Source organism: Castanea sativa, chromosome 10, assembly GCF_040712315.1.
Source record: "Castanea sativa cultivar Marrone di Chiusa Pesio chromosome 10, ASM4071231v1".
Taxonomy (NCBI): Eukaryota; Viridiplantae; Streptophyta; class Magnoliopsida; order Fagales; family Fagaceae; genus Castanea; species Castanea sativa.
Genome location: NC_134022.1, coordinates 25,041,383 through 25,102,820, shown reverse-complemented (window position 1 = coordinate 25,102,820; position 61,438 = coordinate 25,041,383). Strand labels below are relative to the sequence as shown.

The 61,438-nt window shown below is 33.3% G+C and overlaps 8 protein-coding genes across 11 annotated transcripts; 4 read left to right on the top strand and 4 right to left on the bottom strand.

Annotated features, from left to right (window-relative positions):
• The first annotated feature begins 4,570 nt into the window (after nt 1-4,570).
• Nucleotides 4,571-5,998, top strand: LOC142614078 (protein JINGUBANG-like). The gene has a single exon (XM_075786619.1). It carries the CDS (start codon nt 4,571-4,573, stop codon nt 5,924-5,926), a length of 1,356 nt encoding a protein of 451 aa, XP_075642734.1. The 3' UTR covers nt 5,927-5,998.
• A 1,930-nt stretch (nt 5,999-7,928) lies between these two features.
• Nucleotides 7,929-9,681, bottom strand: LOC142612857 (aquaporin TIP4-1-like). Its single transcript, XM_075785028.1, has 3 exons — nt 9,416-9,681; nt 8,922-9,160; nt 7,929-8,625 (listed from the first exon to the last, which is right to left on the bottom strand). Exons 1-3 carry the CDS (start codon nt 9,540-9,542, stop codon nt 8,251-8,253), a joined length of 741 nt encoding a protein of 246 aa, XP_075641143.1. The 5' UTR covers nt 9,543-9,681; the 3' UTR covers nt 7,929-8,250.
• Nucleotides 9,682-15,530: 5,849 nt separating this feature from the next.
• On the top strand, nt 15,531-21,607 carry LOC142612568 (putative lactoylglutathione lyase, chloroplastic). The gene is made up of 9 exons (XM_075784663.1): nt 15,531-15,783; nt 17,549-17,753; nt 17,896-18,020; nt 18,156-18,220; nt 18,774-18,986; nt 19,112-19,159; nt 20,256-20,363; nt 20,492-20,632; nt 21,288-21,607. The coding sequence occupies exons 1-9, from the start codon at nt 15,648-15,650 to the stop codon at nt 21,327-21,329; spliced, it is 1,083 nt and encodes a 360-aa protein (XP_075640778.1). The 5' UTR covers nt 15,531-15,647; the 3' UTR covers nt 21,330-21,607.
• Nucleotides 21,608-21,674: 67 nt separating this feature from the next.
• Nucleotides 21,675-25,652, bottom strand: LOC142612566 (VAN3-binding protein). 4 transcript variants are annotated; one of them, XM_075784660.1, is made up of 10 exons: nt 25,150-25,652; nt 24,964-25,019; nt 24,509-24,786; nt 24,178-24,234; nt 23,653-23,718; nt 23,207-23,576; nt 22,750-22,914; nt 22,579-22,628; nt 22,253-22,310; nt 21,675-22,166 (listed from the first exon to the last, which is right to left on the bottom strand). In XM_075784660.1, coding segments are annotated over exons 2-10 (1,242 nt in total). In that variant the 5' UTR covers nt 24,965-25,019; nt 25,150-25,652; the 3' UTR covers nt 21,675-21,969. The 4 variants fall into 4 exon arrangements, with proteins under 4 accessions (XP_075640775.1, XP_075640776.1, XP_075640777.1 ...); XM_075784661.1 differs by lacking the exon at nt 23,653-23,718; XM_075784662.1 differs by lacking the exon at nt 23,653-23,718 and having other exon boundaries at nt 24,178-24,231.
• Nucleotides 25,653-29,702: 4,050 nt separating this feature from the next.
• LOC142613649 (casein kinase 1-like protein 4) lies at nt 29,703-37,974 on the bottom strand. Its single transcript, XM_075786089.1, has 15 exons — nt 37,748-37,974; nt 37,618-37,658; nt 37,312-37,381; nt 37,052-37,200; nt 36,190-36,285; nt 36,004-36,074; nt 34,575-34,636; nt 34,417-34,480; nt 34,240-34,324; nt 33,538-33,664; nt 32,440-32,522; nt 31,234-31,291; nt 30,496-30,632; nt 30,153-30,335; nt 29,703-29,998 (listed from the first exon to the last, which is right to left on the bottom strand). The coding sequence occupies exons 1-14, from the start codon at nt 37,821-37,823 to the stop codon at nt 30,156-30,158; spliced, it is 1,299 nt and encodes a 432-aa protein (XP_075642204.1). The 5' UTR covers nt 37,824-37,974; the 3' UTR covers nt 29,703-29,998; nt 30,153-30,155.
• A 4,748-nt stretch (nt 37,975-42,722) lies between these two features.
• LOC142611618 (protein NRT1/ PTR FAMILY 1.2-like) lies at nt 42,723-47,520 on the top strand. Its single transcript, XM_075783706.1, has 4 exons — nt 42,723-43,022; nt 43,210-43,427; nt 45,485-46,032; nt 46,515-47,520. Exons 1-4 carry the CDS (start codon nt 42,926-42,928, stop codon nt 47,380-47,382), a joined length of 1,731 nt encoding a protein of 576 aa, XP_075639821.1. The 5' UTR covers nt 42,723-42,925; the 3' UTR covers nt 47,383-47,520.
• A 2,363-nt stretch (nt 47,521-49,883) lies between these two features.
• On the top strand, nt 49,884-52,921 carry LOC142614022 (protein NRT1/ PTR FAMILY 1.2-like). Its single transcript, XM_075786547.1, has 4 exons — nt 49,884-50,219; nt 50,399-50,616; nt 51,247-51,794; nt 51,980-52,921. The coding sequence occupies exons 1-4, from the start codon at nt 50,102-50,104 to the stop codon at nt 52,875-52,877; spliced, it is 1,782 nt and encodes a 593-aa protein (XP_075642662.1). The 5' UTR covers nt 49,884-50,101; the 3' UTR covers nt 52,878-52,921.
• Nucleotides 52,922-56,071: 3,150 nt separating this feature from the next.
• On the bottom strand, nt 56,072-60,237 carry LOC142614000 (bark storage protein A-like). Its single transcript, XM_075786526.1, has 5 exons — nt 60,018-60,237; nt 59,856-59,923; nt 59,587-59,742; nt 57,964-58,215; nt 56,072-56,413 (listed from the first exon to the last, which is right to left on the bottom strand). The coding sequence occupies exons 1-5, from the start codon at nt 60,235-60,237 to the stop codon at nt 56,072-56,074; spliced, it is 1,038 nt and encodes a 345-aa protein (XP_075642641.1).
• Nucleotides 60,238-61,438: the final 1,201 nt, after the last annotated feature.

The following is a 61,438-nucleotide window of genomic DNA, read 5'->3' as shown; positions in this document are numbered from 1 at the left end:
CCTATCAAAGGCTGTGTGACAAGAACCAGACTTGGATTTTCTGCATGATGCAAAAACAGAGGGTCGTCCATTGGAGAATCTTGTGTGGAAGGAGATTGAGTCACAGACGTTGAAGCATCTGTAGAACCATTTGTATTTGCAGCGGAAACCATAATTGGTAAACAAAAAAAATCTTTCACAGACACGAAGGAAAATTTTCTCAAGAAGCACAATTTTCTCAAGAAACAGAGAGATTTTCTCGGGAAAATTGGAAAAGAAAACTGAAAAGGAACAAAACAAAACCCTACAGGAATTTGGGAATTTGCTCTGATACCATATCACAAAACAGAGAATTAAAAACTGAATATTCTCATTAAAAATAAGAGTGATTACAGAAGCTATATTTATACTAATCTGTACAAGTGTGAAAGCAAAATAACTAACCAAAACAGAATTAACAACCTATCACACGTGTTGTCACTTAAGTAAATATCTAACTACACTAAACTACATGCCGTATAGAAACTACTTCTCATTGTTGTCGTTTTGTCTATGCTCTGCTATTGATGTGTCTGCACTGTGATCATTGTTATGGCCTCTGATCTTGCTAGCTTCTCCTCTGCTCTTGCTACCAATTCTATTAGCTTCATTTATACTCTGATAAAAATGATAGGAGATTCCTCTCCAAACATAGGATATAACTATTAACAATTTTTTTTTAAAATTTGAATTAAAATTGTGCACTTATATCAAGAAAAGTATAGAACTACAAAGGTTTAATTCTATAATTAGGATTTTCTATAATAATAAAAAAAAAATCTATAATCAGGAGTAGTCAATAAAACAACTACAATTTAATCTACAAAAAAGAAAAAGCTATGCAGTAAAGTTCATTTTCCTTCCTTTTGTGATAAATTTGTAGTATGCCTTGTCAGTGGATTAATTGATGCTCTACACTCATCAAATAAACCCAACTGTAACTGCTGCACGATTCATTGCTCTGGACCTCTGGTAATCGATCGACCTATTATTTTGGGGATTTCTTTATTCTTTCTTTGGGTGAGTATTATGGAATTTCGTGATGCCTCTATCTTAATAAAACGATCTATAAATGCCGACTAAGACTAACCAATTAATTGCCCAAATTGACTAGCATAGATTGCCCTCTTCCTTCTCTTCCATTTGGGCCTACGGTTTGTGCTGAGTATTTGGACTTTGAAGAATTATTTCCTGCTTAGCAAATCTTAATTAATAATCTTTGGGTCTTGTTATAACTTATAAGGAGTGTCCTAAAGGAAATCACTACAGGCCGACAATGAAATAATTGCAAGTTACTACTCTTGAGGGGGTATATCCCTAAGTTCACATGTTAAAGATTTAGTTGATCTTGGAAATTGTTCTTAGGGTTAATTAATTTATCCGAACACATAGTATTTATACTAAAAACAGATTTTTTTAAAATGTACATTTATACAAATTTACTCCTAACATTAAGACCAATAGGTCATTTGGTAGGAACCATTAACTTTTTGGTCGTCCCTCTTTACTCTTTAGAAAATTGGGGCGGATTCCCCAGGGCCTACCTAACATTTTTGCTAACTTAAATAGAAAACTTAATTACTTATAAATTATTCATCAAAAATAGATATACTTATAAATGATTAGAACAACCACCGCCAAAATATTAATGGCTGCAGGGACGTAAGCTGACGTGGTGAAGATATATCGGTTTTGGTAATGACTGCCCTAAGAATTTAAGTTAAGGAATAATAAATGTTTAACTATGAGTTGTAATACATAATTTTTATATAACAATAAAAACTTTACTCCCAAAATTATGGACTATGTTATTAATACTTAATAGGTTATTAATAATAAAAAAAAGGTTATTAATGGATGGTCATATGTATTATTTTCCTATGTTCTACTCTATCTATTTTCATAGTCTATGTTAGTCCTTTAATTGTCATGTTTTTTTATTTATTTATTACTTAGGATACGTTTGATAAACTGTAATAGGCATTGTGATATAATAATTATTCTCATGATTTAGTTATTTAGTCGTTTGGTTATGGTTTTATTATAAGAAATACTCATTCCTTATGAATAGTTATTCTTTAAGATGAGGAATAGCTATTCATCTCTAAAAGGAATGTAATACCTATTATGTTAATTTCTAAAATTAATATATTTTTAAATAAAAAAAAAATTTCATAAGTACATAACAATCATAAAAATAAAAAATGATAAAAAATAACTAAACTTTCTTTGAAAATTTTAAAAATATTATGTTTTAGGAAATATAATTATATGAGTAAAATATTTTTTAAAATATATCTTAAGTTTTTTTTAAAATACTTTCATTCCATTGTCTTTAGGGTTCTATTATTGTGTTGTCACCAAACAAATGAATAGTAATAAATATTAAATAACAGTGTCTTGTATTATTTGTAATACCTATTTATATTCCTATGTAATTACCATTATAATATACCAAACGTGCCCTTATACTAATGTAATTTTTTGTCTTTTTCTACCTTTTCTCATTTCCTCAACTTAGACCAACTTGCTTTTTCTTGCTGATACATTATTAGTCACTCTTCTCTGAAAATGACCAAACCATCTAATAAAGTTATAAATGACTCTCCCTCATCTTTCTTCAATAAGGACTATCCCTTATCTTTAAGCTAATTTCTTCATTTTGAATCATATCTTTTTGTATATTTCCACATATATATCTATCTTATCATTCTTGTGAGGGTAAACGAGCTGAGCAAGAGTGTTGGGCTGTGGGCTATCCCCAAGGACATATAGGAGCCTAAAGATGATTGAAAGGTTTGATAAGTATTGGGGTCAATGAGCCGAGGACAAGGAAAGATAATAACAAAATAGTGGTAGCCCCCCAAGGAGCCAAGCTTCCTCGGGAAAGCATTGAGGATGGTTGGAACCTAGCCACCTTGGGAATGCTGTGCAAGAGGTAACCATTTTTTTGAGGATAAACTTTAGGGAAGAAGCCAACAATAAAGAAAGAAATATATGAGAAGAAGGCTGCTACCATCACATTAAATGCTTTGCACCTAACCAACTGGCTGTATTTATGTAGAAATGACACCTGAACAGTGATATCTCAACTTACAGCTATTCACAAAACTTCTAAGAGGTTTTGGATGGGACAAACATTTAATAGATCACCTATAAGATTAACGAGTGGAATGCTAGGATGAAGAATGATAGGACTATATAAGGAAAAGGCCCCCATAAAAAATGGGGCATGTAATTGGGAGAAAGAAAAAAAAGAAATTGTATTCATATATTCTTGAGATATTATAAGAACACTTGATCCTCGAACTTGACCGAGGAGTGTAATTTCTCTCAAATTGTGTCTCTAATCTTATTAACATGAATCCAATCATCTACAGTTCTTACTTAATTTGTTAAATTGCCTTCCTGTTAAACCCATACTCTAACAAATACTTTGTTTTGGGCTCTTTGGGCTATAATCCACTGTTCTTGGTGGGCCGTGGTTCAAATCGAGCTCTTACAATTCTCATTTCAACTACATTCATTTTATAAATATTTGCACACAATTAGATTTTATTTATAAAAAAATATTTTAATAGATTTCCATTTTAAACTTTAGTTATTTTATAATAATAATAATAATAATAATAATAATAATAATAATAATAAGAAGAAGAAGAAGAAGAAGAAGAAGAAGTAAAATAAATATATGGTAAGTTGTAATTGGTAAAATATAAAGTAAAACACAAAAATTAAGACAGGATTTGTATACTTAGAAATGAAATGATTCTCCTAAGAATTTTTGAGTTCTTTAGCACAAAGACCACCCCTATGGTCCTTTGCTCAGAAACACAAACACTTCAAAACCCTTGACACATTCATGTTTGACATGTAACCATGTAGAAGATGTTGAGGACAATTTTGTATTTGTGTTCTTATTGTGTTGAGAGAGGAATTTTTAGATATGTTTTTAGGGATTTTGGTAGTTGTTATATTTATTTTGAATACCAAAAAATAAACATAAAATATACTTAAACATACATATTATTAATTGATTGATTTTGGCACCTATAATTAATTGTGGTATTTTTTTGTGTAATTTTTCAATAATTGTCATGTTGTGTGTTGTGTCGGTGTCTATACTTATTATCATTACTATTATTATTATTTTGGTAGTTGTTATATTTATTTTTTAATACAAAAAAAACATAAAATATACTTAAACATATATATTAATTAATTGATTAATTGTGGCATCTTGAATTAATTGTGGTATTGTAATTTTTCAAGAATGATCATGTTGTGTGTTGTGTTGGTGTCCATACTTATGAACATTACTATTATTATTATTATTATTATTATTATTATTATTTATTTTTAATTGTACGTTGCCACTTGCGCCTAAACGTGTCCATGCTTATAATTAGGTCCTACGGAATTCAAGCCCTTTAGCTTTAATGATCCCATTACTTTCACCACCCATCAAGTCTTTATATGATTATATCTATAGCCCTACTTCATTGTAAATGCCCATAGCTCTTTTTCTTATACCATCTCGCTAGCTCTTAGCATGGAATACCCTGGAAAGAGATCTCTCTTCAGCGTCATGGGTGAAGATACAACACGATCACCCACCCACCTTTCTGTCGAAACCCATCAAGAAATGTATGAACATGATCTCCAATATAGCCCTGAAATGGCTTGTAGCCCCCACAACACAAGGCACGGGCTTATAATAGCACCCCCAAGCCCAGAATCACCATGGACACTCTCTCCTCTCCAAACCCCATCTCCATCACTGCTTTACCACTGTATAGCTTCACTCCATCGCCACGAGGGTACCATCTATTCCATCGCAGTTTCTAAGCAAGTAGTCTTTACTGGCTCTGAGAGTAACCGAATTCATGCTTGGAGGCAACCAGATTGCATGGAGCGTGGTTATGTTAAGGCAAATTGTGGTGAGGTCCGCGCAATTTTAGCCTGTGGTAACATGCTTTTCACTGCGCATAAAGATCACAGAGTCCGATTCTGGAACTTCACGGTTTCAGATGGTTGTTTTCAGTACAAGAAGGTCTGCTCTATTCCTAGAAGAAGCTCATTTCTTTTGTTTCCAAGAACCAACACACAACAACACAAGCATTGTGTTTCTTGCATGGCTTATTACCATGCTGAAGGGCTATTATACACTGGCTCCCACGATAGAACAGTAAAAGCTTGGCGGGTTTCAGATAAGAAATGCGTGGACTCATTTGTGGCACATGAAGATCGTGTAAATGCAATATTGGTGAACCAAGATGATGGGTGTGTTTTCACATGCTCTTCTGATGGGTCTGTGAAAATATGGAGAAGGGTATACAGGGAAGACTCACACACACTCACCATGACTCTGAAATTCCAACCATCTCCAATGAATGCATTGGCCTTGAGTCCATCCTTCAACAATAATTGCTTCCTCTATTCAGGTTCAGCAGACGGTGCCATAAATTTTTGGGAGAAAGAAAGAATGTCGTATAGATTTAACCATGGAGGATTTTTGCAAGGACATCGTTTCTCTGTTCTTTGCCTAGCGACTATTGAGAAGTTAATATTCAGTGGCTCAGAGGATACAACGATTAGAATTTGGAGGAGAGAGGAAGGTAGTTGTTACCATGAATGCTTGGCTGTGTTAGATGGGCATAGAGGGCCAGTGAAATGCTTAGTTGCTTGTTTGGAAATGGAAAAGGTTGTCATGGGTTTTATACTGTATAGTTCAAGTTTGGACCAAACTTTTAAAGTGTGGAGGGTTAAGGTTTTGCCTGATGAGAATATATGCTATGATTATGTGGACCAAAGCGATTCGAGAACCCAAAAAATGGAGTATGAGATGAACCCTGTGTTGTCTCCCTCATGGGTAAAGAAAAAGCTTCAAGGTAACTACTTTCAGTAGATGAGTAATAATTAATATTTTTTTCACTTCATTTATCTGTAACCTTGTAAAGAAAATAGAGCAGTTAAAAGCTATCACAAATATGAATAATGCTATTTGTGTTACAAGGCTTATCACAATTCCTGAATTTTCAACGAACAAACTCAATTTCCATGTTTGTTTGGAAGTTGCTATTTTTCCTCATGCTTGGTAATCTTCTTATTTAAGAAAGGACATTTAATTTTCTTTTTTCAAGAGAAGATTATTTATATTTTATTGGTTAATGTAACCAAGTGTTTGATAACGTACGTAAAATACGTTAAGTTTTACCTTTAGAATATATCAAGATATTATATATTATGGAGGTGCTCTTGAGATTAGAGAAGGATCAAAAAATAATAGGACAAATAGGAGAATTTCAAAACCTTTAAGTCTGACATTTTGGTTACATATTTATAATAATATCCTACTATATTTTAAAAAATCATGAATTTATACTTAATTTTCAAATAATTACTAAGCTTCATCCATCTTTATTTGGATTTTGAAGAGAAAAGAAAGTAAAATGAGTCATCTAAATAAAAAGGAAGGAAAATTGTAGAATTGTTTTTATAAAATTTGCATATGTATTTTTTATTTTGTTTCTAAAACAAAAATTTGTTTGCTTCCCTTGAATTTTGCAAACAAATATTGACATGTAAATTATATGGTAGAGTCTTAATTTACAATTCAAAAATACCTAAAAATATATTATACTTAAAATATTGCATCTAAGTTTTACTCATATTTTAATATGGTTAAAGTTTGGTGCATTAACTTGGAGCAAATAATAATAATAATAAAAATCAATTCGTTATCTTCTCCCTTAACCCCCAAAAAGAGAAAAAAAAAATGAACAAATAGTTTTCCATTTGTTCTTTATTTTTTAGGTTTTTTTTTAACGGATATTTTAATTAACCATTTTATGAATTTTTTATAAGAAAATGAAAAAATAATTAAAATTTTTGACAATTTTTTTTCAATTTTTTCTAATTTTTTAAAATTAATTAATTAATAAATACTTTAAGAATAATTATTAATCGAACCTTATTTCTTAACAAGAATAAATTAATCAATGTGACTGCCTAGCTCTGGTGCATTCCTTCCTACTATATTAATTGTAACAATCTTGATTGGACAAATGAGGGCGACAGGGCGTACACCATTTTATATGCAGTAGGTTACCAATCAAATGGCTTGTAGGTAGCCCCTTTGGAAATTAATCTAGAAAGAAGGTTGCTTTTTGTTCTTTTTTTTTTTTTTTTTTTTTGAACCTTACTTTTTGTTCCTTTTGTTAGGTTGCTAGAATGAGTTCTCATAATGAATTTTGTTACCTTATGTTCTCGGCATTTACAGACCCCAATTTTTTTTTTGTAAAATATGTAACACGTCATTCACCGATCACCACTTTCACCATTATTATACCTCATCCACTCCAGTGGGTTGCTGTTGAAAAAGTAACTAAAAGGTTGGTGAAGCCTTAGTTTTCATTTAGTACAATTAATTAAGGCAGATATGCATCACGTGAATCAACTTGTAGGCAGTACTCTCATAAATGAAAGTATATACTTAACTGGTTTTATAGATTTTTTGGAGCCATGCACCTCCCAAAAAGAAAAAAAAAAATCTAAAACAAAACTGACATTTGTATGCACTCGCAAAGTGGCAAGGGAGAAAAATTTTCATTTTATCTTTAACGGATCACTTAATTGAAAATATTTTTTAAAAAAATATTAAAACACTACTATAAATACTAAGTCATAAGATAAAACATTACTTTGATACCCTGTTTAAAATGTATATCACACTGATCAAGCGATCATCAATACCAACTTTGTTGGAAGTTATAATTACCATGGTCATTAGTTCTTGAATAATTATGTCTTTACCATAAAACTCTATATTTTAAAATGAATTTATTGAACGATACTTATAGTAGGTTAAATCTTAGATTGTATATAGACTAACTAAAAAGATATAATGGTTGCACTATAAATAGGATTAGGATTACTTATAATTTGCTTACAACTCAAGTGCATTTAGATACAACGAGTTTAGACTAGAGTTACATAATAATCTTGGAGCTTGACTAGATTTGACCATTGATATTTCTAATAAAAAAAACTCCTGCACAAAAGATTTTAATACAAGCATTTGTACCAAATTGATGTTGATGATGAAAACTAGATAAGACAGAAAAATAGAAAGATTTAAATACATCTGAGAAAAGTATCCACAGGAAGCATTACAGGAAACACAGCTAAGTAGAAGTTTTTAGTACCTAGAGAGTACAACACTGTGGACAATTAGTAACCTTCTTCCTCAGTGGGAATGGGGACATGAGATCTGATGATGAAGAAATTTTCATAAATAAAACCGGCAAGCCCACCACCAATAAGTGGCCCAACCCAGTAAACCCAGTGATCAGTCCAGTCCCAGCTCACCAAAGCAGGACCAAAGGATCGAGCTGGGTTCATTGAAGCCCCAGAGAAAGCTCCACCAGCTAAGATGTTGGCCCCCACTACAAATCCAGTAATAATAGGGCCTAAACCGTTGGCCCCCTTCTTTGGGTCCACAATTGTAGCATAGACAGTGAACAACAAGGAGAATGTTAGAACAACCTCCCATATAACCCCTTGTAAGTAGCCCACTCCACTTGCTAGTGTATGAATTGGAGTACTCTGCACCCACCAAAAGATTAAAAAAATCATATAGTAAGGAACAACCAGCTCTTATGTGATCAGATCATTTGCCACAACTTTTACTACAAGATATGTTGAAGTAGTCAATTGCGAGTGCAGTAAATATATGATGGCCAATCACTTTTACAATGACTCACATACAGTTGATCACGTCAAAATTGTAACAAAAATTGAGTCATAAAATTATGTCCTAGACTTTCTCATAACTTATTAACCAGGATATGACCAAATTATATATATATACATAATAGTTTGAAAAGTATCATTTGGCTCACCAATCCCCCAGTAAGGTACTGAAGAAGAAAACAAGCAGCTGCAGATGCTAATAACTGATCAATCCAATAGAGAATGGACCGGAAGACAGTGATGTGACCACCGGCTAGGAGGCCAAGAGTGACGGCTGGGTTAAGATGACCACCAGATATGTGACCAGCAGAGATCATCACTGCCACAACCAGTGCATGTGCTATAGCCACAGCAAACAAGCCCACCAGTGAACCTCCCGCTAGCTTATCTGTTCATCAAAGAAACATTTTATGCTTTGGGTGTAATTGCAATCAAAACAGTTTCAAGAAGATTAGTTTTATTAAGAGAAATTGTGTTCAAGGACTTACATAAATGGGCAGTTTACTATAATTATGATGAGAAAGCAAAGCATGTATCATATTAATCACACAACTATATACATCAAAATGTAAAATGCAAAAGGTCATACTATATGCAAGATAAAGAGTGCATTTAAAGATAATATATATATATATACACATACCGGCAGTCATGGCCGATGCAACTCCTGCAAAGACGAAAAGGAAGGTTGTAATGAACTCGACAACAAGGGCCTTGATGCAGTCGGGCTGTATGGCCTCTCGCCTGGTTCCCAAGGCAATTTTCGCCATAATTTCCTGGAGATCAAACACCCTTTCAGTGAGGAAATTCGGTATCGGGGACCCCCTACGCTCAAGACTGAAAAGCTATTTACTTTGGTTTGGCTTTGCTAGTGCATTGACAAAGCTATATATTCATAAGTCAGCGCTATGGTTTGTACCATAATTGTTACATGCTTTTGCTTTTTGTAGTTGATGAATAGGGCACAATCGACAGCATGATGCAATAAAATCATTTTGGCTCATTTTCATCAATGCCCATTTGACTTTCAATATTTTGTAAGCTTGCCACTTATTAAGCAAGGCCGCTAGGGTTAAGATCTATATCGGTCCCATTCATTCACTTATAACGAAAATAAATAAATATAATGAATAGCCTAAAATTTATATATATATATATATATATATATATATATATATATATTTTTAGAGAATTTCAATTGGTAAAGTATCTGATGGTTGTATAAGAAATTTGGAGTTCAATCCCCACCTATACCAAAAACTGATTGGCGTCTTGGTCTGATGATAAAAGAGCTATCATCAGGATCGGATGCCATAAGTTGAAACTTTATCAAAAAATTTTTTTTTATAGATTTCAGTTAACTCAATTTTAGAGTTTATATTTGGTTTATCTTAAAATTGAAAAATCAAATTAATTTTGTCCTTTTGACTATAGGTTTTGTTTGATTTTAGTCTATTAAATATGAGATTTGAATTTGATATTACTCTCTTAAATATGGGGTGCGTTTAGAAATCTCTCTCTCAAAAAATAAAAATAATTTATGAATGATATTTTAGATGTATAAGAAAATGAAGAGATGTGTATACTTAAAAAGTAGGTGGCTGATTCTCCACAAAAAAAAAAAAAAGTAGGTGGTTAATTTTTTTTTCTATAATAAATGACTTTTTACTTTAAAAATTGACTAAAATTTACAAAGCGGAATGTGAATGCTAAGAGAGTATATTCTTTTTTATTTATTTTTAATCTTAATAAAATGTAGTACATATAATATAATTGGTCTCCCATTGGCTATTTGTATGCCGAATATGCTGGACATGAAGTATATATAAAGAAACATTGGTGCTTTTGGCTTTCGTTTACTAGTATTAGAATTAAAATTTTCAACTTTTTAGGGTCTAATATATTGCGGACCCCTAGTAAACAATCAATATTGAACCCCATGGTGCATCATTATTCATCCACCAAACACAAAAAGAAGGTCAGGAATCTCTTGAGTGATTAAGAAATGTACGTAGTGATTGGTCAATGGCCATATGAACAAGTTAACAACATCAATATAATAGAGGCCTAGAGGGCACATTCTATCCTTTCTTTTTCTTTTTCTTTGTCTTTCCTCCATCATAATCCATAAAAGCTGAGTCGCTGGTTTGCTTCTGATTGAAGAAGTTGTCATATTCTATTAAGTAAGGTCTATGGTTTTGGAATTCTAGCTAGCTAGCGTCGTCTTCTTCTCATCTTTTTTTCATATTTATGTCTAGTTGACATTTAAATAGTGGGATCTCAATTATTAATGGGACAGAAAACGTTTATAATGATTCATATTGCCCAATTTTGGATTTCGTGAAGATAAGGATTATCCCAAACTCAATAATGCTCATAATAATTTTTACAATTTTTTATATAATTATTGACATAATAAATTGTGATTATAGCACATTATTTTTTTACATTAACTCACTATTAATATTATTTTTATTAGCACTAATAATAATCATAATATATCACTTTAACTATTGTAAAAAGGTTGTGAAAATTTTTGTATTCTTTGACTTATTAAAGTTAGGACATAATCACGTAAACCATTTTCAAACTAGAAGTATAAAAATATGTTACCGTTGCTAGTTGCTACCAAGTTATCACAAGCTATCTTCACCAATATCATCCTGCCACAGCAATAGCATCTGAAATGAATCCTTGCAGCCAAAAAAAAAAAAGCTCTCAAATGTCGTACATTGCTCATCGTCTTTATTGCAGCTGTTAATAAACAAATAAACAACAGATGGGATCTATCTAGTTACAAGTGTTTGGCACCTATATATGGACATACTAGGTTAATTATTTATCATTTGGTTAGAAGTACAGCCATATTGTTCTCTTTATATACCAGACACCCTTGTACATAGGTTAATTATTTTTCATTTTCTTAAAAGTAGAGCAATATTTATTGTTCTCTCTTTGAAATTTTTTATGGTATATAGAAACCGACATACATGTACATAGGTAAATTATTTATCATTTTGTTAGAAGTTATACAGTGCCATTGCGCCTGTATGAAACTTAGAAAACTTCATCCCTGTAGCATTTTCAAATAAATCTACACAAAAAATTTCCTAAAATATGCATCTAGCTTTTGCTAAAAACTCACACTCATACCAAACTATGGTGTAAGCATGGTTAGAATTAGGGGAAGGGGTGTTCACGGTGTAGTTTTTGTTTATTTTTATCATTGTAGTGTAAGGTGCAATTTAGCCAAAATTATCACCACATCGTATTTTAATTTTGCTGTCACACGTGTGGTGTGGTTTTATACTGTATATCACAATGTGATTTGGTTGGTTTTGGGTTTGAACATTTTTCAAAATTTTGGACTGATTTTTCTTTGTTTTGGGCCAAAATTTTAAAACGTTAAACTGATTTTCCTTTGTTTTGAGCTGCTATTTTGATCGGTTTAGGTACAATTATGCAGGGTGAACAATTTCGTGAACGCCCCCAGTTAGAACCTCCAGAGAATTCTTTAATCATGCAAATGCTTTTTTTTTTTTTTTGCTTTGATCCTACAAATCTGGTCATCTCTTTTCAATAAAAGAATGGAAAAATAGCAAAAAAATTGTCTCGACTTTGACAGATTGTACTTTTATATGCCACTAAAATGAGTTTGTTGTGGCTCAGTGGCTCCCTTTTGGCTTGGAGTTGGAGTACTGGGAGTGGGTGGATCCATTATCGCTCTGCTTCACCACACTTTGTCTTTATAGTCATGATGACTCCATCTCTTACGGTCCTCTAGCAATAATTGAAGAGCAAAAGCTCCAAATACTGTTGAGTAAGTCAAACTGCTACAGGTCTGCAACGTGTTAATCACTTAATTGGCATGTGGTGAATCAGAAAAGATGGTCGTGCATCCACAAGGGCATGTGCTGGATCCTAGTTGTACAGTCCGTTTTTTAGTTTTTGTTTTTGTTACACTTTTCCTATCCCTTTTTTTTAGAAAAGATGGTCATGCTTCAACATTTGCGAGGTAGGAAAGATGAAAAACTTTGGAAAGACGAAAAATTTTGGAGAGAAAATAGGGAAATTTTTTTTTTTTAGTATGTTTGATTAGGTAAGGAGGAAGAAAAATAAATAATGGGCTCAGGTGTTTTTTTTTTCAAGCTCACTAAAAGTTCTCTCCAAAATAAAAAGAAAATTGGGTGAGAATAAATTTTTCCTTAATTCACAAAAATACCTTGTAAATATTCTTCAAGTTGCTTTTTTTTTTTTTTGCTTCTTCTTTTCCAGTACTGGGCAGTACGTTACCTTTTTTTTTTTTTTCTTCCTCTTCTGGGCAGTTGCCTTTTTCTTTTTTTTCACTGGGTGCCCTTTTTTTGTTTTGTTTTTATTTTTTTCTGGGCTTTTGCCTTTCTTTTTCTTTTCTTTTTTTGATTTTCAGTACCATTGGCTTTTTTTTTTCTTTTTTTTTTCTTTTTTTTTTTTCTTCTCTAGACTGTTGCCTCTTTTTTTTGGGTTCAAATACAACCCTGTAGCTGCGTTTTATAAAAACGCGGCTACAAAACACATTTTTTGTAGTGAACATTGTCTCTTCTTTTTTTGGGATATTATTTTTATTTTTTAATAAAATTGGATGATTGCTCTTTTCTATGATTATTTGTCACTTTTTTTTTGTTTTAATTAAGTATCATTCTTCAACAAGGGTATATAAGTAAATTTATGCAAACTCATTTTTTCCATCCTTCCACTTTTCCACTCTCAACCAAACAAAAATGAGAGGAAATAAAATATTTTTTATCTTCCCACTTTTGTTTAGTAACAGTAAACTTTATTTCTTGGTGATGGCTTATTTACAGGTGAAAATAGAATGGTAAGAAGTGAGAGTTTAGGTGTATGGTCTATTTACATAAGGATAAGAAGAAAATGTCCCCAAAATACATGAGTGTACTCTTAAAAAAGGAAGAGGAAGACCATTCTATCAAAATAGGTAAAACTAGTTTATCATGACATATATACCTAATACCTACCTAGTAGGCTAGTCCTTTCACTCAAACTCACATGGAAATCAATAATTAACTAATGGAAATCAAGCTTTCATACGATTTGAGCATCACAACCTTAATTACTTGCCTAGGAAATGACCATTTTTCTCTCTAATTCCATAGTTACTCATTACGGTGTGAATTCTACCTTATGTCATCCATGGAGTTTTTTGAACATGTAAAAAGACAATTTTGAGCTGCAAAGTGTTATGCCATTTTGCCTTTTTAGTACCTAAAGCCATAACCTATCTAATTAGATAGGAAAAAGAACACGAGGTTCTTTGTTAACAATAATTGAGTATGATATAGTACTACTAATACACTCCATAATCATATTTGGGTAAAACTTTAATACAATACATTAGGTTCTTCAATTAAATTTAAACATTTGGGTGGATTGAATTTAATTATCTTTGAAATAGACAACACTGTTTTTGTTTTATTAGTCAAGTATTTGAATTCAATTGAAAAATCTACCATACTACACCTGAGGTATTATATTTAAGCTTTACCCATAATATTTGTACCATTTTTTAAATTGATTTTATTGGAATACTAATTAGATAATTAAACATTTAATGATGGTTCACCAACCAAAGATTCACACAAAAAGCTTTGAGTGTGAGAGGAGGGAAGACTCCTTCTATAGGAATGAATAATTTTTATCAAGTTTCCAAAATATTTTTTCCGGACTACGTACCAAGAAAAACAAATGTTCCCAAAACTCGTGTAATCCATTAAGAATATATTAGTACTATATATATATATATATATATATATATATATATATATATATATATATATATATAATTTTCATACTCTTTAGATTTTTCAATATAAGGAACAAAACTCCTAATTCCATTCTAAATGGTGATTTTAGCATCATATATAGATGTGCTAACTAATGATCTCAAAACGTCAAAGTGAATGCATGTGTAACTTTATCTATATATATATATATATAATAATAATAATAATAGGTGAAGCTGAGAGAAACTCAAACTATAATTCCAAATTAGAGTTTTAATTTTGCGCCATGTGTTCTAAATTATTTATTCTAAAAGAGTTTTATTTCTTAATTTTAGAATTAAATGTGGGACCACATCATAAATATTTATCCAAGTGAGTTATTAAGTACAAAAACCAAAGAGTCTAGAATAAATGAATCATAAAAAAAAAGTGCTTCACAATAATTTTTTTTTAAAAAAAACATGGGCAATTTACATTTTATACCTAATAATATCCTTACAATGTTATTTAAAGAGTTAACAAAATATAAAAATGACTATCAATAGTATTTAAATTATATATATAGGAATTATATTATGCATATTATTGTATATTTTTAAGTGTATCCATGCATATGCATGGGGTTACAAGCTTGTTTATATAATATCTAAAAGATTAAGTATAATATTTATTGTTGTTATGCTCCTAGTAAGCCATATTGGCTTTGCATTTCGGTCTACTTCGATCCGTTTTGATCCACTCTAGTCCATTCAGTCCAGTTCGATCTGTTTCAGATTATTTTAGTCCCCTACGGTCCAGTTATGATCATTTAGGTTCACTTCAATTCATTTCGGTCTATTAAGCCTATTCAGTCCAGTATACATATAAAGAAAGAAAGAAAGGAAGAAAAAAACGCTTTTACGAAACTCAGGTTCTGTGACGACTTTCGTCTTAACAAGTTAATGGTCGCCACAATAAGTGATTAAAAGAACGACGACGGTTGCCTTTATTGTGTGGACTGATAAGATAATGATATGATATCGATGTATCTTCATACTTCCACCAGACACAATTTGAAACGAACAAAGAGCGCAAAGAGCTTTGACAGTAGCAAGAGCAATGGCTTCCTTATCAGTTGCTCTTAATCTCTTAACGCCAAGACCTTCTCTTCTACACTCACCATCACCACCCTCTTTGAAATTCTCTCCCTTTCACAACACTTCTCGAAGACTCGCTCTCTTTCAGCTCGGCATTGGTAAGCACCCAACACGAAACCTTTGATTTCTATTTTATTACATTCTGTTTTATTAAATAATTAGAAGAAGAAAAAAAAACCCATTTGTTGGTTTTTGTTATTTCTGTTTGGTTCGCTAGTAATCTGACGAAAAGAAAGAAAAGCATTTGTATATACTTTTGTCTATTTGAAATTTTAAGCTTCTGGGTCGTGTTGATGTATGGAAATGAATTAAATACAACTTAAATTGGCAATGTAGTTATAACAAGGCTTGGCTCTGGCTGAGATTTTTTGTTTGTGACAATCTTTTCTGTGGTTCCCTATAAAAATTTGAGACTCTGTACAAAGCCTTGTCAAATGATTATATATGTAGTATTACATTTTTGTTTTGTTTGTATTAGAAAATATGAGACAAGAAAGAGATTATAGGGAATTAACATGGTTCAGCCTTCGAGACTTACATGCGCTTCATAGGTATCTATAGCAGGCTAAATTCTAGACTAACAATACTTGAACTACAAATAGGATAATGATTATTTTTCTTCTACTCCAAGTAACATTAGAATTGGTATTTTTTTGCACTCCAAGTAGAATTTAGATACAATAGACTTAGGCTTTGATATCTTTAACATCTCCCCTCAAACTAAAGATAGAAGTTTGAAGACAACTTGAGTTTAGAGAAAAAGTAAGACCTTAAAGGAAATCATTATCAAATTGGATAACAAGCTTGAACAAAGGCCAAATGCACACAATGATTGAGGCTTGAATGTTGAGTGCAGTGCACTCCGTACCTGTGGCCGTGGAGTCTCTTTATTAGAAGCATGGTCTGATAGAGACGCATGACTAGGAAAAAAGCCAATAAAGGCTACTGATTTAAAGTGTGGTCCAAGCAATGTGAGCCTGAATATGATAGAGACGAAAGAATGTTAACAGAGGAGGCTACCTATTAGCGTGATTTGTAATACTCAGCCAAGGCGGTTGAGGATGCATGACCAGAAGGACAACCGAAGACCAAACACAGAAGAAAGATGAACATGCCCATTGAATGTAGTTGGAATTGCCAATATCATTGTTACGGAGATTAAATCTTGGGAAGACTCTTATTGAGTAGTTCATATAGCATATAGGGACACCACTTGACCTTTTTTTTTTTTGGACATCAAAGAAATAGGGTATAAGTGTGCTGGACAACACCATTTTCTTCACTAATTATACAATACTATTCTGACCTCAAAAATTTGTGCTATGAATGATAAATTGATAAAAACTAACATGGACTACCCAACTGGGTTTTATAATCCTGCTATTTAAAACCATCAACCCCCATTTAGGCTCTAGCAGGTTTGTTTGCTTCTGTTATGACTGAAAAATGTGTTTATAGATTTTTCCGGGTTTTGTACCTTTTTCTACAGAGAAAATAAATAACATTTTTTAATGTAAAAAATTAAATTCATTGTATTGTTAAAACATTGTTTTGTTTTTTGTTTTCTGAGAGAGAGAGAGAGAGAGAGATGTCTAAGCAGTGGTTTGAGTGGAGCTTCATAGATCAGTAATGACTGATACACCGATAGGAAATATGATAGCCTAACAAACTCATGAAAAGGTTTTAGTTAAACATAATAATATGGGCATAGGCTATAGCTTTGCTATTATTACTCTTGGTTCAAGTACTAATGATTTGGTACGATGATGAATAACTTTGTTTCAAGCATTATTGATTTGAATAGAGGACGCATCAATTGAATTCTTTTCCCTGTGTATTAATGAACTTTAAATGGTTCCCCAGCTCTCCCCCAGGCACAGTTATTTAATGCAGAAGCACCTAAGTTGTTAGCAGCAGAGGGAAACACAATTAAGGCGGCCACAGCTGGAAATATTACACAAGAAAGCACCTCTTTCACTGAGGTAGATGCAATGGATTGGGTAAAAAATGACAACCGAAGGATGCTCCATTTTGTCTATAGTGTCGGGGACTTGGACAAGACTATAAAGTACACCTATTTAATACAACAAGTATATATTTGAAAAAAAAAATGAAGAAAAATTACTTTCGTTCTATTATTTTTATACAACAAATAGAGTTTCAGTAATGCTTACTTTGTTCAGATAACTAATTGTCTAATTGAGATGTAGATTTTATACCGAATGCTTGGGAATGAAGTTGTTAAGAAAACGTGACATACCAGAGGATAGATATACAAATGCCTTTCTTGGATATGGACCTGAAGAATCCAATGTTACTGTTGAACTTACCTACAGTAAGTCATCATCCTATGTCACTTTATTCCAATGCAAGTCTACTTCATCCTTTTAAAAAAACTTGTAGTACACTTCCATACTGTATGATGGCTTCTCTATAAATTTTAAAATTTAAAATTTTATCATGTTGGCAGATTATGGAGTAAATAAGTATGATATTGGAACTGGATTTGGCCATTTTGGTATTGCAGTTGAGGATGTAAGTTCCTTTTTCTTGAAATGGAGATGGTTTAGTCTCATGCAAACAACAGCAGTGTTGCATTTTTGTTTTATTTACTCAAAAACATCTGCATTCTGCAGACACTGCTTTATCAAGCAATGTTATAAAACTTCTTTTTATCACTTCTGTCATCTATTTATTGAAAATCATGTTAATTCTAACAACAGCATCTGTGTTTTCTGAAAATGCTCGTAGCTTCTGTTTTTTTAGCCCCTTATAAGCAAAATATTTTTTTGCCTGGGGCAGTAAACTGTGAACTTGAGAATTTAGCGCATCTCAAGTTAGAGCATATTTTTGCCAATGTTGGTCAAACCTTGAATCTGTTTTTCTGGTCCACTATATGCATTAGTTAGCAAAGAGTTCTTATAAAAAGAGCTCTCAGAAAGTAGTAATGCTCAATTTCTTATGATGTGTAATTCACTTCCATGAATTGCAGAATATCTGGAGTTACTTACATTTGATTTACATTTAAATCTCTTGTCAACTGATTTACATTTGATTTACTATGGTTTGCATACAACTACCTGAGTAGGTTGCCAAAACAGTTGATCTTGTAAAGGCAAAGGGGGGAAAAGTTACCAAGGAACCTGGACCTGTTACTAATGGTAGTACCGTGATTGCTATGATTGAAGATCCTAATGGTTATAATTTTGAGCTTTTGGAAAGGGGGCCAAGTCCTGAGCCCCTATGTAAGGTGATGCTTCGAGTTGGTGATCTTGATCGCTCCATAAACTTCTATAAAAAGGTGAGTAATGGTACACACAGTTTGTAAACATGCTTCTTTATTGAAATTTAAATGAGTCTAGTTCTTGTTTGGCTGCTATGATTGGAACTGACCTAAAGTTTATGCTTTTCTTATTGAATTCAAAGGCTTTTGGCATGGAACTTCTCGGCAAAAGGGATAACCCTGAGTACAAGGTAACTTCACACATCACTGCTAACGAATTCCGAGAATATTTTTGTATGCCTGTGAAATAATTTTTTTTATGATAATCTGAATGCATCTGCATACCATCATAATTTGGTTAGACAACATTGTACAAGTTTTGACCGAAGGTTGTTGTGGCTAATTTCAACATGAACTGCCAAATTCTGGAGTGCAAACTATCTTTACTACCAACCTATTAAGCAGGTGGCTGTTGGCTATAATGCATGAATAAAAGTAGATTTACTGCTTCAGAGCTTCTTCTACTCATCTCCTTTGAATTTCAGGCACTAAGGTTTAATCCATCATTGCTAAGGAGTAAGGATGATGGCTTATAGGTGTCTAAGCCACCTTAGGAGTTGGAGTACGCATTTTGGGATAATGTTGGGGCTTACGCTTATTAGCTTCATCAACTCTTCTCATTCTCTCAATTGATTTGGAAAGAACATGGTTGATGTGTTTGGTAGGCTATTTATGTAGATCTATTTGATACTTAATATCTAAAGAGGAAGCCCCTACTTAGTTCTGTAGTGTTAAATACCGCTTTGTCTTTGAATCTTATTCCTGTTAAGCTGCCCCCACCCCCATTTGCCCCTTGTTTCTTTCTTCCTGGAAAAGACAATAGGATATCTTTCAGGCAGAAGCTGTGTAGGGCACCCATCTCATAATTCTACATGTCTTACCTTGTTCAAATAGGTGGTTTGGGGATATTGCCCATGCAATCATTGTTATATCGTTATGTGAATTTTGCTCTAGTACACAATGTTTAGAATTGATTGCTATTTTAAAAGGAGAGTGCTAAGATAGTTTCCTATTCAATGGAACCAATTTTTCTCAGTATTGCGGAAAATAAGCTAAGGAGCTTACTAACAACCTTGCTCTCTGATTCACCATTCTTAATGTGAGAGACATTTTCTTGATGAAGAACTCTGTGCACTTCAGTGCAACACCTGTATTTTATGCTATTCATGGTAAAAATCATAGCTACTTATAAATAAATAAATAAAAAAGAGCATAGTTTGTGCTTTGTATCATTGGAGTTTGCTACTCTACATGATTTTTTTTATAAATTTTTTTCTACTTTTCCAGTATACAAAGGCCATTATGGGCTATGGTCCTGAAGATAAGAATGCAGTGCTTGAACTGACATATAACTATGGGGTGACAGAGTATGACAAAGGAAATGGTTATACACAGGTGATTCTCTTCCTCTTACTAAAGCGTATTTTACTTTTTGGAAATTGAGCAGTTATAAATTATATAGCGCCCCATATGGGGTTCACTCTTGTTATCATGTACGCAGACTGATTTTTATTTGGTGGCAGATAGCATTAAGCACAGACAACGTTTATAAGAGTGCAGAAGCAATCAAGCTATTTGGAGGGAAGATTATACGTGAACCTGGGCCCTTGCCAGGTATCAACACCAAGATCACCGCTTGTTTGGACCCTGATGGTTGGAAATTGGTAAAAGCTCTGATTCTTTTAGCTATGATTTGATCAAAATTCTGATTTTACACATTTATAATGAGAAACTGTCATGAGTTCTGGCTTTCCTTAGGCTTTGACCACAACATTCATGAATTGTGTGGCTGGACTTATGAAGTCATCTTGCTCATATTTGCTTTGTTATAAGTGGATAACTGTTACAGTTATCCAATCTTTTTTTCTTTTCTTTTCTTTTTTTTGGGGGGGGGGGGGGGGTGGTTGGGGGGTGTTACTCTTTTATATATTATGACTGTCCTCCAATTATGCCTATGACAAAAAAAAAATTATTCAATCCTGTTAAGCTTCATAAATTTCAAGTTATCTCACAAGTCAAGATTTTGGAAAATAGAGTAAATTAAACTTGTTTAATGCTCCATTAATTAAATTTATGCATTTCCAATTAAATAATAGTTATAACTTTTTCACTGACATTGCCTGTATCAATTGGTGGTGCAAGATTTTGTTATACCATAATATTAAGTTATTATCTGGAGGTTTTACGTATAAAATAAATTTACACATTTGTATAAGCAATAAATGGTTTCAAGAGTATGTTGATTTATTGGGTTCAAATATTGTTCTTCATGATTTGATTTGTTCTCTCCTTTTTTCTATTTGCCTCCTCCTCTTGCAGGTCTTTGTTGACAATATTGATTTTCTCAGGGAACTAGAGTGACCAAATCTTTATGATAGCTGCTACACCTGACTGAATTCATCATAACAATTTTGTCTATAGAATCTCACATTCTTCCAAACTTATATCTCCAGAAGCATCCCATGTGATAACAGGCCGTATCCCAATTTGTTGATAAAATCACTCTGTATATGACTATAAAAATAGATATAAAGGCTTTTCTTGCCCATCCAGAATTTATTTATTCATTGGTCATAGCTCGTTTATATGGTTTGTAACCTAAAATAATTTTATAAATCGGCACTATTCCTTCTCACTAATCATGAGGGTGAGACATTGTAGAATTGTCATATGATACCAACAACAACAATGAAACAACAGCAACAATAACAATAAAACTTCATTATACTCACACCAGGGAGCACAGATTATTGCTTCAGGAAAGTTACAATCACTCAGATTGTTCAAGTTAGACTTGAACCTCCTTTGTTGGATGGCCTAGAGTCCACTATTGCTATAGTGCAGTTGGATCTCCCAGTAACAACAAATAAAAATGTTTATCTTGGCCATCTTTCATCATGAACGTAGACATTTGATGTACACAACAAGTTAATTGTTATGATGGTTAAAAAAAATGAAAATCCAGTTTTACAGTATTTCAAATTGTAACCTGTTATCAGCATTAGGTTATGTTGGCATGGCAATTCAACATATGCTGGATCCCCTCAGTCCACATGTGTTTGTCTCCTTTACTTCTGCATTCAAATTCTATTACTCTGTCAACTGTTTTTATCCCAAAATAAGCCATGTGATCACTAGCATCTTCCCTCTCCCTTCCGGGCCATGCTGGTGTGTCATTGTAGACCCCAGAGACTATACCTGCAAGCACAGCTTTCTCAACACAGTTGACAGGGGGCAAAAGCAACAACAAATTAGATTATTTTTGGGTAAGAGACTTTGCTTACATTTCTTTGTTTTAGTAAATGTTCCTGCCATGTGCTTGCTTTTCATTTTAGCTACAACCTGTTTTCATTTTCAATTTGAATATGTATTTAAAATGATGATTTATAAATATATGAAAAACACACCAAAGAGAGGGGGAAAAAAAAAGGAACTATGACAAACATCCATATGTTCAATAATTAAGAGCACATGGCTTAATAGATATAGAGGGGAAAAAAACTGTTTTCAACTGGGAAGTTGCTACTAACCAAAAATAAACTAGGGCATTGCTTGGAGCCATTAGTTTGATCTATATATATATAGGTGTATGGTCTCTTTGGCTTTTTACCTGCCAATTTGAATTTATGTTGAAAGAAACTCGCTTCCAGTGGAGGGCCCCTGCAATTAACAGTTATATAACAGAGAGTGTCACATTAATATTGCGGCTTATATGAGGTTGATTGATATAATCACAGTTCTATCGTGGACAGTTCTCGTTAGTATCCTTATATACATATACCTTTCCTTGTACGTTTGAGAAGCTCTCCTCCTTTAGAGACAAAGTTCAAAGCTGTCAAGATTTTAGGTTCTTTGCCTTCTTCACCCATTTCATCAGCCTGTGCAAAGGTTGCAGCTCCATACCCCTTTTGCAGCCTGGCCCTTAGTGTGGCAGCTGCTCTTAAGGCTGCATTAATTAATGGTTAATTAGATAACGTTCTACTGCAACATCTTATTAATTGATGTTTTCTCCAAAAAGTATACTAATAATTAATGTTATAAAACATGTTTCTATACAGTTATGTTAGTCATTGTCCATGGGGAGCTTGACTGTGATGCAAGCTAAGTAAGCAGTCTATCTGAAGACTAAGTATTATGCGTTTGTATCCTCTTGTCTCTAACTATAGTGAAGTTGTTAGGGTCAAGCTTTTCGTCTTAGAATAATGGAATTTTAAAACACTTGAGAAGGATTTTGATACCTGTAGCTGCTCCAGCTGTTAGGGTCATTATATCTCCGTTAGTCCTTGCATTAATTGCAGAGTTGACTGCTGTTGAGATATGGTTATGATCAGCTCCCATTTCCTCTGCAATCTCAATGCAATGGGATGCTACTAGAGCTGCTGCTGATGCTATTGTTGTAGATATTTTGGAAGGCATTTTCGGATGGGCAGCTGACATATCAGGAGATGCATTTGAAGCTGCCAGTGCCGCAACAGCAGCAGCAACCCCTGCCACAGATACTGCTGCATGCAACTGTGCATTATGGGTTCGGATTTCCTGCTTCTTCCTTTCCTTCTGATCTTTTAACCACCTCCCCATTGTTTTCCCTCTCAGTAAGCTCCTGTATAGCTGCAGAGTAATAACAAACATGAAAATGATGATAATTAGGAAACAGATGATTCTAATGAATATGAGTATGAGATACCCCATTTGTGAGCAGTTGACTGGAAATGAACTCTGGATTGAGTGCTTGATGAAGTAAAAATATTTCCTGAAAAGATATATTGACTGTGAGGTAATCTTGGATTATTCATCCATTCTAATTGCTATCCCCTTGCTGTGTATGTGTATGGGTGAAAAATTGAAAATCCTGCGTTGTTAGCGACCTGTTCTTGATTTATATCTTAAAGGAGAACCTAATAGAACTTAACAAAATAACTTCATAATACTCATAATAGACAATTGTGCAGATTATTGTTTCAGGAAAATTATGATCAGACTCATATTGTTTGATTTAGACTTGAACCTCCTTTGATGGAGGGCCAAAAGTCCACTGGAATAGCTACAGTGAGGTTGGATCTCCCAGTTGCAAATATGACAATCATCATTAGATTTGATAATTCTTGGTTAATTAACTAATCACAGGAAAACATGGAAAAACAAGTGGATTGTATCCATAGTTATGTTGCTGCCTCTTGAGAGAGAGAGAGAGAGAGAGAGAGAGAGATACCTTCATTTCATCACTGTCTCTTGGTGAAATAGGAGGGCTGTCCCCACTTGGTAGCTGCTGAAGTAGTTTAACATTTAGATCAAAGACAATGTATACAAAACAGGACAAGCAAGATTATATATGATATTTCATTACTCAGTGCAGTATATAACAATATGATCAGATCGTGTTCAAATATCTTCAGTGATTATTGCATATTGTTTTTCTTTAGGCCTCAGTTTTATGGAAACACTCAAAAAGATTTCGTTTTCATACACATTAGAATGGTCTTCTCAAACATATTAGAAGGAACCATTTCACTGCTTAAAAAAGGGTTAAGCAAGGATCTTACATATTCTTTTGAAGTCATAGAACTTGCATGAGTTGCATCATGTGCTTCAATGCCAATGGAGCTTAATGGTGTCTTCTCAAGAATATTAGAAGCAATATCTGTGCTGGTAAGAGCTTTGGATAGTTCCATCGCTGAAAGACTCCATGATCTGGCAAGAAACTCCATGGACTCAGTTGGAGTTTCAGGTAGGGCAGAAGATACTGGCAGCCACTTTGGTGGAGCATTTTCATCTATGTTCTCCAGCCGATGCGATAAGCATTTGGCGACACAAGAGCTCACTGACATCAACAATAAAATGAACTTAATGCCCTATATCTTGTCATAATGAAGCTTATGATCATGGAAAGTTAGTTTATGTTTGTTAAAAATTTTAAAATTCTTTTGCTTTATAGAGCTAAAATCAATGCAAAGTTGCAAACTTTGCTTCAAAAGCAAGAAGCTAAAAAATGCCTTACTTTTGAACACTAATACTTCCACTCAAGTCTTCAAGGGAATGACAAGGCTGCTACTTCTGATACTAAGAAAGCAAGAACAAGATGATGATGAAGAGGGAGAACAGTTAGATATTTAACAAGGGAGGTGAGACTAAGTTGCTTGTTACATTATTGAACAAATTCAAAGCACTAGAAGTGGAGGTATACGTGGTACATTCTTTATACGTCTTGAAAATGCTTTCCTTATTTTATAGAGCTGAAATCAATGCAAGAAGGCAAACGGCGCCTTTTCAATTGTAATACGTGCACACTCAGTTGAGGCTCTTCGAAGATAGTGGCAACAGTGCAACTTCTAAATAGTAAGAAAGCAAGAGCAAGATGATGAAGATGAATAACAGTTAGATATTTAATAAGAGGGTAAGTCCAATTGCTTGCTTGTTTCTTTATTGAAGAAAATAAAAGCAATAGGAGTGGAGGTACATGGTACATTCTTTATACTATATGAAAGGACCCAATTCAAGATCAATCATTCTTGTCTCCAACATACACGGGTGCTTTTGTTTTCCACTCCATAAAGAGCTAAGGCCCATTTTTTCTCAGCTGCAAGATTCATCATGACTTGACTTCGATTTGTCACCACTATCTCTTTTTAAAGTAGGAATTTAAGGGCCTTTTGGTACGGAGCCATATATAATCTTTCAAACAACCAATATATTACATTCTTCTCTAACAAATTCACATAGTATCAGAATAAGAACAGTCTTTCTGTGTCTTTTTTTTTTTTTTTTTTTTTTGGGGGGGAGGGGGGTGGTGGGGGGTAGGTAGACTGTTAGACTCTTTTGCATGTGGGCGTATCTACAATTTTTGAAAGATTTTATAATGTAAAATTTTAGGTAACCCACGTATAAAATAACTCATCTAGACAGATCTCATGGGGAGTCTCACATAATAGATGGTCTGGATCCTTCCACTAAAAAAAGTAATGGCACCAACATTTTTTTCTTGATCCAATAGAGGCCATTTTGGTCTATGAGATATATTTTAGGGAACTCTCTCTTATTCTTTTAAGTCCTAAATTATAAAGAAAACGCAATTTATTATCTCAGATCTCAAGCACAAAACTAGTTCCTAGCTACTAAGTTCTTGATATTTTGTTTATCGGTTGTCTTGCATTCTTGCTGTGGTTTTGTAATTTCTTGAGGGCTATTTAATTTTTTTTAATATAAAAATACGATAGTTTTTGAACTTATGGTGTTTCGCTTCTTGAGAATTGTTCTTTATTATCAAATCAAAACACTTACTAGTTTTGACGTAGACGAGATTCAAACTCAAGTCTCTAATTGGTTTTCATTCAAACCAAAAAACAAAATTTTAACTAAAATCTACATGTCAACTTATCTTGAGATTGGAGGAACACATGATTCTTTTTTTAAAAAACCATAAATTTCCCCCAATCAATTGATTAACTTTTTTTTTTTTTTTTGAAGATATCAATTGATTAACTTAGTTTGACTTAATAGAGAAAGGGTTTATAATTTTAGAGTGATGTTTCAAGAATATTACAAATTGACACATCACCAACCAATTAGATGAAGATATACATCTTTTTTTCTTATAGTAGTTGAAGTCATTCCAATTACATCTTTTACTACATCAATTTGTATGTATTTGATAATTAAATTTATTATACCCTTAGTATTTTTCATAATTTTATATTCTCTCCCCCTCTCCTGCCATTTTGCCTCTGTATTCCTGGTTTTGAATCAGGACTAATATGAAAAGTTATGTTTGTCCCCACTTCTTTGCCACTTTCACTTTTCCTAATAAAATGAAAATCGTCCCACTAATGTTGTTCTTTCTTTTCTTTTTCTTTTTTTTTTTGGGTAGAAATGTTATTGTTCTTTCAATATGAAGAAGAAAATTCATTCACAATATGACTTTGTTAGCAATTAGACATGATACAGCTTTTGGTCAGAGCAAGACAAGTTTCCACCGGAGACACATGACTTCACACATGACTTCCACACTGGTTAATGTCTCCAACACTCGGATACCAAAATTGGCATGATTATGTTTCTTTTTTTTCTTTTTTTACATGAACAGGGTAGTCTTTATTTTCTGAACCCTCCCATCAATAGGAATTCTTTTTTTTAATAAATCAATTGTTACAAGAAATTAAAAAAATAAAATAAAAGAGGATTTGAACCTGATTATCTTGGCTAATTTACTCAAATTTTCTCAAGAAAGATGGATTATCACATTCTAATCTGGCCAAATGTATTGAATCCAAAAAAAAAAGTTCCGACCAAATGTAAACTGAGAAAATATGTTGATAGAGTGCGGCATGCCATCAAAAGATAAGGTCAAAAAATGTTACAAATGCACAAGGCACAAATTGAGGGGCCTTTGGCAGTTTACGAAGTATTTACACTCTGGTTTTAACAAGAAGACAAATTCAAGCAAAGCCTCTGGTCCTACCTTAAACCTCTCGTAAATCGTAATAATCTTAAATTTGGGTCAGTTGGTTCGATTTGATATAGTCAATTTTTGTAACTTTAAGGCTGATCCAAAAAGTACAGGGTATCTATATATTCTAGCTCTTTTATCATTGGCCGAAGTCTTAATCACGTCTAGAAGTGAAAATCGTGTAATAAAGTCACCATACCCTATTCAGCGACAAAAAAGAAGAAGTCACCGTACCCTTCAAGCTTTGTAAATCCTGATCGTGATCAGTGAACAATGATCAATCACTTTACCTTTCAACAGACCTTTGTTAAGCCTAATTCTTGCAAGGTCGGTTTGAAAATAATGTTGATCCCTTTAGATTCTAAACTTTGTAGGTCGATGTCACATGTAGGTTGAACATTTTGAACCCACTCTAAACCAATTTTACACATCCCTGAAGATCCATACCCTTGTAGACATGCCCCAGAGAATTTAACATATCCAGAAAGATTGCTCCATTGTTGCAGAGTTAGGGTGAAATGGGTTTGCAGAAACTACCCAAAAATTATTTTTGCTAAGAGTTGGGGGATTGTATCAAACAAATGACTAGTTCCTTATTGGGAACCAGTATACGTCCCCCGAGATTGTGTGGAAAGTTTTGTTCCCCATAGCTGTCCAGCATATTTGGATGACTAGGAACAAAAGGCAATAGAAGACCATTTGATCCCAATTCAACTATTCCTTGCCATGCAAGGAAAATAGACAAAAAGAACAATTTATAAACTTATTGGTTGGGAGCCACTACCAACTATTTTCTTCAAGCTTAACACAGATGACTCAAAGTGGGAGAACCCGGAACAATTTTTTAATTAAGAAAAATCTAACTCCATTGATGTGTCTCACCCAGAGTCCTCTAATCTCTGACTGTAAAACACTACTCTAGCTGTTGGAGGTGGTACAACTCAAACATACACACCAAGAAGGAAATAACTATGCAGAACTTTTGATAAAGGCAGAAAATTGTTGTATTGTAATCTCATCATTTGCTAATGCCTGGCGTATTGGCGTGTTAGCTACTACCTTGTACTTAAACTTGTCTTAATTAAATTTCATTTTGCACACGGACAAGCCTACTACATGCTAATAAATATGCGTTTAAAATATGTAGCATGATATGATTAATGCTTATGGATAATTTAACTTGTGACGATTGTTTAAAGAGAAATGGTAATGCAATTAGTTACAAATTCTACGTTATTATTCCAAGCCAAAAGACCTGCTATCACAGTTAAGACTTGCAAAAAATATATATATATATTAGTAATTTGAGGCCAAGAATGAAGAAACTGCCCCCTAGATATAGAGACGCTATATAAATATAAATCCAGTGCGTTTTAATCCCTTACAAAATCTATCAATCATTTTGAAGAGGGTGCATGGTTGCGAAACACAAGGACGAAGAGTTAAACACCCCCCCCCCCCCCCCCAACCTCCTTCTTTTGCCTCCATCCTCTTATAAAAAAATACAAAAATAAAATAAGGGAAAAAGAACAGACAAGAGAATAAACCAAACGAAATAATGGTGAGACACCGTCACAAGCAAAGAAAATATGTGACCCACTACAAAAGCCCTAAAAACAACGGAACCCTTTCCAGATCTAGGGTAGATCTGGTATCTCTAGGGAATTTTGGATCTATAGCTCGGTGCCAAGTCCTTTGTGAATCAATGCCACGCCTCGTCTCCCTCATGGGGAGAACCTAGATTCAAATCTACCCTCTTCTTGCAGCTCCCCCACCCCCCAAAAAAAAAATCTATTGGTTGACTAAGAAAAAAAAAAAGGGAGGGGGTGTTAATAAAGAGAGAGAGAGAGAGTTGGTGTATGTTGAGCCCTTGAAGATATCTACACTAAAGAACCACAGCTCCGAAATCCCTAGACCAACAAAAAGTTGGATCATACAAACCATCTCCATTTGACATCAAGAGTTCCATGAACTTCTCCCATTCATCCTTTACATCTTCTCATATATTAAATCTGAAGCATAGAAAAATAGAAATGAGGGCCAAAAAGGGTTAATAGAGCACTCACTGTATAATCAATCACAAGTAACTGCATAAAGCAAAATAAACTGATACCTGAACAACCATGCAACAGTAGTTCTCAAATTCGGGAACCTGAGATCAAAATTATCCAGGTGAACTTCCAGAGCTTTGATCCAAAAAAGATACAGCAATAAGAACAGAAAGCAACTCATCCTGAATTGAATGAAATTTATAGTCAAAACAACCAAATAACATCAAAGAATTTCTATGATCTACTAATTAACAGAATAATGGAAGAAACACTACATATCATCCACTGAACAATATGATTTGAAACTGGTTTAGTCATTTTTGCCACCTATGCACGCAGAAAATCCAAGCTTTAACTTGAGAGGGCGAGTGCCAAGCTTTGATTTGACCAAGTCCTAGCAGTATCCAATGCGTCTGTACTTTGTAGTCCCCTTATATTAAAACTTCATTCGATTTTGCAATAGAAGATCTCAATCAATCCAAATTTCATTGTAGTTGCCAATGCTGTGCATGCTTTGATGCTATCCTTTGGATCCATAACTAGAGGAAAAATGAAAAGGGTAAACAAATATCAATAGCCAATCAACAGTATGCATTTTACTAAAACCTTTTGGCCCTAAAAAATTTCCACACAGAATGTAAGAACATTTTAAAATATACGAGATCACAACAGTAAGAAGTAAAATCCCCATACCAGTTACTTGGTCGAGGAAATTCGTTTTAATGATGCCATCCAGCTGCTTGAAGTACCAGTTCCATTCCCAAGCCCACGACCAGCATATGCAGTTTCTGCCTGCCCATCAGGTTTCGAAAATTTGCTTTTGAAGGATCTTGGCATAGCAGATGAAGTAGATGGCATTGCTGCATTGCTCACAGTCTGCAACATTGATATCAAAAATTTTGATTCACATTGATTTTCCAGATATGACTAAATTATAACAAAATGAAATGATAATTGCAACAACCAATAAGGAACACACCTATGATACAAAGATTATACAACATCAAGTGCAAAAGGTGATTAGAAAAAGCCTTACATGTTCCTCCTTCATATTTGAAGCACTCAAATTCTGAGCTTCTGATGATCTAAACTGCACATGAACCTGTTGATGAGTGTTTTTACTTGGTTCTCTAGGCTGGGTAGCCTTGGCTGAATAAAAAGCATCCTTGCCTCCTGAAATTCAAAAATGAACACCACACATGATGATGTATTGTAAAGCAGCATTCTACACATAATACGAGCTCTCTAATCAAATAAAACATAAATATAAAGTTACAGTATCCCAAATAAATAACATTCCTCTTAGCCAAAGGCCAAATCTAAACATGTCTTAGCCCCTAATCACCCCAATGATGGTCCTTAGATCAAGATCTGAACTGAGAATTATATGAAATCCCTGTTATGAAGACTTGCATATCTTCCTATATAGATAAAGAATAACCAAAGAGGCAGCTGAAAGGGCAGCAGCTGTCTAGGCACACATCAAAAACCCAAAGAGATCCAGGATTAAACCGTAACCCAGTTTTCCAAACCATTGTTCATTTCTACTTTACTTTTCTTGGATAATAAATTACGGTGATGAATAGTGTCCACACACAACAGACATGCCAATATGCTATGTAAAACAAACTGGACCTATTACATTTTAGTGGGGAGTTTCCTGATTGTACCCTCCACAATGAATTCAGGGTTGACTGCAATCACTGTTGGCAGTCACAGGTTTAAGTTTGGTGAGAATTACTTCCAGCACAAAAGGGAAAAGACAGAAGCTTACCTTTATGCTTATCCACATCCATGGGCTTTGCTAGACTACTTGTGGCTCCAGTAACTGGCTGCAAAGTAATAAACTTGTGAGAGAAGAATAGTGATGCAGCCATGGAAGATCAACTTGTTACCACATCGCAAATTTGTCTATTCAAGACTTATTTTATGTCCTAGGGTTAAAACAGTTTTTGATTTGGGTTTTTATTTAATAAGCTATGGTAAATTCTCAATTCAAGGACAAAACTGTAATTTCCAAAAATCCTGTGAAGGGTATTTTGGTCGTTCAATTGAGTCTAAAATTTTTAAGATCGTAAGTATCTAAGGTTTTATTTTTTGAGTCTAAGTTGGTCTTTTTTTAAGATATTAGTTATTACCTTAAGTTTTTAGTTTACTAGTCAAACCAAGAGTCCTAATACTAGTACAAGAAAGTCACTATAAAAAGTGCGTTCAATGTAATCAAAGAGAAATGGATTTAATCAATAAAATATTGAGTGTTTTAGAATTAAGGCAAGTTGGCCTTATTGTTGTTTTCTTTCTTTCTCTTCTCTCTTCTCTTTCTTGTGGTATTGTTCATAGATAAATATAGCCCATGGTCACCATAAAATCCTCTCTTGCCCTTCTTCCTTACAACTACATTAAGGTCTTTCTTTTAACTAACAAAACCCTAAAACCCCACATACTTTCTCTATCAAATAACCATTAAGAAAAGTCATCCAACCACCTTTTAATTACTAACACAACCCATAACCTTTATTCAACAATTCTAATCCCAATATCCACAAATTCTCCTCACCCTAAACTCATCATAAGCACACGTAGATAAATTCCACAATTAGTCCTACAGTAAATAGAAACAAGTAAGATTCAATAATAACAACAATTAGAAAGGCCATCCATTATTTGAAGTAATTTTCTAAGAGTTCATGGAGATATAACTAAAGGGTCCGGTTAATGTGTGCCCTTAAGCCATCCATTTTTGGAAACATTTTATGGGAAATTGAAAAAAACTTTAAAACCTTTTCAATTCCCGATAAATTTTTTTCCAAAAATGGTATACTATTGTGTGCCCTTAGGGCATACGTTAGTAAAATCCATAACTAAATCAGTGTTTATGGGGAAAAAATTAACAGAAACACAATTTTCCACACATTCAAATTTATCACAAGCAATTTTACTTGAAATAAATGATAAATCAAAAGGTGATGGAAATACTAACAGATGATTGAGCTTGCATATTTGTCCGTTGTGTCTGCTGATATTTTAAAATGGTCCAATCAAATACATTATCAAACTCATATCCTGCCAATATGGGGAAATTGTACATCAAAAGCCAAACAAGACTGTCAATCAGAATATAACAGCAGAGAAATGAGATTAAACAATATTAAATGACACTACCAAATAATATGATTAAACAAAGTTTTCCAAAGAAAGAAAGCTGGTGAATCTAGAATAGAACAACGTCGATAAATAATTGACCCACAAATCTGAAAAATCAATCTATCAAGTACAACATAGTCCACTTACTAAAGTCTAAAAACCTTAGAAGCTTAAACTTTGTCATGTTAAAATAGAAATAAAAAACCAACGACACGAATTTATCATCTATATATCCACCATAGTGTAGAAGTATAGCAATTTGGTTTAGTTTCCAAGGAGAAACAAAATCACATATGAAAAGAAGACACAGCTAGTGCCTTATAGCATCATCGACATGGCTCAATAATATTCTTTGTAACCTAAGTACTTGCCTCAAACTGTTCTCAGCACGGCTTATCCAGCCCAATGGATGGGAAAACTGCTCACTCTCTACACAAGAGTCACATGAGAGAATCCTGTATGTCTAACTACCATACCTATAGAATAAGTGTTATTTTGGGTAGCACCAGCATCCCTGGCTAGAGTTGCCAGAATAAAGAAAAATCAAAACTAAATCAGGCACCAAAAGCAGCCAAAGTCTCTATTCTAAAGCCTGACAGGATGTATTAAATTTGAAAATAATCTTAAGCTGTTTGAAGCCTTTATTTAGTTCATTATCTGATTCTCTTAAAGTCCAATTGGCTATATAAACCATGTCTAAATCAGCATGACGTGCTTGGCTGACTTTGTCATGTTTTCATACACATGCTAATCCTTTTTTGATAAACACCACTAGTGACACAAACCCCAACATCCAATGCGAATGCTTACACTTCTGTTGCAGCTCAAAGGAAAGTTTAACTATTTGTACAAAATACCAACATGTCTGATTCACAGTTCTAAAAACCATTGGCATGCAGCAAAATTTAAAGATATGAATTGAAATATTCACTACCTTCCCGATTAAACAAGTCACGAAACAGGCGCTTCAAGAATCCATAATCAGGCCTTTGATCAAATGTCAATGAGTGGCAATAATGGAAGTATGATGCAAACTCCACAGGATGCGACTTGCAAAGGACCTTTTATAAACGAATGTAAGTCAGTTGAATTTTAACATAGAAATTACCCCCCCCCCCCAAAAAAATACCCTAGATTTTGCAATTTCAATTTCATTTAGCCAATAAAAATAAATCTCCAGAAAAATTTAAAAACTGATCCTCCTCTCCTAGATTTTATCTAGTATAGTGTACTCTAGTGTCAACCCCAATTTACATTTGTTGTCCCCATGTGCACCCAGGAGAGGGGGGGGGGGGTTGTTTGCTTGGTAGTATATCTCATGGAAATTTACACTTATGCCTTGTTCACAAAGAGCACAATAATGATTCCCAGTAAAATGCCAGCCATCTTTTGAAAAACTTTCTTTTTCATTAAGGGCTCTTGTTATTCAAATTAATTTTCAGGTTATTTACAATATTCTTTTGCTCCTGAAAACGAACTTGTCAGATAAAAGGTTTAGTTTCTTGCGAGTGGGTGGGTACTTTGTTGGGGCAGGATTGGGAAAGTCAAAAAGACAAGCATATTAGAATATGCAAATGGTTTCCTCAATGCAAATCATAAGGACAGAGCATACATCCATCACATTATGGACACAAACCTCAATACGTGTTGATAACTTCTTCTCACATATCTTGTCATACTTTTGCTTTTTTGTGGCAGCCTTTAAACCCTGCCAAGGAAGGCTAAACACAGAAATAAATCAGTAAGTTTGATGGAGTCAAAACATCTAAAACTTCAACGTTGTTGAAAAACTACAAACCAAGGCAAGACATACCTTCCTCTTAAAAAGTACAGGAGAACATAGCCCAGTGACTCCAAATCATCCCGACGGCTCTGTTCTGAAAAGAAGGAAAAAAAATTTGAAATCAGAAATTAAGGATAGAGTACAGCAATCTATCTAGGAGATGGAACAGACTACATCTCTCTACTTACCAATTCCCAAATGAGTATTGCAACTTGCATAACGTGCAGTCCCTGTTAAGTTTTTGTTCTCTCTGTGTGAGATTATCAAGAGGATGGGAAAAGCAATATTTAGCCAAATGAGATCTGAGTATTAGAATATTAACAAGTAAAATAGGTGCAACTACTAATATAAAGGTTAAGTTCAAGTTACATCTAGTGTAACTTTAATTTGCAACACTCAATTATATAAATATTTTGTTAATCCACTGTTAGATCATACATTCCGTGTTTATTAAGCACGCCATATTCATATTAATCGAATGTCATCAACCATCATATTCATAGATTCATGCTTCTTTTTCTTTTTGAGAACCAAATTCATGCATTTGGTACAATATAAAAACAAAAGAAACTAAAATTTTGAACAATTTATTTGATGAAAGATTTCTTATTGTCCAATCATCATAATATTTGACAAACATGACTAGCATGGAGAAAATAAAATCCAACAATGGGTTTGGTGAAATACCAAGCCAATAAAAAGATTTTAGGTAATATGACATTTACCAAAAAGTTCCACCAAGTAAATCTTGAACCTGACCCCTAATATGAATGAATCACTAAATCGGTAAGAAGAAACTTAAAGCAAAATTTCAAGAATTTTTACTTCTATTTGAAAAATGAAAAGGCAAAATTTAAAAAGAGATTTTGGACCAATCTGCATACGCATACCAACTGAAAGAGTTCCAACACAAGCAGGTTAAGGTATTCTCTTTGACAAACATTGATCATAACCATAACAAAAACGTAACTATTGATATAACTACAGATGGGGAAGATAATTGAAGATGTCCTATGGTTTACAAAGTCGGGAGCATTATCAAAAGCATATAGTTTAATTCAAAGAAATAAGAGAAATCAAGATTGCACACAAACAAAGAGAGAGATCTTTAGTTTCAGTCGTTCCCTAAACACATAGATATAAGATAGTGTGTACATAAAACAAAAGCTATAGAAATGGAGAAATACAGATACAAACGTAAAATATAGTAAAGTTTCAGTATTCATTGCAGCCTTGTCAGGAAAGCCATCTCCATATTTCAGTAAACTCATTCTCAAATACTTTCTCCATCATGTGCGGATGCAATGGCAATAATTTACAATTCTTTAAATGAGACTTCTATAAAAAAATTCTTATGCTTTAAAATCCAGTTAAAAAAATTCAAATTCTTTCCCTTAAAGAAAACCTCCTCACATGAAAAACTTATCTGTCAACCATAGAATTTCATTCAGAATTTGAAGAAAAGCATTTAAAATGTATAATTACATTAACTGAACCCATATTGAATGAAAATATGGGTACAATATACATTTAACATGGTAAGACTATCCAGAACAGAAATCAGAAACAAAAAAACACACCAGATTTCAAGCAAGGATCTAGACATCGAATATTTACTTGTAAGGAATATGCCGATTTGTCGTGGGGTCCCGAAATCTTTTTGCAAGTCCAAAATCAATAATATAAACCTGATAAATATAACAAATTTAAGAAAAAAAATGGATAACAGATATAGATTGGGGTGGGAGACAAAATATTAAGGGTTTAGACATTAAAAGAAGAATGAATAACAATAATTATTACCACATTTGCTTTCCTGCCAAGACCCATGAGGAAGTTATCTGGTTTAATGTCTCTATGCAAAAATCCTTTAGCATGCACATACTCTATTCTCGTAATCTGCATTTTAGTGAATGAAACAAAATCAAAAGTATTACATATTTGCTCATTTAAGAAAATGTAATGATTATGATGTTCTGTATACATCCTGTGTACATGGGTGACATCCCCTTTTTCTGTTATTCAATGAAATATTTACTTATAAGAAAAAGGGTAAAATATAGTCAACACCCCTGAGGTTTGGGGAAATGTCAGCCAAGTCCAAGACATTTCAAAACAGACTAACTCGGTCCCTTAACCCAACTTTGTCCCTAAACAGTTATTCATTTTTCTCCTCTCTCACAGTGATTAGGGACCAAGTTGGTCAGTTTTGAAATGTCTTAGACCTGACTAGCATAAGCCCAAACCTCAAGGGTGTTGATTCTATTTTACCCTAAGTAAATGTAATCATTAGAAATATAACTATTTGTGAGTTGCAACACTAATGATGCAACATACAAAGCTGTACTAAAAAAATATTTCCTTGTTGACATAAATTAAGACAAACAACTTGGAGGTTTATGACTTGCATTGCATGAATCAAAAATCAGTAACAAATTCTGTCTTTAAAAAAAAAGTTACAATTTAATCACCACATAAGAAATACAACAAAAGTTTTATAATGAACACAACTCTTAAGACCAAATATAATACATGAAGATACACTGAAAAGAAATATAAAAAATAAGACCAACGAACCCCAGAAGAAGAACAATTCTATAACAGTTAAAAACATGGCAAAACATAGGCTGCAGCAAGCAATGACAAGGTAAAAATAAGTGATTACCATTAGCTCAGCCAACATTAAGACTGTTTTCAAGGAAAACTTCCTCCCACAGTAGACAAAGAGATCTTCAAGACTTGGTCCAAGAAGGTCAAGGACAAGAACGTTATCATCTCCATTCACCCCGCACCATTTCATGTTCGCAATTCCATCTGATGGGTCACAAAAAAATGGACTCATTAATAACCATAACAACATAACCAAGCTAAAAAGCTCATGATAGTTTTCAAGTTTCAAGTCTCAACAAAAAAATTTCAGCTTACTTCCTCCTTGAAGAACACTATACAACTTGGCCTCATAAAGCAATTGCGGATGCTTCGTCTTCTGGTTTTCCTATAAACCAAAAATGTATTACTATCTGAGCTATAACCAAACTGACCTTAGCTAAACAAAAAAGCTAACACAAACATTGTTTTATTTTCTAAACAGAATACCATTTGATACGATCAAATTTCTTACAAAAAATGAAAATTTTTTACAGAAAAGTCCGACAAGAACATTAATTTCATCGAAAAACAATAATCGAAACAAAAAAAAAAATCAATTAAAAAAATCAAACTAATTCTTACAATCTTAACCGCCACGATTTCAAAGGTGTCTATATGTGTAGCTGAAATAAATCAGATAGAAAATAATCAGGATCATGAAAATTCAAAAATCAAAGCTAAAACCAAAAAAATAAAAAAAATTCTGACAGACCAAGAAAAATTTCACCGAACGATCCGCTACCGATTTTGCGACCTAATTTGTACTTATCTCCGACGATCCTCTCCATTTCTTTTATCTATATTGTCTGAATCGCTCTGTGGAATTCGATTGAGTTGGAAGCGGATTTTGGGGAAGAGAGAGAAAGCTAGGGTTTTGATTTGGGGAAAAAGGTGAAAGCGGGAACGAGGGCCGATATATAATTCCCAATGAGGACAGGGCCTGATTTGAAATTAGAGAAAGTCATTTATTTATTGAAAGAGTCTGTTTTTTAACAACCGAAAGAGCCTATCATCGGCTTGTGCTGTTTTTTGAGGTTGTGTTCGTTCTTTAATTTCAATAAATAGTAAATAAATTAAGTCAATTATTTGAATTTTTTTAGGTAGATTGGATCAGGTTTGAAATTTTGATCTGTTTTTCCAATAAATTCTCAGTCTAAGTTAGGATTAGATTTATTAAAATAACTCACTGTCTATGAAACAATATTCTTCTTTTTATAGAACTTCAATTCTAGCTCTTTGGTTTCTCAAAAAAAAAATTTAATTTTTTTTCTAGCACTTTGATTTAATGTAAAAAAAAAAAAAATTAATGTCATATTTGGACTTTGATATGAGTGGTTGATTTGGTGATTTGAATTTTGATTTCAATAATCAATTTGATCATTTGAATTTTGATTTGAGCAATCAATAAGTCTAGGACTTTTGTCCAGTTAAATTTTTTCATGTATGCGAGCAAAGTTATAGATTAACTCATTTATTAGCAAAACCGCCAAAACATATTTTAGACATTGATGATTTCTCTACTTAGATTGAAGAAATTCCTTATTTCTTAGAACAAACTCTTCAGTATGAATAACATTTTTAGTTTTCCCATAAAAAAAATTAATAATAATATAAGTCTCATATTAGGTTTGTGACAATCATTGGTGTTACTGCTATTAATGGATTCAATAACATGATATACACGTTTCTCAACAACAACAAAAACATGATATACACATAAGTTGTGAGTTGTGACCCATCATCAATAATTCTAAGAATGTCATTTTAATATTTTATACACGCTACATATTAGGTGATCAAAATCATACTATTTTTTAATAGACTTAAGGATCTACATTTGGATCTTATCTTATCTAATATTCTACTTTATTTTAATTATTTTTAAAAAGTAATAAACGTTGGGAATTGTTAACAAGCTAAGTACAAAAAAGACAAAAAAATTTGTCAAAAAAAGTCAATAAAAAACCAAATTAGTACTTACAAAATTGAAAAAATGACATAAACTGCAAAAAAAAAAAAAAAACAACAAAACAAAAAATTTGTTAGAAAAAAAAGTAAAAAATAATGTGGTTGACGGGCACCTTGCAATGGTGTCTGTTAACACAACCCATAAACTTTACCTAACTTGCTTTACATCATTACATACGCAACCGTTAACACAACCTATAAACTTTACCTAACTTGATTTACATCATCACATACGCAACCATTTGTACGATAAGCTGTGGTTTGAAATTTTCAAAAGACAGTTGCTTCTAAACTTATTTAATACTAAAATGGTGTTTGAAAAATCGCATGATTGATTCATATAAGAAAAATAAAAAAGTAAAATCAGTACCAAACTGATTTATTTACTTGTGCTAAAAGTTAAAACCAATTTTTATAGGAGTGTGTGTGTGAAAATATTAAATTTAAAACTAATTTTTTTTAGATGAATATGCATGTGAAAATACTAATATTTTATAACTCATTTTGGAAGATGTGCATTTGAAAAAACCAAATCCAAATAAGTCATGCTCAATTTTGAACTGATTTTTAAAAAGTATAAAGCACAAAATTCTCTTGCAATTTCCTCCAAATATACAGAAACCTTGAAGTTTCAATGGAATCTACCATGCGTGCCTTTTGGGAATGTGAAAAATATTCAACTAGTTTGGTGCCAAGATTTTGGCTGGATTGATTGAACTAAAATTTCATTCGGATCTTTTGCTCATTTAACAGTGCTGGTTAGAGATAAACCTCAGTTCTTCAAGTTGTTTGCTATTACAACTTGGTCCCTATGGAACCATAGGAACAAATGCTGCTTTAATGAAGCTATTGGGTCATTGGAAATATTTGTTGATTCATACAGGAATCACCTCTTGAATTTCAAACAATGTAGAGAGGTTCCTTTGAAGAAGCCACGGCCTGCAAAGAAGGTATGGGTGCCTCCTGCCGTTGACTCCCTCAAAAAACTTTTATGGGTGATCTTTGAAGAATATTATTACATAATTGGTTCCTATCATTTACATCATATGTCAACTAGTGTATACCCTATGCATGAGTACAATTAAAAACAATTACAATTTCATACATATAAAGTTTAAATTGTACTTAGTATAAAAGTTAACACATTTTTTTAACTATATATATATATATGAGATTTAGGGTCAGTTTGTTTTGGCGGTAAACAACTTCAGGAAATTATTTTCCACCAGCTTGTGTGTTTGTTATCTACAGAAAATTGGGTCAAACAGATTTCCTTTTCCCCGTTGACTGTAAAATAGCCTCCCTCACCCGTAAATCATTTTTCACTTTCATTTTACCTTCAAACCATTTCCACTTACTCAGAAAATTTCTCTCCTCATTCACTCTCATCACTCATGCCAAGCCTAAGAGCTATCGCCGGTGAAGCCCAGATCTAGTCCCCGACCCACGGCCTCGTCGATCTGATCGTGCCGCTCAAACTCATCGCCGATCTGATTCGCGTCGCCTTAACTCCTCCGTCGTGCTCAAATCCATCTCCGATGAACCCGGTCTGATCGTGCTCACCTTCGCCTCCGCCGCGCGATCTCGCCTCTAGATCGAACCTAGTCGCCTCTCTCTCTCTCTCTCTCTCTCTCTCTCTCTCTCTCTCTCTCTCTCTCTCTCTGACCAGATTTAATGATTTTTTTTTTTGGGTTTTTTATCTTTTGGATTTTTGTATTGAGAAATGAAATTATATATATGTTTGGAAGTTAAGAATATGTGAGAAAATGTGTTTTCTATAGTATTTTCAAGAATACAACCAAACACATAAAAAAAATATTTCAAAGTATTTTTTAAAATGCCACCAAACACTAAAAATTATTTTCCTTTTCGAGAAATATTTTCACCTGAAATTATTTTACACCCGCAAAATATTTTACATTAAAACAAACACAACCTTGCTCTTTCTTTATAGTTTTTTTTTTGGTATGCGCATATGAGTTTACTTTTTCTTTTAATTGAGTTTTTTTAAGGTTTACTTGTATTAGACTCTTATTCTTTTGTACAACATTAACTTACCTAGAATAAAAATTAAAAAAAAAAAAATCTTAAATATGACTTGTAGAGCAAAACTAGACAACAATTAAAATTTAATTTAGAATCTAATTTGATTTTTTATTAATTTTGACTTGTATATAGATTTAGCACCTAACTTTTGAATAGAGTGGATTTAATCCCTACTCTTTTAAATATCGTGTTAACATCGTTATGTTTTAGATGAAAAAAAAAATCAAAAGTATTAAAAAATAAATTTTCATGCCACGTCAGATTAAAAAAAAAAACAAAACAAATTTTGTGTTCCCACATGAGTTGGAGTTAGGAGAAAATTCTATGATATCCATCATCCTCATTGCAGATTACATCTCCCTCTCTTCTCAGTTCTCCCTCATAATTAAACATATGGACTAGTAATCACCACCTATGAGACAATGAACTAAATCATTTTGCTTTAGAAACAAAACAGAACAAAATAAAAATTTGTTTAAGAATTTTCCATCGAAATCCTTCACTGTACCCACTTCCACTTCTGATAACATTAGCAAACCACTTTGATTTCCCAGTAAAGTTAATCACTTGATGAAACGACTCCTCCATGATGCTAAACGTGGTGGGACCACCTAGTAGAACCTCCATCATCAACCACACAAACAAACGGGTCTGGTACAAGATTGTTGTTTTTGATTTTACAGATTTACAAGAAAGACAGGGTTGGGTGCGTAGGATAAGGAAGTAGTGGGTGTATGCTAATATGAGAGGAAGATGCAACTTGAGGAGAGGGGGGTTTTAGTATTTTCTCCACTCGTGGGGACACACAATTTGTTTTTTTGTTTTTTATTAAAGTCTGATAGGGTGGAGGTTGGTATCCGGCTAAGATTATTTTTGTTACTTGTTTTACTATTTAGTTTACCTTTATTGTTATTCATAAATTTCATCACACTTTTTTATACTATTTATGAGTTTTTTTTATACTATTTCAGTTAATTTTTACTTTTATCTACAACACTTTTAGAAAAAACTTTTCAATTTCGGTAAAATAAGCAAATTCTAAATGAAGGCAAAGATTATTTTTGCCAATTATTTTACTATTCAGCTTATTTTTACTACTATTTATGGGTCTCATTGCACTTTTTGATACTATTTATGAGTTTCACTGTATTATTTTAATTAACTTTTACCTTTATTTACAGTACTTTTAACAATTTTTTTTTTCAATTTCAACAAAATAAACGGATCCCAAACAAAGCTTTAATGTGGTATAAAAAATTATTACTTTTAGATGTATCAATTATTTTTCAAAAATAACGACAATGATTAAATTTATATAATACAAAGATTATGGACTAAATTGATATATAATGTAAAAAATAAGGACTAATTTTGTAATTTATTTTATTATTAATTTACTTATTTGTTTATTATTGATTTTGCCAAAGTCTGTCAGAGGAGAGAGATGCTCTCTCAAAAACTAGAATACTATGAAGAGTAGGTACTAGAAATTCAATTAGTTAGCATGAGCACAAAAATTAATGCTTGTTGCACCAGATAGTCTTGAAAACCTTATCAAAAAAGAAAAAGAAAAAAAGATAGCCTTGAAAACCTTGTATTCAAAGATTTCAATTATAATTTTGAAAATAAAAAGAAAAAGAAATTTATATGTCCAGTGTATACACAGGGTGTATAATTAGTCTTTTACAAATATGGTCCGCATATTTCACTGCTAGTTCCTGGTTATCCGGAGGAACCATCTTTTTCCGGTTACTGTACCGACCACTTGATCTTGGTGTTTCTTCACTCCAAGACATTTCTCTCTCTCTCTCTCTCACCCACACAAACCACAAGCACAGTTACAGTGTGAAGTTGTCTGGTATCAGCGAAGAATCAAATGGAAAATCCTTCAGATGAGAAAGATGTAGTCAAAGAGCCACTGTTAAACACTTACAAGACCAAGGGTGGCTTCAAAACCTTGCCTTTCATCATAGGTACCTCTCCACAACCGCAAATTTCTTTCATACCACGCATAAACGCATGCAAACACAACACAATAACCATACAAGCATATAAACATATATGGGGTTTTCTTTTTCTTCTCTCTCTCAACCTTATATGTTGTCGTTGTTGGGTTTTTTTTTTTTTTTTTTTTTTTTTTTTTTTTTTTTTTTGTGGCAGCTAATGAGGCATTTGAGGGTGTGGCAAGTTTTGGGCTAATGCCAAACATGATACTTTATTTGACAAGAGAGTTTGGTATGCAAATAGCCAGTGCAGCCAATGTGCTGTTCCTATGGTCTGCAGCAACCAATTTCATGCCGATTCTTGGTGCTTATCTCGCTGATTCTTATGTGGGTCGGTACCGGATGATCGGCTTTGGTTCCATCGTTAGCCTTTTGGTAACAATTTCCAATCCTATTTCACACTATTTTTTGTCACAATAATTTTTTTTGCACCTTTGTTTTCTCAGATTTGTTAGCTTTCTGAGTCAAGATCACCTGGTCAGTGGGACCTCCTCTTTGCTGTAATGACAATTTTGACATTTTATGGACATCTTATTATTCTCCTTTGATGACATATGAAAATGGCATAGAAGTAAACATTATTTGCCAAATGTCGAATTCCCTTACGTTTATTTATGCTTTATTGCATGAAGCCGGCATTTCAATTTCCTTTTTTTTGCTAAGAAATTTGGTGTGAACCACAAGGTCACACTCACACCTAGTGCCAAAGATTTACCAAGAGGACCGCAATATATACCCCTTTCATTTCATTGTAGGTGAATCATTCAAATTTTCCGGTTTTGCCTTAAAAAAGAGACCTTTACTAAGCTGCAAAACCTTTGACATCTTATATCCTATTAAATGATTCTTTTATATAAAAATCAATCTGTACAACACACCACTGTGTATTGCAGGCTTGCGGCATATACTTACACATTTGTTCTTTTAATTTGTTCTCTTAATCGATTCTCAAAAAAAAAAAAAAAAAGTTGTTCTCTTAATCAATGCCTCAGGATACCCATAAATTAAATAATTATCCAAAATTTCCTTTTGTAATTAGAAATAAGAGTAGTTGTTATTGTAAATGTCAACAAGGTATATGGAGTACATGAACGTGTGTCCATATTGTTTTAAACACACACACACACAACATTCATTTAGATTATGTTTTCGCTGAACTAGTATGCCCTGCATGAAGTGTGCTCGCCTTTTGTGTCTTAGAAGTTGTTTATTGTTTCTCTTACAAGTGATTGCGTCCTTGTCACTAGTTTTTACTAAAAGTTTGGATCTGGGCCCTTGCATTTGTCTCCTCTCATCTGAATAATACTAAAAGTTTGGTGCTGCATCCTTGCACTAGTTTTTACTAAAGGTTGCTGTCAAATTATTGAAATACTTTCTAGAAACCAACTTAAGCTTCATTTGGTCAAAAGTCATCTAATTGAGCTACAATTATGTACAACTGTTTCTAATTTTCTTTAAGTGAACAAAACAAATGGTGAGTTCTAATATCTTTACAGGTGAAAATTACAGAGTAAATTGAGATGAAGGGGGGGGGGGGGGGGACAAATTATGGAACATTGAAAAGTTAACATTTACCTCCCTGTGGGTTCTGTTACATGTTTCCAACCTAAATTGCGGTATTGAAAATACAAAACTTAAGCTATTTTGTAAGCAGCATAACTATGGTTTGAAGTTGCAATTCAAGTGCAGTTTATATTTGGGGGAGGGGAAGCTTTGTTTTTATTTTTGGTGGGGGGGTGCGCTGATGATATTTTATATTGGGAGCTATTAAGAAAATTTTGTAGTTAAGCTAATTCTTATATTTAACATGGAACATGTATATTTGCACAATTTATAAGTCAGAGTTTAAAAGAAAATGAACCCTTCATGTGCACATCTTGAAAATTTTATAATTTGATGTATCACTATCCCCACATACCTTATCCCATATTTGAATTTGGTTACTGTGGCTTTCTCAAATGAAAATCAAATGAAAATTGATTCAATTATGTATACACGAGCATGGAAGTGTTCTTATTCATGCTTCCTGTGTGTTCTTTATACCTGGCACAATACTGATGGGAAGTAGAAAATGCCAATTTGGATTTTGTGACGACTTTTCTTGTTGTGTGATACCAATTTTTGCCTTCTGTTTTTCTGAGCATTCATTCTCTTCCATGAGTAAAGCTTAAGCAATACTGTTAAAATTCAGTTCATTCCAGGTCAGGGGATTTTTCTGTAAAAATGGAAGTTTATGTTGGACAATATGCTGGCCACATTACTGATTTTCATGTGGAGACTAAACCTGGCTCTGAATTGAAATGGGTGGCATGAAGGGGTCTGGCAAAAAGTTTCACTTATAATTTTGAGTAATCTTAATTGTTTTTCACATTACCATAGGAAGCTATGTGCAATACAAATATGCTAAATCAATGTAATTTTATATGTAACAGGGAATGGTTCTTTTGTGGTTAACAACCATGAATTCACCAGCAAAGATTTCATGCAGCCAAAGTAGTAGCAGTTGCAACTTCTCAACAACATTCCAACTTCTACACTTATATTCTTCTTTTGGGCTGATGGCTATAGGAGCTGGTGGCTTAAGGTCGTCCTCCTTGGCATTTGGTGCGGATCAGATAGACAAGAGAGACAACATAAGAAATGTGGCGATGTTAGAGAGATTTTTCAGCTGGTACTATGTTTCAAAAACTGCATCAGCACTCATTGCTGTGACTTTTATTGTGTATGTTCAAGATAAGATGGGATGGATGGTGGGTTTTGGAATCCCTGCCTTGCTTATGTCCTTGTCTGTCCTTTCATTCTTCTTGGCTTCTCCTTTCTACATCAAGTTGAATTCTGATTCAAGTTTGCTTACTGGATTCACTCAAGTTCTAGTAGCCTCTTATAAAAATAGGCGTATGCGATTATCATCCCAGGCCACACCTGAAATGTACCATCATAAAAATGGATCAATGCTCCTTTTGCCAAGTGAAAAACTAAGGTATCATCAAATTATCATTTTATATTGGTTATGTTTTAACTTGTCAGATCAGATTTCATATTAATTTTTTGACAAGCATACTGCAAAGGCCACTTCTCCTTGTTTATTTTATTGCTTAGTCATTACAACCTGAAGTTGGAGCACCCTTTTTTAGCGTATAGAATAGAGTACTTCTGTCATTCAGAAATTGCTGTCCCCTTGGAGGTGAATTGTCAATCAATTCAAGTTGGCCTGAGTTGGAAACAACCAGTTGGATGCATGTAGCATGCATTCTCCATGTTTGTCTTCTTCTTTTTTTCCTCTAGTGTTTGTTTATCATTATAAAGCTTTTTTGGATGCCTGTAATTTAATTATTTCAATCACATTTGTACTATTAACACTATGAAAAATCTTTGCGCACAGATGCATCATACTATAAACATGAAATTTCATAACTCTTATGAGCATCACCTTTCCATGCCTTGACTTCATTGACTGCCTAGGTTTCTGAACAAAGCATGCATTATAAAAAATCCTCTACAAGACCTAAGCCCAGATGGAAGGGCTACAGATCCATGGAGTCTTTGTACAGTTAATCAAGTAGAAGAGCTAAAGGCATTAATTCGGGTAATCCCATTATGGTCAGCTGGAATCATGATGTCTGTAACTATCAGTCAGAACTCTTTTCCAGTACTCCAAGCAGCCTCCATGGACCGACACATAACTCCATACTTTGAAATTCCTGCAGGCTCCTTAAGTGTGTTTCTGGTTATAACTATAACACTTTGGGTTATTTTGTACGACCGCGTAGTTCTCCCTCTAGCATCAAAAATCAGTGGAAAACCATGCCGTCTCAACGAGAAAAAAAGAATGGGAATTGGACTCATTTTTTCATGCATGTCAATGGCAGCAATGGCTGTTGCAGAGAGTGTTAGGCGGGAACTTGCAATTGAGGAAGGATTTTCTGATGATCCACAAGCCGTGGTGAGCATGTCAGCAATGTGGCTACTGCCTCATTATATCTTTGCCGGCTTGGGTGAGGCTTTCAATGCAATTGGGCAAAATGAGTTCTATTACTCTCAATTGCCTAAAAGCATGTCTAGTATAGCCACCACCCTTTTTGGATTAGGGATGTCTGTTGCAAGCTTAGTAGCAAGTTTTATACTGAGTACAGTTGATAATGTTACCAAAAAAGGAGGAGAAAGTTGGGTTTCAAGCAACATCAATAAGGCCCACTATGATTACTACTATTGGCTTCTAACTTGTTTGTGTTCGGCTAATCTCATGTATTTCCTTTTCTGTAGTAAGGCTTATGGTCCTTGTGAAGGAGAGAGAAGTAGGGGTAGGGTTTTAGATGAAGGAGAAGGGTAAGTGATGAATATTAATTGTTTTAAGAAAGTTTAAATTTGTAGTTCTTTCCATATGTATGTTCTTAATCAGATTATAGTAATCGATGTATATAAGAGAAATTGTTAGTATCCGCACAAGTACACATTATCTTTTACTTGACTACATATTTCACTATTTATTTATGTATATTGATAATGACCCTTTATTAAGTCCCTTAATCAAGACATATCAATTATCTTTGATTTAGGCATGATCAGTGGCCTATAAGTCAACACAATAAGTCAATTATTGTGTGTCTATAATATAAGTTCTGTTTGTTTCAACATTGACAATTTTTGAAAAATGAATTATTTTCTAAAAATAATTTTTTAGAAAACTATTCCATTTTCTTAATTATATATGGTACTGACATTAATTTGAGTTGGAAAACTAGCTCTTCATTCCCCTTATTTAGCTTTGCATAATATAGAGTTGTTTTCCTTATTTAGAATCGCATGAAATAGAGTTGTATTCAAGAAGATTTTAGTGCAAAGCAAGTCTATTTTATACTAAACTAAATAAGGGAACTCTATTTTATACTAAGCTAAATAAGAGAAGTTAAAAGATAGATAAAAAAATAGTTTTTTTTAATATTACCAAATACAGAAAAATTATCTTCAGGTAAGGTTTTCTATTGAAACAACGGAGCATATATCCTATTTCGGGTGTTGTAACTCACAATTCAAGGTAGAAATACGTACTTATCATAGGGTATTCTATATTGGGTTTTTGTAATTCAAAATTTAAAATGCACTCAACAAAGGGTATCCTATATTGGGTTTTTGTAATTCACAATTTAAAATCAAAAAATGAACTTAACATTATGGATAATTATGAATATAGATCATCAAGCCAAATCATGTAAACCCTTGCTTTTGCTTTCTTCTTCTCTCTCTAAACTTTTTAATTTACTTGGGTTTTTTTTTCTATTTTTCTTTCCTTTCCTTTTTTCCTTGATAATAAATATTTACTTTTCTCTGTAATTTTGGCATTTCAAATTCTATTGCATGTTAACAATATTCCCTGTGACAGTCTTGCTAAAGGGGAACCTTTATGCTGGGCATTAGGTATGCCTTTACCGATTATAGTAACTACTTGACATTCACCTCTTTGTATTGTATATGTTGCAGATATTCTAGTTCAGACTTAGACTCGAGTTTGAGTGAGTCTTAGCTTAGGTCTAACACTTATTGGTAGCCTGCTTTTTATTCTCCATTGGTACCTCTACGTTTAAGAATCAAGGAAAATTTCCAAAGTTTGGAGAGTTTGGAGCTGAGACTGCAGAGACACATGTGAGTTAAGCCGGATCAGTTTCCAGAGAATAAGATCATTCCGAAAGGGCAAAACAGTGATAATTATTTGGCTCCGAGGGTTGATTTTGAATGATTATTAAAAATTATCAGCCACTATCAGCCACTAGGTTGAACCTTACGTACCCCCTGTGAAAGAAGGAAACTTGAAAGTTCACTATCTGGACAAGTACCTTGGAAAAGGATCCTTTCCTTAGTCAGCACCACATTGATCCTAACGAATAATGTTGAATGCGCGATTCTTTTCACAATTGAATTTTTTTAATAAGATTTTGGCACCCTTTCTTAAATTAATATTGTATCTTTTTTTTTGAGATAATAAATATAACTAATATCTTAAAACATTTTTTTTTATGGGACTCAAGACCAATAATCTCTATTCAAAGTGTATTACCACTTACTGTGACGTACATTTGAGCTTTCAGTTTTGTAGACCAATACAGTACTGCAAAATTATTTTCAAGGGAAGCAAATTAACCTTACCTACAACTTCAAGACTAGATTATAAGCCTTTCGATTCTATATTCAACCTTTTCATTTTTCATAATTTTACTCATTTATATATTATTTCATACATGTGAGTGCAGAAAGTGGCAAAGGCAGATATGTTTTATATATTGATTCAGCAAAAAAAGATAAGTTCATATATTGTGTTGTTTATAGTTATGTACTAGCATACAGACAAGTAGATTATCAAAAAAAAAAAAAAAAGCATACAGACAAGTAGATCTTGATGCATGAATCATGATAATGTTCTCGTGTAAATCATACCACGTGCATGCACCAAAGAAATTAAACAGATATTTATTTATTATAAGAAAGCCTATGTACACACAGCATACTATATCATATTTTATTTCCAGTGCACAAAAATTTATAAAATCCGAGTTCCAAGTAAAAGAAAAATGGAAACAAACAAAAATTTTAAACATTTTATATATATAATTATTGAAGTAATATATTTAAGGGTGACTTATAATAAGCTAAGAACTTGTAAGAAATTGATCTTCCTTTACATCAATAATAATGTCCTTAAATAAATAAAAAGTAACAACAACATTCAACTAAATCATAATTGTAGCATGAGAAAAAATCAAATTAATATGTGAGCCCAAGTCACCAAGTTGAAGCTTAAAAAGATATATAATATCCTTTTACAAGCAGTCATTTTCGCAGCTCTCCCTTACTCCATAAGGAAAGGTCTACTCGGCAAAGAACTTTTTGCAGTCTATCCTTTTTTGGCATGTGAAAGGTAGAAAATTGTTTCAACAGAGAATAGCAGATCATAGGGAAGCTTTTGTAGCCAAAAGAGAGAGATTTTTCTTTCTTCGTCGCTTTGTTTTTTTGTTTTTTTTTTTTTTCAATTGAACTTCCATCTAGTAATCAAAGCCATGGAGCACATAGTGGCAGAGGAGAAGTGCATGAGTTCGAACGAAAACAAGCGACCCCATCAAGCTGCAAAAGCAAAGACCGGAAAGGGTGGTTTTAGAACCATGCCTTTCATCATAGGTACTAAAATTTTAACTTTTATACATATGCACCCACACACATACTTGTATTATATGTGAATATATATATATATATGCTCAAAAACATTAACACACACGCGCGCACACACACACATATATATATATATATAAATATATGTTAAACTGATTTGTTGATTTTCATTTTTTTGACTGAGACAGTGAATGAGTCTTTTGAGAAGGTAGCGAGCTATGGGCTTATGCCTAACATGATACTTTACTTGATTGGGAGTTATAACATGAAAACAGCCAGTGCATCAAGCATTCTGTTAATGTGGTCAGCCATTTCCAATGTCATGGCCATTTTTGGTGCTTTCCTCTCTGATTCTTATTTGGGTCGGTTTCGGGTCATCTCACTCGGATCCATCTCTAGCCTTCTTGTAAGTCCAATTATAAGTTACTTTTATAGGTTCTTTTTGTTCCCAGGGGATAATATATTTTCTAGGAAAATGTATTTTGGGAGTAATTTTCTTCAAGGAAAAAAAAATACTAAAGACATGACAACCTTTTCTATATAGATGTATATTTTTATTGATATATAGTAAGCTAGGCTTTAATACTCATAGAAAAGTTAACCATTAGTACATACATGTGGATCATGGCTTGTTTGTTTTGATGGACAATTTTGGGAACAGGCAAAGCTTAGGTTTCCAATTAAATTCAATGTAACACAAATGTTATTATCTTCTCTTAACAAGAGTGAAATTCAATGTTTGATTAGTGAATGCTACCACTTGATTGAATTTAATTGGGAATCTATGCTACAACACATAAGGAACTGTATTTAAATTTTTCTCATCCGGGAAAAAGTTAGGAAATCATTTTCTTTCCTTGGCTAACAATAAACGCAGGATTTATTTTGACAGTCGACACATGTGGGGCTTCTTTTCTTTAATTTTTCTTGAGTAATTTTTGGTTTTTTTTTTAAGGAAATCTTTAGTTGAACAAATGGAGGAATAGTTTTGATGTTAATTAGATAACCGGTACTCAAATCTGGTATTTCTTAACAGGGGATGACTATTTTATGGTCGACTGCAATGATGCCACAGTTGAAACCTCCCTCCTGTGACCAGTCCAGCCAAGTATGCAAGTCTGCTACAGCAGCTCAGTTGGCTCTTCTGTTGTCTTCCTTTGGGCTAATATCCATTGGAGCTGGTTGTGTTAGACCATGTTCCATAGCCTTTGGTGCAGACCAATTGGACAACAAAGATAATCCCAGCAATGAGAGGCTACTGGAGAGCTTCTTCAATTGGTATTACACTTCGATTGGAGTATCAACAGTTCTTGCATTGACTATAATTGTGTACATTCAAGATCAATTGGGATGGAAATTTGGGTTTGGAGTGCCAGTAATTCTTATGATAATTTCTACTCTAATATTCCTAGCTGGAGCTTCTCTTTATGTGAAAGTGAAGCCTAGTAAGAGCTTGTTTACTGGGTTTGTTCAAGTTCTAGTGGTGGCATTCAAGAACAGAAAGCTTAGTCTCCCCCAAAGTAACTCTGATCAGTATTGCCACAGCCACGATTCGAACTTCCTTATCCCAACTGATAATTTAAGGTATTCTTTATTATTACGATGCTTGACATTATTGATATGTGATTCACAATTATGTATACTACTCTTGGCTTTGGGAACTTCTTAAATTGTTTTGGACTATAATTTTCCAGTGAATTAGCTAACTGCTGGCATTGAGTCATGAATAATGATTCCCAAAATTATGCTGCCTTTTAAACTCTTTCCAGGTGTCTAAACATAGCTTGCATAATAAGGGATCGTGAGAGAGACCTGAATCCGGATGGGTCAGCTTTAGATTCATGGAGTCTATGCACAATAGAAAAAGTAGAGTCACTCAAAGCTCTCCTTAGGGTCATTCCCATGTGGTCCACAGGCATCATTATGTTTCTGTGCATGAACCAGAACTCATTTTCCACACTCCAAGCAAAATCCATGGATAGACATATCACCAAAAATTTTGAAATTCCAGCTGGATCCTTCACGGTGTTCATGGTTGCCACACTAACAATATGGGTTGCATTCTATGATCGCGTAATGGTTCCATTACTGGCAAAATACACGGGCCGGCCCCAAGGCCTCAGCACCAAAGTCCGGATGGGGATAGGATTGCTGCTTGCTTGTGCAGCATTGGCAGTGGCAGCAATAACAGAAAGCATAAGGAGGAGAATTGCAATTGAAGAAGGGCTTGTGGATTCACCAGGTGCTGTGATAGACATGTCAGCCTTGTGGCTAGTTCCACAATTTGCCTTGCTCGGATTAGCTGAGGCTTTCAATGCAATTGGACAGATAGAATTTTATTACTCTCAGCTCCCCAAAAGCATGTCTAGCATTGCAGTGGCGATTTTCACACTTGGGACTGCTGTGGCTAACTTGGTAGGAAGTCTTCTGGTGAATATTGTGGATGGAGTTACCAGCAAAGATGGGAATGAGAGCTGGTTGTCAAGTAATCTTAACAAGGGTCACTTAGATTATTATTACTGGCTAATAAGTGTCTTGGGTTTGATTAATTTTATTTATTTTGTTGCTTGTTGTTGGGTTTATGGACCTGCTGAGAACCCAAAAACTAGATATTCTGAGGACATACAAAACGACCAATTTAATTATAGGGAATTACCTTCATCTTAAAAGTTTGTACCCATTTGTAATGGCTATGGCAGTTATTAACATATAGATAACTGTGTACTGCTTCTATGTTCTCAATTCTTAAGTTTTCTTCTTGCATTTCTTATGACATATGTTGACATGCAAACTTGATTTGGTTTTTCAGAGGACATATTGAGTCATTTATTTGCTTCCTTTTCCTGTGTTTTCTAGGAATATAAAAAAATTCTTTGTTTTCTGCTCTAACCTTAAGATGCGAACAATTAAAACATAACACATTAGAAAGTTCAAAGAAGAAATTACCTTTTTTTTTTATTAGCAAAAGAAGAAATTACCTTAAGTTACATCTATACGTAAAGAGCAACGCTAATGATACAATTCCTTTAATAAATTTTTTGACAACTTGTTAAGGAGACAAATATAATTGTGATTGAAGTAACATTATATGAACCAACCATTGATACTACATTTATTATTGTTAGATCTATTAGGGCTCAAACTTGTTGTAAAGCCCACACTTCTATAAGCATGTACTTGCATGCCAAGTGACCTAAGTCTACTAGGATTAGAATAGGATTAGCTTATGTTTTTCTAAATACTGTCTGATGTCTATAATTGGGTTGTGAATATCAATTCTATCTGCTTTCTTTTAACATGGTATCAAATCCATAACTTTGTAACCTTCATAAAGAAATCCCTTCACTGTGCCAATCGTCCTACATGTTTGCTAATAATAGTTATTCAGCCTATTAAACATCAATCATAGTCCTATCCCTTCCTTCTCAATCAAAGACTTAGAGCCGCTATGATCTTCCATCAACCACTAGCATAAATTCGCTAAAGTCGTTACCATATATCCAACCAAGGTCCTATCCTCAGAAATCAACTATAGACACTCTATTTTGTACCCCCATGACCTGAGCCCTCAGTTCCCGATAACAACAATATAAAAGGCGTTTAAATAAATTTTAGCCAAACAAAATACAAGAGTTCCCAAACCAACATTAATCCTAAATTATTTTGGTTTGAGATGTCATTTAATTGCCACCTCAATAACGCATAAAAAAAGAACTCAAATTAAAGCTTCATATGAAATTAGGGGTCCTAATCCAAAATTTTAAACTTTAAAGGAAAAAATTAAAATGGTCCCAAACTTTAAGGATGTAAATTATAATTTAGTCAATTAATTATCAAGTTGATAACATTTTTGGCAAATCAATAATATTTTTTATTCTTAAATTTATACCACCATAACCCACATACAATTTTTTAAGAAGAATAACCTCACATACAATTGAGAAATAATATTTATTATTATTATCCTGTTTTCCCTGTTCCTTTTTAACTATGAAAAGCATATTTATTATTTCTCCTTTATTTATTTATTTATTTTTATACAAGATAGAATTTTTACTTTAGCTTAATCTAAGTGTATGTGTGTGTGAAGCTCCTTCATGGAGACTTGGACGCCGATCTTTACCCTCCACACCCTACAAATACTTATACTTGTAGAGTGACCACCGCACCAAAGTACCAAAGGTGCGCGGTTATTATTTTTCCTTTAGAATTAGACAAAGACGACATTAATATTCTCGGTGCTCATTAAGCACAATATATAATGATTGACCCACACATCTTTAATTGATTAGTATAGCCATAGGCCCACAATTATAATTGATTGACCCACTGTTTAGCAATTAACCCTAGGGTCTTTTCATTTCCATTGTGGTCAATCTTATTTATATTTCATTCTTTTTTCCTTGAAAAATCTTCTCTATATTAATTTTTGAGTAAAATGGACTCATTTTTTGAATCTAGAATATTACAATTTATACCATCTATTTGTTTATGTTTAGACCCCCTTGAAAACATATTAGTTTAACCTAATGAATTAGCCAAGTATTTATTTAGGTTAATTATGAGATCTAGGTTAAATATATGCAAACATATCACTTAGTGCGGAAAAGTAAAGAATACAATAATATAATGACCCAGAAAATCCAATAAAACCAACCGTTTCAAGGTAAACCTAGGGAGGATTTAACCTAATTATCCTAAAGGTAAACAAATTCACTATGATAGAATGAAAGATTACAATATATATGAACCCTATATCTAAATCTATCTCATGTAGAACTTACAAACACAACCACGTGCAGCTCCAACTCCACAGACTCTTCTATCTTGAATTTTCTGAACACAAATTCCCCACTTGTAATTTTGAGATCCCACTCAAATGTTTAGCACACACTCTCTAGTTTGTGACCCTAAAGATGTATAGATGGAATTTCGGATCCATTGGTTCTAAAGATGTATAGATGGAATTTTGGTAATAACTTTGAAAGGAGAAGGCACAGTACCTTTTAGATCTCACAAGAGCACCTCTAAAGTCTCTTTAAAACATGCCTTAGGGTTTTCTATAAATACTTAGTGAAATAGATCTAGAACCCTAATCACTTAATGGGCTTGATGAGCTTCAATTAAATTCTACAGAACCTGTCTTTTGATCAGTCGAACCTGTTCTCTCGATCAATTGAACCTTTCATTTTTTGAATTCCTGAACCTGCAGCTTCCTTTTCCTTGTATTCTGACTTACAACACCTTGAGTATTGTCTAATAAATCTTAAAGACTTTAAGATCTATATCTAGATAAGCTTGTGTTCACGGTTTGCCAATTGTTCTAAACTTTTAGAACCTAACACCATCAATTATTACAAAGATATCACTGTGTCATTTCTATTATGATACATCACATTTTGTCATTATTCCGCCTAAAAATAACGTCATTTTCTATTAAAAACGAAAATGATCTTTCAATAATAAATTTTTTTATAGGGCTTATTGGATCAGTTACTTGTAAATTATTGGATCAGTACACCATATTTATAAATAGAACGGATCCAATAATTTTTTCAGAACATTTATTTAGGCAACAGAAATATTTTTAAGAAATTTGGCAGTGCATTAGGCAAGAGAAGGTACCCATGGGTTGGGGAGAAAGAGAGAGGGGGGCTTTGCCAATAAAATAAGATCTTAAAAAATGATTCAAGAAATTTATTACTACTTTTTTCCCCCACAACACATCTTTATTTAAATTCCAAGTCACGTACGTACACAAAATAACATGAAAAAGGATGGGCATGCCTCCTATTTACCAAAAGGAAAAATAGGAGCAATAAACAAAAAACTTAAGTAAGAAACATAATCGGTGCTCAATTTCAATTGGGCAAATGCTTGATAAATTCAAGAAGAACCAGCACTGAATTATTAGTAGCAAGGGATGTGAAAGTGTCAGCCTCATTTGAGTTAGCAGAGCCTCCACCAGCTAAGTCTGAGAGAGCCCTAATAATAATGAAAGGTGTTCTTTGTTGAAGACATATCAATGCCACGGAAGCACTTTCCATGTCCACGGGGCTTACATTGAATTTGTTATAGATGAAGCTTCTGTATGCAGCATTGTCTAGGTAAATGCTTGCACTTGTTCCTCTATGGACTGTGGTCACCTTTGGTGTCGTGGACAAGCATGTCGTTGAGTTGATGCAGCCTTCTAGTACAAGGCCCTGAGTGACATGTAGTATGCATGGTTACAATCAATTTTAAAAAAAAAAAAAAAAATTGGTTGGTCAGGTTATCGATCAATTGAGCCATATTACACATGGATCACATTCTCTCTCTCTCTCTCAAGAGCTGTATTCTGGATTCATTAAATTAACACAATAAATTATGATTGACCACCAGGGATTCTTTGCATACATTCATTAGTATAGCAACCCTTTGGGCCTTTCCATTTCCATTAATTGAGGCAATTCTTCTCTATATTAAAATTATTATAGTAAAATGTACTTTTTTTTTTTTTTTTATAGAGTAAAATGCATTTAGTCGTTCAACTTTAAAAAATTATGTTAATATTACAAAAATGTCAATGCACCCTTTCCAGTTTGATTTATCACATTTTTAGCATTAACTCTCTTAAAAACGACATTAAATTTTTTATTTTTTATGTTGGAAAAAAAATAAAAAGAACTAATGGAGATGTTCATGGAAGGGGCATATTAATATTAAGGTCCAGCTGGTTCTTGAGGAGTAATTGTAGACTTGTAGTTAATTAGTTGTGTGACATTTCTGTGCAACACTGACTCTTCAAATTTCAATTTACAAAACAATTAACACATCAATCAATTTTATATGTATAAGTGAGTTTTGGTCCTAGGAGAGAGGGAAGGAGAGATTTAAACTGATGAGTACGTAATGTGATGTCCATTGTAGGAGGCATGGTTCCGACTGATTGTAATACCCATTTGGGTCAAGAATATAATCAATATTTTGATTCATATATTTTAGTTTTTCTTGATTGATGACAATAATATTACTCATATTGATGAGGATAATTCTAAAAGGATGATAAACTCGTCTACATAAGATGGGGGTGATGGTCTTAATAACCTCGTCAGCCTTACGTATGCACTCAAAGGCGTGGACAACGCCACCTCAAGGCTGACGACTCCACCTTAAGGCTGACGACTCCACCTTAAGACCACGACACCTATATGGGACGACCAGAATGCCTAAACAACATGGAAAGCTGACGGGAGGAAGTTGGAGGGGATAGAGAAACCCCTAACGGGTCTAATAGGGCTTTGCTTGGCCTCCACACATGAGTATATAAGGAAACATCTTGTGTCTCATGACTAACCCTAATTGAGGGAATCCTTATAAGGAAAGGATCCCGCAAGATGCTCACAATAATGAAGATCTTCCTTACAAGGAAAAGCCTTCTATGCCAAGGAATGAATGTCAACCCTACCTACTATAAAAACCCCAAAACCCTCGCAAACTAAGGTACGCATAATTTCATCCAACTCTGGCATTCTAGAGTTGTGAAAATTCTCTAACTTGACCGTCGGAAGATATTTGGCCAGTACTTCATTGGTACCCTTCATAGGGTCTTCTTCTTCTCTTTGTGTTGTGCAAGTCTTGTTTGGAGCACGTAAGGACCGTATAGCTTACTAACAATTTTCAACATCATCACATATAAAATGAAAAATATAGATAGGAAACTCTCTCTCTCTCTCTCTCTCTCAAATCCCAAACTGAATGTTAGGAAGCTTACCTCTAGCTTTTTGGAGATTTCAAAGTAGAGGGGATCAACAGAGACCCAAAAGGCATGCTCTCTTTGCTCAGGAGTCCCATTTATGGGGAAAACTTCCTCAGGCTGATACCAAATGTTGTTCAAGAGGTTATCATATGAACTACCATCTGTGACATTTGCTGTATAGTTTGCAAATTTTAAATACCCAATTTCTCTTGTGTAGTCTCCATTTGATTCGAGGGGTAGCTCATCTTCTGGCCCTTGCCCATACCTCTGCACCAAATGACACCAAAAAAAAAAAAAAATTGCAATCATCCAACAATATTACTTCAACTTATAAATCTAAATGAAAGATATGGAAATAGAATTATATAGCTTCTTCTATCTCTATTTTTTTAACTTCTCAAATAATATGTTCAACATTTCTAATATGAATATTTCAAACCTTTTATTGAAATAATATGTGATAATAATGAAACTTTTGTGAAAATAGATGTCTAAATTAAAATGAAATTGAGCTTAAATTTGAATGCACAATTGTGTCCACTTGTGATCCGCTTATTTTGCTGAAACTAAATTTTTTTGCTAAAATTAAAAACTTTTTGCTAAAACTATTATAAATAAAAATAAAAAGTAGCTGAAATAGTATAGTAGGGCTCATAAATAATACCAAAAAGTGCAGTGAGATCTATGAATAATAGCAAAAATAAGCTGAATAGTAAAATAAGTTGGCAAAAATATTTTTTGTCAAACGCACACGAAATCTCATCCTTGCTTCTTCCTCATGAAGCCAAAAAAAGCATAAAGCCAAAAAAGAATTCATAGGATACTATATTATCCTCACTTTTATGTCTAAATTAAAATGAAATTGAGCTTAAATTTGAATGCACAATTGTGTCTTTTTGGGATTCGCTTATTTTGATAAAACTAAATTTTTTTTGCTGAAACTGAAGACTTTTTGCTAAAAGTATTATAGATAAAAATAAAAATTAGCTGAAATAGTACAATAGGACCCATAAATAATACCAAAAAGTGCAGTGAGATTTAATGAGTAGTAACAAAAATAAGCCGAATAGTAAAATAAGTTGGCAAAAATATTTTTTGTCAAACGCACATGAAATCTCATCCTTGCTTTTTCCTCATGAAGCCAAAAAAAGCATAAAGTCAAAAAAAATTCATAGGATACTATATTATCCTCACTTTTATTATCTTTACTCATCATTGTTTCCTACTCATTTCCCATCAAAAATAAAAATAAAAATTATGGCCATAATATACTATATATAATTCATCATACGATAATTTACTACTAAATTATGTATTTTTACTACACCTCTCATCTTTCTCAAAAAAAAAAAAAAAAATTACTACACCTCTCATGTACATAAAGTACTGAAGCGGGTGTACAATTGAATGGTGGGACTAATATGAATATTGAGTATTATATAAGATGCTATATACAACTTCAAATCTTAATGTCAATATTACATTTAGTTGTCATATACAATGATTTTTTTTTTCTTTTTGTAAAAGTAATAGTTAAGATGAAGCTTTTCTTTTTTTGCAAGAATATTACTTAAGATGAAGTTTGTCTACAAATTAATTTCATGCCAATTACACAATCCTCAAAACTCAAAAATCTACCTGCCAACTCCAAAGAGCAGTATGGCCCCAATACTGAGGGATGGCCACATCTCCTATATTGAGGGATGGATTTGCATTTCCAGCAATGCCATAATGCACCACTCCTTCTATCTTGAAAAAGCTCAATAAAAGCTGAGTTGTTATACCTGCATTTATCTAGGTAAGACCACCCAAAAAAGAAAAGGGATCAGAGAGCCTCTTATAAAATTGAAGAGAGTAAATGAGAAAGCCATACAATGGGGGAAGCACCAAATAAAAGAGTATAATACCATGCCCAGTCCTGTCATGACTAGTATGACTTCTTTTTTGGCAATCTTTCCAAACCGAAATCTCCTTCCTGAGAACTCATAAAAGAAGAAAAAAGTGAGGATAATAACGAGAGAGAGGTATTTACAAGAGGGTAAAAGTTATTTCAGTTTCTCTATTATTACCAGCAAAATCTATGATCAAGTTGCTAGATGTGAAGTTTGGAGACTGAAGAAGAGGGTTCATTTCAAATAGGTTTGGAATCACCAACCCCAAATAAGGGCCATCTCTGTTTGCCTTAGCTATCATTTTTCGTGTCTTTGCTGATAAGTAGCCATTTGCTTGTTGTGCGCTAAGTAACATGAGAGCAGAAAGAAATAAGTAAAGAACTTTCGAAGTGATCATCTTCAGTCTGTGTGTAAGGAAGAGAGAGAAAGAAAGAGAAGGATTTGAGTGTTAAAGAGCTAGGGAGGGCCAACAATATTTATACAAGAATTAACGTGATTTTTCTAATAGATTATTTTTTTTTATTTTTTTAAAGAATACTAAGGCTATGTTCGGTAAAAGTTTTTGTTTAGTATTTTCAAAAACAAGTTTTTGAAAATAGTAAACAAAAACTTGTTTTTGGAAAAATAAAGAAAAAACAATTTTTTTTTTTTTGAAATAAAAGACAAGTTTGGTTAGTTGAAACTTAAAAAAAAAAATTGAAGAAAAAAATAGAAAATACTAAAATATGTTACTAAGATTTGAACTTTAATGGTAACTCATTACATAAGACAGGTTCATTAAATTACATGCGTGTTTTCATTAACTTTTAAAAATTAGAAATTGAAAACAACTTTTTGCATGTTTTCAGTTTTCTTCATAAATTGAGTTTTGAGAACATTTTTTATTTTCTGTCTATTTTGGATTGCCAAATAAGTTTTTCAAGTTTTTAGTCTCAAAAATAGAAAATTATTTTTAGAAACAGAAAATAAGGGAAAAAAACAGTTACCAAACATACCCTAATTATTTAACACACACACGGGAAGATGAGAAAATGTCTTCAATAAATTGACAGTAGTGTATAACCAAAAGGACCTAACTCTTGGATATACAGCACAGGTTTTAAACCTCTTTAACTCACATTCATTTTCCAATGTTGGATTAACTTACTTTTTTTTTTTTTTTTTTGAGAATACTAAATACTCCATCCGTCCCAATTTGTTTGTTCTATTTGAAAAGTCAAACTTTTTAGGGAAGGGAACATTATTTATTGTCTTGTCTACCTTATAAAAATACATAAGTTTACAAAACTACTCTTAAATAAATTTATCAGCTTTTTTTAAAAAGATTTATTCTTAATGAAGAAACTGAAAAGGTACCCCAATTACATTGATTTTTAAAAATATTTGTTAGTTTTTATTCAAATAGTTTTGAAAATAAACTAGGGGTATAATAGGTGTAGAGTTTGTTTAGACCCCTTAAACCACAATTGGATTAACTTAGTTAACAAGCCAAGTTATTACTTAGTCCAAATTTCAGATCTAGGTTAACCCAATCATATAATCATATCAATGTAAAATGCAAAATATAAAAATATAAAGATATGATGACCCAGGAAAAC

Excerpts from the sequence above, each read along its gene's own strand:
- LOC142614078 (XM_075786619.1), top strand. The coding sequence starts at position 4,571 with ATGGAATACCCTGGAAAGAGATCTCTCTTCAGCGTCATGGGTGAAGAT.
- LOC142612857 (XM_075785028.1), bottom strand. The coding sequence starts at position 9,542 with ATGGCGAAAATTGCCTTGGGAACCAGGCGAGAGGCCATACAGCCCGAC. Across the intron at positions 9,161-9,415 it reads TGCATCGGCCATGACTGCCG|ATAAGCTAGCGGGAGGTTCA; the intron begins GTATGTGTATAT and ends TTTGATGAACAG. Across the intron at positions 8,626-8,921 it reads AGTACCTTACTGGGGGATTG|AGTACTCCAATTCATACACT; the intron begins GTGAGCCAAATG and ends TGGTGGGTGCAG.
- LOC142612568 (XM_075784663.1), top strand. The coding sequence starts at position 15,648 with ATGGCTTCCTTATCAGTTGCTCTTAATCTCTTAACGCCAAGACCTTCT. Across the intron at positions 18,987-19,111 it reads CCATAAACTTCTATAAAAAG|GCTTTTGGCATGGAACTTCT; the intron begins GTGAGTAATGGT and ends TTGAATTCAAAG. Across the intron at positions 20,364-20,491 it reads AAGGAAATGGTTATACACAG|ATAGCATTAAGCACAGACAA; the intron begins GTGATTCTCTTC and ends ATTTGGTGGCAG.
- LOC142612566 (XM_075784659.1), bottom strand. The coding sequence starts at position 24,793 with ATGTCAGTGAGCTCTTGTGTCGCCAAATGCTTATCGCATCGGCTGGAG. Across the intron at positions 23,577-23,652 it reads GTCAACTGCTCACAAATGGG|CTATACAGGAGCTTACTGAG; the intron begins GTATCTCATACT and ends ATTACTCTGCAG. Across the intron at positions 22,167-22,252 it reads ATTTACTAAAACAAAGAAAT|GTATAGTCTCTGGGGTCTAC; the intron begins GTAAGCAAAGTC and ends CTGTGCTTGCAG.
- LOC142613649 (XM_075786089.1), bottom strand. The coding sequence starts at position 37,823 with ATGGAGAGGATCGTCGGAGATAAGTACAAATTAGGTCGCAAAATCGGT. Across the intron at positions 36,286-37,051 it reads TAATGTTGGCTGAGCTAATG|ATTACGAGAATAGAGTATGT; the intron begins GTAATCACTTAT and ends ACTAAAATGCAG. Across the intron at positions 31,292-32,439 it reads ATATGCAAGCTCAATCATCT|CCAGTTACTGGAGCCACAAG; the intron begins GTTAGTATTTCC and ends ATTACTTTGCAG.
- LOC142611618 (XM_075783706.1), top strand. The coding sequence starts at position 42,926 with ATGGAAAATCCTTCAGATGAGAAAGATGTAGTCAAAGAGCCACTGTTA. Across the intron at positions 43,023-43,209 it reads AACCTTGCCTTTCATCATAG|CTAATGAGGCATTTGAGGGT; the intron begins GTACCTCTCCAC and ends TTTTTGTGGCAG. Across the intron at positions 46,033-46,514 it reads TTGCCAAGTGAAAAACTAAG|GTTTCTGAACAAAGCATGCA; the intron begins GTATCATCAAAT and ends TTGACTGCCTAG.
- LOC142614022 (XM_075786547.1), top strand. The coding sequence starts at position 50,102 with ATGGAGCACATAGTGGCAGAGGAGAAGTGCATGAGTTCGAACGAAAAC. Across the intron at positions 50,220-50,398 it reads AACCATGCCTTTCATCATAG|TGAATGAGTCTTTTGAGAAG; the intron begins GTACTAAAATTT and ends TGACTGAGACAG. Across the intron at positions 50,617-51,246 it reads GATCCATCTCTAGCCTTCTT|GGGATGACTATTTTATGGTC; the intron begins GTAAGTCCAATT and ends ATTTCTTAACAG.
- LOC142614000 (XM_075786526.1), bottom strand. The coding sequence starts at position 60,237 with ATGATCACTTCGAAAGTTCTTTACTTATTTCTTTCTGCTCTCATGTTA. Across the intron at positions 58,216-59,586 it reads CTGCTCTTTGGAGTTGGCAG|AGGTATGGGCAAGGGCCAGA; the intron begins GTAGATTTTTGA and ends CATTTGGTGCAG. Across the intron at positions 56,414-57,963 it reads AAATCTCCAAAAAGCTAGAG|GGCCTTGTACTAGAAGGCTG; the intron begins GTAAGCTTCCTA and ends CATGTCACTCAG.